Genomic DNA, 72,089 nt, shown 5'->3' with positions numbered 1-72,089 from the left:
CTTCAGTGTAAGTTGTTTGTTGCTACTTCCTAATTCAAACTATAAAAACTATCTCTTTTGTTTTAAGCAGTTAAATTTTATATTGTTTTCTACTGGGTTTATTCATTATTATCGTAACTGTTTTTGTACATCTATCTGAAAGCAATAAATTCATGTAAATATTAGTTTCCATCGAAACTTGTATATATTATTTGTCTCGATATTTTATATTATTCGAACTTTGTTTATTTCGTACAAATAACAATGACGTAGTGGAAATACTGATTAATCAAGAAATCGCCAAAAAAATAATTATAAATTTTTGTTTGATTAGTATATTAGACGTTGATGTCAAATATTAACTGTCATACTTTCGACCTTAAAAACGTGGTTATAGATGATACTGAAGTTTTGCAGCATTTAGAAATTCCGCCTTGCCCGTTCGATAAAATCAACATCGACATTTACAGTGTTGACGAAGTATTTCCGAAACAACTTATTAGAAATTCTGATGAAGTAAATATTCACGTTTCCAGTTTATTCAAAGTTAGGTTTTTAGATGATATTGTTGTTTCACTGTATGTTGGACCGAAAATACTCGAAAACAACGAAGTCAGAATTAAAAACTCTGCTGAATACACAATCAAACGGTTTCGCTGTGAACTTACAAAGCCATCTAAAAATAATATTTTAAAACAAATTATGCAATATTCTTACTTGTTGCAAGCTCCTACTGCTTCAGAAACGTCGAAAACTATTTACCAATTATTATTGTACAATTTAGCAAAAAACACAATCAAACTTTCAAAACAATCAACTAAACTACCAACAAAATTAGACGTTCAAATTCTTTACTCGCCGCGGATTCCATTACAAGTAGTGCACGATTGGAAAGAAATAACAAAATATAAATATGACACTAACGTATTAAGAGGGGATAACTCACATAAAACTGTTTCACTCAACCACCAAAAAATATCTAAATTATTATATTTTTCCGCTATTGGATTATGTAAAATAAAAACACTAAGTAAACATGCTATTAAATCAAACTCAGAGCTAGCTTATAATAAAAAACAAGTTTTGATTCCCACATATTCAGACGAATGCTTTCGCAGTTGGTCTGAAACTATGACTGATAAATTTACAAATTTTCAGAATGAACAAATTATTTTAGATAATTTTGACCCATTAATTTTTAACCAAATTAATATTCCAATTAAACCTTAAACAGGATATTGGGCAAAAAGTAATAATAATTAAAAATATTTATTTGATGTCACTTGCTACACCTTCTACTGCTTTAAAGGACAAAAAAAAATTCAACCTAGTAAAAAAAGAACTCACAAACAATGATTTAATAAAAATCAACTTTAAATTTCCAGACCAAACTACCAAAACTGTAAGAACAAAGCCCAATCTCAATCTTCTTGAAATTGCTCATTCGAACAAAATTCCTGTCGAAGGAGCGTGTGAAGGCGGTTTAGCCTGCACAACGTGTCATGTGATATTAGATAATACAGACTACAAAAAATTTGACGAACCTTCCGAAAAAGAAGAAGATTTGTTATGTGAGTCTCCTTGCGTTACTGACACATCTAGATTAGCTTGCCAACTTGAAGTCAAAAAAATCCATGATGGATTAAATGTATTGCTGCCAAAATATACAAAAAATTTTTATGTTGACGGTTTTGTGCCTGAAGCTCACTAATCTTTTTTTGAGATGTAAAAATTAACAAAAAATTATATTATTATATATTATATAATTTTGAATATTCTGTTAATTAATTAATGTATTATAAAAAATAAAACAACCAGCTTTACTACGATAGTTCATTTAAAATTTTATATTTATTATTATTTATGGACAATTTTCAAAAGTTTGTATCTGAAAACGGCATTGATAAAATAAAGTATTCCCATGATGTAAACACCAAACCAACCTATACCAATTTCAATAAAATAAATATTGAAGAGACGAAAAGAAAAAATAACTCTGCCAACATAAATAATAAAAATGGGTCCCTAATTTTAGAAACAGATGATGTAACGTGGGAGTCAGCTGATTACGAAATAGCTCGAATTTGCAGTTACGAAAACGATCTTAAAAATTCTCATGGGATTCTTAAATTGTCCACACTTTCTAGCTTTACATTAGCAAAGAAACATTTTAAAGAACTATCATTGTTAATTCATCCAGATAAATCGAGTAACGTTGATGCATCAAAAGCATTCAATATTATAAAAGAAGCATTGACGAATTTTGACGCAAAAGAATTCATTGAAGAAAAGAACGAACTACTAGAAGAAATCACAAATAAAGTTCACAATGCTGTCATGAGGAAAAACGCTAAACTTAGAAAAAAAAACAAACTTTTAATCGACCTTGATTCTAGTCAAGTAAAAAAAATAATTAAAGAAAAATATGATAAGGAATTTGAAAAGCGGCTTAACACACTTATTTATAACGATAAAACCGTTAAATCTAATTTTGAATATTTAAAGAAATTAGCTGAAGAACAACGTTTGAACACAACGTTTTATAAAAAACACATCGAGCACTCAGGAACACTAGTAAATGAATACAGTGAAATGTGGAAAGCCCACGTGGCTAAAAAAAAAAACTCTAAGTAACCAACTGCCAAACTTGCAATATAGGCGATTCAAACTGCACGTTATAAGCGTCTATAAAGTCACTATTATTCTCTGACACGTCGACCCAGTTCTCATTAATTTTAATGAATATCTGGCAGTTGGTGAAATCTAGATTTTTTCTTGATAAACTCGAATTGAAATTCATTGTTTTATAAAGAGAAACGTTGCATATCAATTGATAGTCTTGGTTATTGCCAAACAGATTTTGACTTTGAGAGACGTTATAAATACATCTTAACTTTGTAAAATGAGTTTGTTCAGTGTAAGTGGTTGAAGTGTACTCGTAGTAAATAAAAACATATTTTTTGACATCAATCGTAGAAATTTTCTTTCCCTTAAAGTAGGCGCTTATAATGCTTGCGAGGTGGAATTCGTTAGCTTGAGAGCTTAAAGCAAGCTGAAGCTCAGGTAAATTAAGCTTGAGACAAAATATTTTGTCATTAATAATAATGTTATTTGTTATCGTTTCTCTGAGTGCTTGTTGAATTTGAAAAGTGTTTTTGGAAGATAAATTAAAAAGTGAGGAAAGCAAAAAAATAAGATATTCGAAGGGTGATACTTGTTGTACCGATCTGACCAAGCTGGGGCCGAATTTTTCAATGTAATTGAACAACCGATTTACGGCGACAGACCCTTTTATGGAGTTAGTAATGGCCTGCTTTTTGTATAAAAGTATTAATTCCAAACAAAAAACAGCTTCAGAGTCGTTTTTGTTTTGAAATTCCGAGAGATCAGTGTCACAAAGCAAAACTCGAAGTGGAATTACTTGTCCAAGAGCATATAATGCGGCTTTTAATGATGATGATTTGCTGTTGGAAGTAGTGAATGTAGCATAGCCAGTAATATATTTTTTTTTGTTTAAACCGTACGAAAATAAGGAATGAGTTTTTTTGTTTAACTGGATCTGGTTTATGAAACCAAGGTTTAGCTCTGAAAACTCGATTTTATGTGCGTTTAAAAAAGTTTTTATTTGATTCAGTGTACTAGTGGAGTCAGAACTTTTGGAAAGAATTTCGATTAAAACAGTTCGATAGCAATAAATTAAAAAAGAAAGCGGTTTGTTTACTCGCGGTATGAAATTATCAACAAACATTTGATACGGTTTATTATCAATGGTTGTTTGATCTGACACAGAGTAAAATTCGAACGTATTGACGTCGAAGAAGATATCGTGCGAAGTCTCAAGCATGTGAATGAATGCATTGGAGTCTTCAGACACAGACTCAAATAATTGTGCACATGATATACAAAGAAAAATTTTATTTCTTGCAGTGTTAGAAAATGAGTAAAAATCAATATCTACGTCAAAGTTTGCAAAATCATAGCTCATTTTTACTTCTAAATGCTTAAACAGATAAAATTAGGTATTGCTGTAATATATTTTTTTTAATAAAATTGATATACAACCATTGCCAAGTTTGTTGGCGTATATGCTTGATTTAAAGAGAATATTATTTAATTTAAAAAAATTTGTAATTATTCATAATTTATTTGTCAAACTCTCAAAAAATATTGAGTCTTTAAGTGTTTAAGAGCTCAAATTTACATTGATTTAATAACTAGATTATGTTTTCACAGGTATTAAATTTAAACAAAGAAAATTGGGCTGACATACAAGAGGATGACAATACAATTATTACTACAAATGCTGAAGGCCAACGAGTAGTGCTAAACATTTTTAACAGTACCAATGGTACGAAAATGAAGTATAAGCGCGTTTTTGACGTAATTCAAAAAACCGAATATATTCCAAAACGCTGCCTCGAACGAAAAAATAACTGGCAAAAATTCGGAATTGACTTGTTAGAACCTAGTTCTCCGGTTTACCACAAATTTCGTTCCACGCCTTTTGAATCGCCAGAAGTACTCGTTCCTGGAGTTTTGAACGGCGCTGCTATGTTGTCGAATTCCGAAACCGACGTGATAGGTGAAATTCCAACACTTGAAGTCAACAAAAAACTAATGAACGAGCTTACTAGACTTATGAATGCAATTCAGAACCAGGATTTCAGTAATGTTAACAGTTCGCTAAACAATATCGAAATGCAAGAAGAAGAAAACAACGTTAACGACGATAAGTTTGGCGTTCGTTATTTCGATGACGATAAGACTATTAGAGTCTCTGACATTCCGGAATACGTTACTGAACAAGAGTTGGAGGAAATATTCGAAAGAGTTGGTCCAATAAAGCGATTATTCTTAGTGCACAATAAGGAAACACTTGTGTCAAGAGGGTTGGCATTTATCACATATCACGATATTAGTACTGCAGAAAAAGCTATTAAAGTTTTTGACGGCAAAGGCATCAGTGGCGCTATTGTGAAAATCAGTTGGTCACGTCGATAAGACGCTGTTGAGACCCAATTAATTAATTAGGTCTTGAAATAATATTTTGAATTTTCGAATAAAAATCAATTTTTAATAAGTTTGTTTCCTCGGACAGTTTAATCACTTTACGTGTGATAATATGATGTTTTCTTTGTGGAATCAAGCAAGGTGTATCTTCGACATAAACTCAGATCAAAATATTAATGATTCTGGTAAAGAATTGCTTAATATCGTGGCTGGACTAGATTCAATGAAGATTAATAAAGATGGTTCCAATAAATTTATGTCTTATGAATTGAGATCGTTTAAACTATTGTTTCTTAACGTTGCGTCGGGATACAGACTTGTAGCCCTTGTTCATACAAATTATCATTTAAACCAAAAAAGTTTGTTATACATTTATCACAATTTATTCGTACCATTAGTGATAAAGCATAGAGATTTTCTGCCTTTGGTTTCAAATAAATTAAACAATAATTTATATGTCGAGGAAATATGTGATTTACAACGCAATATTATTTATTCTAAAAGTTCATTTTTATGGCAAATTAAACATTATTTTAGTGAATATTTTACTTTACATAATGATTTGAGAACTATTCAATAAGTTTTGAAATTAAAACTTGGGTTCAATAATAATAAAAAATATTGGAATTGTAAACAAGGCTTAAAATGATAAAATATCCATGTAGCGAGCCTGGATTTGAAATATTTTGTGGTGAAGACAAATATGAAAACGAACTTCTTATTGAGTATGGTCTGAACTGTGATGTGTGGTTTCACGTTTCAGAATTTAGTTCGCCGCATTTTTACGTAAGATGCCCGGAGGGATACGATATAAACAATTTGCCAAAAGACATAATATGGACTTGTGCGCTTTTGAGTAAAGAAAATTCTATTCAAGGTTCAAAGCAATCACATGTTGCCGTGATTTATACCCCGTGGAATAATTTGAAGAAAGAAGTTGATATGGATATTGGAACAATCGGTTTTAAAAACCATTTGGATGTCAAAAAGCTTTCCTGTGTTCGTAACAATGCTAAGTTGTTTAAAAAATTAGACAAAGAAAAAGAAATAATTGTCAAATCAGTTAAAGATTATCAAGAAGAACGCGATAAATACAGAGAGCTAATGCAACTGAAAAAGAAACAAGAATCAAAAGCTGCGTACGAAAATGAAATGAAAGAAAAAAGACTTCTGGAAGAAGAAATGAGATTGAAATCATATAAAGATTTGACTGTGAAACCTGACTCTACACCAAAAGGTGATGGGACCTTACTTTCGTGTAAAAATATCGAGGAAGACTTTATGTAGTTCACTAAGTTATTAGAAAGATGGTCATACAATATAGAATGTTTTATTATAATCTAAACTGAAAATACATTAATGCTAGAGCAAGCTTATTGTCTTGCACAATATGCTCTAGCGTGAGCCTGTAATCTTATTAAGTTCTTAATTTTGGGTTTGAACGCTTCTTCGAATTGATATACTTTGTACATTGATTCTAATAAAACAACAACAGAGGACCAAGCACTAAGTATTTCACGTTGTTGTACAACGAGCTCTTTAACAGACGATTTTTTGACGAACACCATAGTTTTTCCAATTTGATAATCACTTTTGCCAATTTTGTATTTTTGCATTATTGCTATTATAATAGCTTTTGGTTCAACAAGATCTGGTGCCTCTACACTTATCGCTAAATATTTAAATTGAAGCAGGAATTCATTGAACGGTCTTCTGTAACTATAACCAAGGTTACGAAGTTGTAACGCTTCGAATATGGACAGTGAATGTAATTGCACTAATACTTTACTTGGAGTATAGTGAAGGGGAGCTTGTATTTCATTTGGTTTTAAACATCTAATGAAATGAGCCTCAGTTTCGTTAATAATCTTCATTAAGTTATTAAGTTGAGTTAAGAAAGTAGAAGAAATAAGCTGGTTTTTACCAATCTTACCTTTAACAACTTCTGTTGTGCTAAACGCATCTTTAACTACTGGAGATTTAGACGCCTTAAGAACTGATACTACTTCAAACCTTAGTAGATCGCGATTTTTACTTGTAAAATTGTCAGCGCAATATTGGATATCTCCGATCGTGTGAGTAACAATGAAGTTAGAACCTCCTCCTATTTTAGATTTGGAATAATAACTGTTAGAAGCTAATTGCGTGTTACACTGATGAACAAATCGGTGATCATCTCCTCCTGGAGCCATACATACATCTTCTAAACAACTGATAATTGAAAGGCTTTTGGCTGTCAATAAATCAATGATAGGTTTGTTTGTAGTCCATGTGATTTCAGAAAAAGAAATTCCTTCTTCTTTATATAAAATGCTTTCTCTGTGGAAAACTATATCGACAAAATTCTTTTGCAACATTTCATTTGTAATATTAATGAAAAACTGTTCCAGCGAGTTTGTTTTGAAAACTTCAAAACCGAATATATCTAAAATGGCAATGAACTTTGTAATATTTTTTTCTGGACAAATAATTTGGTTAAGTTTTTTGATTAACCATTCAAAAATGTTTATGTATAACGCTTTTGCAAAAGAATCTCGAATGATAATGGCTTCGGATTGTTTGTAATTACTGTGAATTTCATTCTGCTCAGAGGGAGAATTTATAACTTTTTCTAAAAGCGCATTCTTTAGATCTTTTTCATCAAGTTGAAGTAAATAACTAATCTTAGTTAATACGTCTGAATTTTCGATTCGTGCTGCGTCCGGAATTCCGTTGAACTCATGTTTACCGATTTCTATTTCTCCTATGAGTAGTACAGAGGAGATACATTTGAAAATTTCGTCGACTTCTTTGTCAGTAAATCTCATTTTCTTAAACGCTTCTTTTAGGACACCAAATTCTTTTACATCATCAATACCTGGAACACTGGATTCCATGTCATTGTTACTTATATATTTATAAGAGGATTGAAGGTAATATTTTGATCGTTGTTCAGCAGTAGCTCCTTTCAACAACTGGTAGAAAATATGATAAGTTCTTTCATTCTGAGACTGTCCCACAATTCGACTTTTTTCTAACAAGAAACATTGTACTTTTCCTAAAAGAATACCTCCTGTTTTGTTAACATCTAATTGCATAAAACGTCCGAATCTACTACTGTTATTATTTCTGATTGTTTTAGCATTTCCGAAGGCTTCCAGAATTGGGTTACCTGCAATTACGGCTTCTTGAATGGATGAATCTTTTTTTCCGTCGGCCATACAGGCGAAAAAGCTCATTATTTGTTTACTTGCTTCAGTTTTACCGGCGCCTGACTCTCCACTAACAATAATAGTTTGATTCTTTTGAACAGCGTATAAGTTATCGAGCGCGGTCTTCGCGATTGAAAATACGTGAGGTGGAAGATCCTGGACATTTGGGGCGTTTTGATACTGTCTAATGATTTCTATAGTAGTGTTGTTAAGATTTTTATACGGGTTTACTGCCAACAAAAGTGGATCAGCTGTCACGTACATCATTCCGTTAATATATCTTTGTCGAATGAAATCAAGAACACATGGAATATTAGTGTGTGGAATCAACCCAATGTCTGGATATGCCAACAGGTCTATGTTTTGATTACAGTTGTTTACTTGATCACGTGTAGCTTCAAATGACTGATGACTAGGATCTTCAGGGTCTATTTGTCTTAAAACAAACTTTTCAGTCGTTGATCCTGGCAAAACTAAACATTTTGCATACAATAAATCAGGATCATTTTTTACTGCGGGGGCTGCACTACACCAAACTTGTAAACCTTTAAAAGTATTACCTTGCACATCAGTAATATGTACCACGGAATTTTCTCTCTGTAGTTTTGGCATAGTTATTTAAAGATATATAATATTATTAGATATGAGTATTGACATGCTTGCATGCAAAAAATCATCAATGAAATACATGTTTTAGTTATGTTTGAGCTACATAATATTTGGTTTATTGTTTCTTTATTCCATTGATTTGTTTCTTATATTTTTTTTTTCTAAACAATAAGTTATATTATGACATAATTTTTAAATCGTATAATGATAAGAGTGATCACTTATCGCATTATATTTTTATCATATCTGCTAACTTGCAAAGCTAGAGATTTTGATAAAAAGGATGGTATATTTAATACAAAAGATATTTCTGATTACATTAGTGTTTCGAGAACGGAAATAGATTCGCGATTTGCAAATTTTAAATGGATAGGAGAACTCAATGACACAGTTCTTTTACTTACAGAAAACGGGAAACTACACATTTCGTATGAAGGTGGAATGAATTTTAAAAAAGTTAAATTGAAAGACAGCGTCCCTCTACGATCAACTGCAAGATTCAAAAAAATTATTGTTCATCCAAAAAATAAGGATGTTGTATTTTTACTTGGCGAAGACGAAAGTCATTATATGACAAAAGATGCAGGGCAAAACTGGATTCAATGGCCAGTAAATATGGAAATTCATGACTTCGTTTGGCATCCTACTAATTCTCAGTACGCATTATTTAGTCATTGGACTGACGGTTGTTCCTCTTTGATTTCAACCAATGAACCATGTAAACAAATTTTATATTACACTAAAAACCAGGGAAAAACGTTCCATACTCTCGCTGAAGGAATAATACAATTTAATTGGTCCGCTGATCCAAATGAGACTAGCTTAATATATCTGACAAAGCATCGGAAAATTATAAAGAATCAACCATTGGGGGGAAAGTGGCACGATAACGTAGATTTTTTATCTACGAAAGATTTCGGAACGACATATAAAAATATAATAAAGAACGGAAACAAATTCTTGGTTACTAGAAATTTTATATTCGTGGCAAAACTTAAAAATGTTGAAAATCAAACTGTCTCTTTACTGGTTAGTCACGACTATGGACATAAGTTTGCAGAAGCAATATTGCCAGGTAATCTAAGTGAGTTATCTTATACTATTATTGACACTTCGTCTGGAGTTGTGATGATTCATGTTAATCATGGCGGCGGTGTTGACGAGAAGTACGGAAATGTTTATGTATCCAACGAAGATGGAACCAGGTTTTCTCTTTCGCTGCGTAATAATGTGCAAAACGTGACAGGTGAATGTGAGTTTGACCGTGTGTCAGGGGTTGACGGTGTATATCTGGCAAATTATTACCAATTAGAAGAAGACCCAGAATTGAACGCAATTAACAATATAGGTTTCACGCAAACCGGACTTCAACTAGAAAAAGAAAAATCTAAAGTTAAACCATTGCAGTCTAAAAAAACTCAACAGAAAGGTATAAGATCTGTTATTTCATACGATAAGGGAGCAACGTGGCATCATCTGAAAGCTCCAAAGGTTGATTCGAATGGGGCCCCAATTCATTGTGATTTATTCGAGAATTGTTGGCTAAATTTGAATGGTATATCTGATTTTTCTGAATACGCCCCGTATTATAGTGTTGACACAGCTTTGGGTTTAATAATCGGAACCGGAAACGTAGGACAGGTATTAAAAAAAAACGACGAAGTAAATACGTATATATCGCGAGACGCTGGAAGAACTTGGCATGAAATAGCAAAAGGAAACTACATTTACGAGTTTGGCGATCATGGCGGTGTAATTGTTCTGGCAAAAGATGGAACGCCAACAAATAAAATATTATATAGCATGGACGAGGGTCGAACATGGCAGGAATATATTATATCTAATACTTCAATTGTTGTTGATAATATTATTACGGAGTCTGACGCCAGTGGTTTAGCATTTCTTATTTACGGACATGAAAATTACAAAAACGTAATTTATCACGTTGAATTACGTGAGGATGGTTTGAGAAGTTGTGAAGGAGTTGATGTTGCAGACGAAGAAAACACAGACTCAATTAGAACTGATTATTACAAATGGCAATTCATAGGCCAAAATGCCGCAAATGACTCGTGTGTATTAGGACGAAAAATAAGCTTCACGCGTCGAAAACCAAATCGACAATGTTTCAACGGTAAACAACTTGAACGTAAGTCAGAAAAAGTCTCTTGCACATGTACATTAAAGGACTACCAGTGCGAAGTAGGCTTTTATAAACAGATAGGTCCGTCTAGTGAATGTCTACCTAGTCCGTTCGCAGACGGAGCTCTTGTCGATGTGAAAGGGTGTACTAGCAGTGGATGGCACTATGTCACTGCATACAGAAAGATTGTTGGAGACGAGTGTCAAGGGGGTGTACTGCCTAATAAAGTGCCTGTCCCTTGTCCAGTCAATTCACCAACTGACCGGACTACAAAAATAAGTTTAATAGTCATTGGTGTGCTTATCTGCCTAATGGCATTATTAAGTTACGTATCGCGTAACGCTAGACTGCGCCAGTATATCCAAAACGTAGGATTCGACAATTTCACAGACGTAGGTTATTCTGTAATTGGGAAAGGAGAAAAAATTTATCAGTTTTGGACTTCACAAAATAAAGTTGAAGCACATGAAGCAAATAAATTCGAAATTACTGGAGACGAACAAAAATTATAACGCAAGTATTGATTTAAAAATTCATACTAATAATGCTAGATGCATTTAATCGTTACATAATTAGTAACGGATTGATTTTAAGAAATTAAAGCACAAAACCAAGTTATTAGCTCATGAATCATTTGCCATCGGTCGAAATTTTCGATAATACAGTGTAATTGATACACGAGTCATATTTTAATAATGTTTTAAAAAACACACAACAGGACGTTTTCAACAAATATCAAATGTAAAACTAATAATATTTATTTTATCATTAACACTCAAAGTGTATGGTCAGTTTTTCTAACATTAAAAAAACTAGTTTTTCACTTTAGCGACTATTTATTAGGTTGGTTGCCAAAATTTTTCTTAAAACCAAATTTTATATTTACAAAAAAACTTATTTTAGATTGAACTTATCAAATTAACCAAGCTGTTTTTATAAAATATTTTTATGTTGATTTTTATCGTTATTTTATACTGAGTTAATTTGTATGAGACCGTGTATAAATATAAAAAAAGAATCAAATTCGTTGTAAGTACCTTCAATACAAAAATTGCATAAACTAAACCAACATATGGTCTAATAAACCTGTTGCTGTTTACAAGGTGCTATTTATATAATGTGTTATTTTTGCAGAGCTTTCTAAGTAGTTATTACTGCTTTGTAATAGACATAAAACACACTGCGGGTTTTAATTTTTTTATTCTTGATTGCATGAATAAGAGGCACAATCATCGTTAGCCTTACGCAGCTTTGCTGCAGTTAAATTATCCAAGTCGCAAAGATGCAATTTGGTAACAAATCCAAACGTGTTGTCAGATTGAGAATCATTTAATATTTTCATAAAATCTTTGTAAAACAAATAACCTTGGTGCTGTGTTTCGAATTGAATGAAATAACTTTGCCGGTAACCTGTATGAGCCAAAACCACACCATATCTTGAAGCAAATTCTAGCAGGAGCAATAAATTATTCTCGATAGTTAAGTCTAAAATTAAGTGGACAGTGTCGGCCATTTTGTGTATACCAGCGTCTAAATCATAATTTTTACGCAGTGTAAAAAAATCTTTGGTGTTGAGCGCTCTAGAATTTGAAGCTGGATAGATCGTAGACTTTTTCAAAGTATCGTGCTGCAAGAAAGTCGCTGAGAGCGTGAAAGATTTATAATTTAATTTGTTGATAGTCAAATAAGTGTCATAGGCGTCTTGGATGTCCGCAAACTCGATCTGAAGTTCTCCAAAATTTTTGCCAGTATGCTTTTCAATGGGGATTGTAATGTTGTTGATGTTGCCAAACCCTTCAAACAAAAACTGAACATCTTCTTCGTCCAAGTATCGGAAATTGTCTTCGAAACCGGAAACAAGCAAAGTTCTAGCTCTACAGGCAACTAAGCGGGTTCTTTGATGTTTAAGTATTTTGGCTGAGCGGTTTCGTTCTGCTTGTGAGGCATGGACACGGATTTTTTGGCCTTTGAAAACTTTACCCATTAACTTCAAAGCGGTGGAAAAACCTTCGATGGTTTCAAATTCAGCGTAGCCAATTCCTTTCGAGACACCAGTGTTAGTGTCACGAATAAGCCTAAAATAAGGCTTCTCTTGGCAATTTGCTTCTAAAAAATCAATTACTTCAGCTTCTGTTGCGTTAAAAGCTATATCAGATATCAAAACGGTCCGGTCGTGCTTTCTGAAAGATTCAAGCTTGACGTTTCGCTTATTAGAATTTTCGCCAACAAAGTTTCTATTTGGACGTGTAAAACTCATAAAACTGACAAGCTAATTATAGATTCCAAAGCGCCTCATGAAGAGAAACGTTGCTGTGTCTGATTATTAATAGTCTAACCTATATATGAATATAAAAATGAAAAAATTAACTAAAATATTAATAATTACAACAAAAGGCTAAAGCAGAATTATTTGTATACTTTGCAAGATGAAATGGGGTGTCCGTCAATTTCATCGAACTCACAGAAATAATCTTCAATGTATTTCTTGTTAGCAATTGGACATAATTCAACCCATTCAAAGCTTTCGAATTGATCGTGATCTTTCAATGATTGAGGAAGATCTTTGGTAGAGCATACTAAGACCCCTTCGATGTCATAATGAGACTTTTTGTCTAAAACGTTACACACACCGAACAAATCTTTTCTAAGTTCGTTGTCAAATCGCTGTAAAAACATTCCTAAAAGGTTAGAAGCCTTGTAAGCTTCGACGTTTTCACTGTCGTTGTATCGCTGATACTTCAAAGACCAGATGCTCATTTTATCGTTGTCGTAGTCATTCCAGAATTGTGGTAGAGCGTCTTTTCTAAGGCTCTTAGAGTTACTGTAAATTCTCTTCCATTTGTCCATGTTGAAATCAAGAAGTCTTGATGAAGGGTAGACAGTACAGATGTATCTCTTTAAAGATGTGTATTTGTCGATGTTGAGATCAGTACCGTCAGTTGGTAGTCTTAAAAGTAATGAAGCGAGAATGTAATCGGCAACAGTCAGATAGTGGCCAACAGCAAAGGACTGGGAGTTTAATAAGCTTTCAAAATATTGGATTGTCTTGGTAAGAGCCTTAACAGCTGAGTCTTCTGGTTCGTCTTCGCATTCAACGACAGCGTTTAATTGGTTGGTAAGCTCACCGGTGAAATAGTTGGTTAAAGCAGTCACCTCGCTTTGCTCGGCGAAAGAACGACCTAACAAACTTTTGGCTGGGAAACAACGGGCAATGTGATTAAGAATAGCAGGTACTCCGAAGATGAAACGTCCTTCAGAGATTATTACTGGAGATTTGACAGTGGGCGGAACTGCCTCTGCAATTGATTTGAATGATTTTTCTACAAGTTCAACTCTCAAGTTTTTGGCCAAACCAAAGATTGGAGTACAAATTTTTTTGTCTGCAGAAGAAGTATACAAAACCTAAAATCGTATTTATCGTTTCATTGTGAGTGTATTAAGCTTTTTAGGTGTGGAAAAAAATTTCATAAATTTTGCAAAAGAAGTCTTTACCACAGCCCTTTTGCTGATGTGAACTCACGTGAAATTAAACTTACTATTTTTTCGCTCATATTGGATTCTTAATAATTTACTAGTGTTTTATTATTTTAGAATTTTATAAAGACACAACGATAATTTTAGTAAGTCACTCTCGGTTATTTCTTTCGTCAAATGTCTAAAGCTTCAAGAAAAAACATTGTTCCAGGAACTGTCGTCGTCATTTTGGCAGGACCTTACTCTGGAACCAGAGCTATAGCCGTGAAAAAACTTTCTAACGCTAAAATGGTAGTTGTTGGACCTCATTCAACCAACCGCTTCCCAATTGACTCCATTCCAGTCAGCAGATTGATTGCTACTTCTACCAAAGTTGACATTTCCAATATAGATTTTTCATCAATCTCTGAAGAGTCTTTCCTTAAAAGAAACAAGTCAAAGATTAATGAGTCTGACGCAGTCAAATCTCTTTGCGCAGAAATAGTTAAATGTGTTGAAAAAGATGCAACTTTGAAGGCTTATTTAAAAAGTAAATTTGACTTAAACAGATGCTTCCGTATTCCTCCACACCAATTAAAATTTTAAATTTTAGGATTTTTTCATTTGGGTTATTGAACTGTTTTAATATTTTTTTAAGTCAAAATATTTTCATAAATGATCTTTATATTTCGTATTATACTATAAATAACTTGCTTGTTATTCAATAAACTTCCTTTTCGATACATCCTTTCGAAATAATATGGCAAGAAGATCAAGTGCTTTAGTAAAAAAAAACTCGTACTATATTGATGAAGTGTTTTTGAGTAATTTTATGTCGTTTTGTGGCGAACATAAAATTAGCCTTAATGCGGAAATCAATTGTATTATTGGTCCAAATGGTTGTGGTAAATCAAATTTAATGGATGCCATATGTTTTGGTTTAAATCTAGACATTAAGCTACTTAGAAAAATTCAGTATGATAATATACGTAACGAAGATGTCAGCTGTGAGCTGCCAGCTTTTGTTGAATTGACATTGACAAACAAAAAAATCCCAACTGACTCTTTGATTTTTAAGCGCAGTGTTGATAATAATAGTATTATATATTCAATAAATAATAGTATTGTCAATGAATCTAAATACGATAACAGCCTTGAACAAATAGGCTTTTGTAAAAAATTATTTAACATTTGGTTTGTGTGTCAAAACAGCATTCCTTTAAATCAATTATTAGTAGCCGAATCTTTGGGTGAATTTCTATATAACCTAGTAATTGCTCAAGATGGCAACCCAAACGAAACTATTAAATTACGTCAACGAGAACTATTAAAAAGTATTGAAGAGCAAGAAACTAGGTTAGAATTGGCACAGCTGGATTTTTTAACATCAGCTCGTAATAAAAAAAAGTTTAATCGATATGTGGAGCTTAATAAAAATATATCGCTGGTTCAGAAAGGGTTTTATGCATATCGATTGCTCGAAATAATTAGAAAAAAGCAAAAATGTCAAGAACTTGGAAGAATTATTGATCAATTAAATTTAGAAAATAATACATTTATTCAATCAGAAACAGATTTAGTTTGTACTATTAATAGTCAAGAACTTGAACTTCAACGAAAAAAAACAGAGTTAAAAACTAAAACTCAGGATTTGGACAATATCACTAATAAGACAAAAGAACTTAAAGAACTAGAACTAACAGAGTCGTATGAACTGTTGGATTATGAAAATAAACTTAAATCAATAGAGAACAAAGAAGTAATTAAAAAAAACCAGAATCTTGTGACGTGCGTCATCAAAGAAAATTTGTCAAAGGCTATATCTAAAATTAATTTAATAAAGCAAGACTATGAATCCGTTTCAAAAATTATCGAATCTGAAGAAAGTTTAATACAATCAAAATGTTCGGACGTATCTTTTCGAAAAATTTTGGAAGAATTGCAAATCAAATTTTTGGTGAAGCCCAACCTAGCAACAGAAGAATCTAGGATCAATGACTTAGAAAATGATAGACTCAAATTAGAAATGCAAATAGAACAGTTCGTTCACGAAGAACAAGAACTTAGTGAAAATGTCAAGGTTTTCAAAGAAAATATAACATTAGCATTGAACAGTTTAGTGACGCAACTTAAAAAATATATTTATGGTTCGCTCAAAAACGAAGCATCAGAATTAGAAATATTATGTTCCAACTTAAATTTAACGTGTGAAGAAATTGACATAGCACAAATGACCGCGGTCGTAACCGAAATAAAAAAGCTAGTTACCGGCAAAAAAGAAGATTTAGATAAATATATCTCTTGTATCAATGAGAAAATCATATTACAACGTGAGAAAATAGCACTTATCACTCATTCTGAAAAAAAAACATCGAATGCTGAAATATGTCACAACCTACAAGAAAATATGGCAGGTGAAGTTTTGGGCCTGTTTTCTGAATTGTTACAACTAAAAGAAAAGAAATTACAAGATCTTTTCCCATTACTTTATAAAATTTCAGGCGAAATGCTTGTAGTTTCAAGTTTGAAAGCGGCTCAAGCTTGCTTGCCTTTTTTATCAAAGCAGTATAAAAACAAGCTCGGTATTTTCATTCTTGACAAGCATCGAACGACTGTAAAAACCATTCAAAAATCTAAGAATAAAAATGTAATTCCAGTTTGTGAAGCAATAACAAGTTCAAATGACATGTTTAGTAACCAATCGAAACAACTGTTTCAAAAAGTAGGTTTTTCCCTGGATATGAATGCAGAAGAAGCTTTAGATTTTCTAGAAAAAAATAAAAGCTACAAAAAAATTATATGCAAAGATAGAACTATAGTTTCTGACAAAGGTTTTATCCAGCATGTGTCTGAAGGTTCGGCACAATTTGGCACCAGTTTGTACACTGAACAAGAAAAATTAAAAGATTTAGAACAACAATTAAACAAATTTCTCTTACTGAACAAGCATAAACTAGAATTGTATCAGGAGTTATCATTTTCATGTGACGAGATTATCAATTTGATTATGCAGCATGATGAACTAAACAGATCTTTAGATCATAAATCACGTAATGTAGAATGCTTCGTCAAGATGCTTAAAGCTACAGAGGAAGAAAAACTTATAGGTACCAAAATAATTAAAGCAAAATGTACAAACAAAACGCTTGATTTAACCTTGAATAATATATCGATAGATAAAATACTTGCTAAATTCAAAGGCCAAGAGAACATTGAGAAATTATTCGAAAAACTAACTGAACTTTATAATTATAGAAATGAGCTAAGTAATCAAATTTCTAGTATAATTGAATCGTTCTACTCAGAATATAGTTTTGTCATTATTGAGATTAACGATTTTTTAACGAGACCAATGCTACTAAATGAATTTCTCGTTAGAAAACTACCGACATTAAGCATCTTGTTAGAACAGAGTTCGCTTGAAAAATTTCAAGATTATGTTTTCTATATAGAACATAATTTAGAGCGGTTGCACAAGGTGTTCATTGACTTGAACGAAAATCTGAAACAGCGTAAAAATAGATTAAGCAAGTTACAAAACCAAATAAGCTCAGAAGAAAATAAACTAGTTACAGTAGTTGCGGAAAAATTTAAACTGGAACAAGATTGTACAGCACTTGAATTAAGTTTTATTGAGCTTAAGAGAAAATACGAAAAACTGCTAACTAATCAATATTTACTAACTCTTAAAGAAGACGAGCAAAACAAGTTGACAACCCAGTTTGAAACTGAATTTAACGAGTTAATAAGTGAGTTAAAAAATGAGAACATAACGTTGACTTTTGGAAAAATTGAGCTGACAAAAGATTTTTCAAAATTAGACCAGATCAGTGAAAGCATAATACTGAAAGAATATAACACATTCAGCTCATCTTCAGAATGGTATAATAAATTGATCGAACTCAAGCAAAAACTAAATGAAGTTTCTGTTGATGTTAATGTTGCAGAAAATTTGCAAGAAAAAAGCAACTTAATTGAATCATTGGAATCAAATTTAAAAGAGCTGAAAAATGAGCTACACAGCATTGTATCGGATCAAAATGTAAAAAACTCCAGAAACTCGTATGAATATTTGCAGTTCTGCAGATACATCTCTAATAATCTTTCATATTATTACAATAAAATTACTAAGTTAAGCGTGTCAAAAAATCACTCGAATAACGTACTAGTAACATTTTCTATTACGGAAAAAGCAGGCGCATTAACTCCAGTCGCAAAAATAACGACCACACCGCCAAACAAAACGGCAACAGAGATTGGAAAATTGAGTGACGGAGAGTTTACATCTGTTTGGCTGGCGCTGGCTATTTCAATAATTAAATATTTCGAATTGTCAGTGTTTTATATCGACGAAGCGGATTCGAGTTTAGATAAGTCTAATTCGTACAATTTAATGCAAGTTTTAAAAACTTTAGATATACAAACAATTGTGATCACACATAAGCAACAGTAAGTTATATGAATGCAATCTTTCTTGTAGTTTATTTTCACTGGTCAATGTCTTAACAGGAGTTTACAAAAATAAAAATACAAAATCAAGCAGCATAATCAGATATGATTTATCTGCGTACAGTGAAGCTTGACGAACAAGCTATCTAAGATTATATTCAGAAATTGAATTAATATTTATTTTCTGTTGCAATTATTTAATTACGATATAATTAGTAATGTGGTGCAAATCATTGGTATTAGAAAGAATAGTAATTTGAAAATACTGTGTTACATTGTGTAATAATGTTAATTTTCAGTGATGGGCTGCAAATCGTCAAAAATTAAAAATAAAAATAGTTCTTTGCAAATAGAACAATATTTTTATTACGCACCAGATCCAGGTAGGTGGTTGTTGCGCATAGTTGACTTGTAGATTTTCGATGGTGTCGTATAGAAAATGCGCATCAGTACCCAGAAACTGGTTGGGAATGTAACTTTGAGAATTTGACAACGGCAAGCATACTAACCAATGTGAACATAGTGAACTTGGCCTTGAACATTAGCATACGAGCGTTGAAACTGGCTGATCGGTTTGGTATCACGCAAGGCAGCAGTAATGCAGCGTACTACTATCCCCGTGGAAAGCCCACAGAGGCTGTTAGCAGGCCGTGCAGCGAAGCTTATTCCTTGAACGCTGCGCTGGGCATTCCGAATTACCGATGGAAACTACTGCGAAGATTTCAAGATCTAGAGTCGATTCTTAACAGCCAAACAGATCTGTTTCAAAGTGAAAAAGAAGATCATCTGAACGTGCGTGGTATGCAGTTGATGGAAAACGGCGAAGGTAAAAAGTTTCTGGTAGATGTCGCAGAAGTTGGAATGAACATTGCAGAGCAATTGTATAAACTTGAGTGTGGCAACGGAACAGAAGGGGTAAAAAACCCAAACGACGCGTTTGGGTGGACTATTATCGAGTACGAATGCGAGCGACCAGACATTTCTAGTGAAAATTTAGTTGTGGTGGCAAGTCCGGAGAAAGAAGCTCATTTTATGCTTTCAGAAGAGTTGATCATGGATGTGGCACTGTGGATCCAAGCTACATACTTAACTTCTCCATTGTTTTGAGAAATGAGTTTATTTTTACAACTGAAAAGCCGTTTATTTCAAAATTAGTTCGTTCGCGTCGAATAGATCTAAAATAACGTAATTCTTGACAGAAAAAAATTTAATTGTGCCAGTATTATGCGATTCGCTTTCCTCTTCTTGATCAAGAAAAATGTAATATTGCGGTAGTTTATTATCTATCTGTAAATATTTGTATGTTGTGTAGAAATTAATTATTGGAAAACTTTTGAGGAAGTAAGGGTACAACGAATACTGGGACTGCACAAAATACGCAAAAAGCCCCAAGTTAGATTTTTTCAAACTTGACTGAGGAAATAGGCGTTTGGAAAAAATTCTTTTGATGGGAAGCGTGTTGATAATTATTTCAATCTCTCCTATGTTTATTCGCGCTGGAGACGGTGCCAAAGTAACATTCTTAAGTTCGTGTGTTATGTAACACGTTTGGGCGTCAGTCAAAGGACAAAGCGGCATAGAATTTAGAATAGGGTCCTTAGGGCTGGGAACCAATACGATCTTGCTAAAGTTCATTATTCGAGGAAACTCAGTTTTAAGCGTTTCAAAGAAGATGTTTATTAAACTGTAGTATTCAACAAACTTGATATGTGGATTGCTACATAAAGGACCTCCAAAAACGATAACCAACGGAAGAAAGTCAACTTTGCGATCGATTGCAGTTAGTTTACTGAGCTCAAAAATGTTGGACGGATCGACGTTTTTGTCGAACTCCGCCAGTTGTTGTTTAATATGTGTGACACGGGCAGAGTTATCGAGAGTGCAGTGGTTGAAGACGATGACTTTTTGGTTGTTAAAAGTTACCTTGCTTTGTATCGCTTGAGCTTTGAAATTGACAGATGGCTCAATTAACTTAGAGCAGTCCGGCAAAGATTCAATCGAGTAGGTGACCAGTTCGTTTTCGTTGTTGAGCACTCCTTTAACGATAACTAAATTGTCCACTAAAATTAAGTCTTGTGATTTGGTGCTGACGAGCGTTTTGTTCAATATTTTTAGTTTGATGCGGGCGGTTACGCCTATTAACCAGTAAATTACTTCATCGTTGTTCGAAAGGTCGTCGTCAATGGTGAGTACCCCAAGCAAAATGAGTTTTTGGTCGTTCACTCCGATGGCGTGCTCTGGAAATCGCAAAAGATCTTTTTTAAGCGAAGTTTCGTGACTCGACCACCAGTTATAAAGTTTTGCATCGATTAACCGACTTGCTGCCAGATTCAGTAAGTCAATGTAGTAGTCAGAAGTGTCGAATTTTTCATTTATCAAGGGCCCAAGCAACTTTTCAACTCGAAACGTATCAAAAAAAGCTTGCCAGTTTTTTCTCTGAACGCGAAGTTGTTTATCAATCCGCAACTCTAGTTTGGAATTTGAAATTTCCAAGAGTAGCTTTTCGACTTCGATGTCTTTTAAGTTTGACAGTCGATCATAGAGAATTTCATATTCTTCTTGAGAAACTACGAGAAATTTAAAACGTTGTTAACTTACAATTTTGTGAATGCGTTGAGATTATGTTCAGATATTCAGGTGATAAGTCTAGTTTGGACAGGGGTGAGTTTGAAAGTTGGGAATAATCGAGATAATTCATTGTTTAGATATGTAATGAAGAGTTCATTTAACAAACTGACGAGCTAAGGTCTAATGCGAGACTTGATTTTGTTTAATTAGTTGTCGCTAGTCACAGACAGACTTTGTAAGTTATCTTGAGAGGATTGCACTCTAACTTAGTTTTATGCTAACAAATTAAATATATTAATTAATATCTATTTTGAAATATCACCGCAGAAGACGAATCAATATTATTTGTAGGTTGATAAAAAACTAACTAATTATTGTATATATCTATATGAATTTGACTTTGTCTCATATGAAACATTATTTGAATTATGATATGAGTTGTAACATTGATGATTTAAATTGTAGTCATAGGCTCCAGACACGTGATACTGGGGTGTTGGGATCTGCGTGCTGGGAGACTGGTAGACACTGGAAGCGTAAGAGTTTTGAACTGTTTCAGAATTGAAATATTCAGGAAAATAATCATTCGAGTAATGAGTGTGCGGAAAGTACTCTGGAGTTGTAGGGTATGAGCAGCTGTCGTAATCGCCATAGTAATTTTGGCACGAATTATATACTGGATATTCATTTACGGGAGACTTGGCAATAGCAGGTAACGAGTAACTGTGGTACCCATGGTACAACATGAAAGGTTGATTAAAACAACTAGAATTAATTTGATTAGGAGAGTAGTGGTAACTTCCGTCTTTATTTGAATTATATTCGGGGTAGCTAGAGTAGGAATTGGGTATGGAATTGTAAGAACGGTTTGGTGTTTGTGTATTTTGTGCGAAGTTGCTGTTTGAGCAAACAAAAGACTCGTATTGTTGTACCGTGTGCGAATCAGGAAATATTGGCATCGAGCGGGTATATTGTAATTTTCTTTTGTTGGTCGAGTTTAATTGTGATTTCTTAAGCTGTTTGGATCGAATAAACTGATTTGAAATTTCATAAGCGATTTCTTCTAAATTACATAGTTTGGCTATTTCGACAAGTTGAGAAACAGTAGCTGAACGCAAATATGCTATTTTCTTAACTCTATAATTTATAAATTCAGCGGCGACTTACTTGTTTCGTAGTTGCGGGTTGTGTTTAAGTACTTTGCGAATTGCAGTTTTCAATTCAATTCTTCCGCGTTCACCTAAAGAAATTTTATTCTTTTTGTTCAAATTTGGCGGAAGAACGTTCTGATTCGAGCAGCCTGTAGACACCTTGAATTATTAATTACTGGTTTTGCTTATTTAGCTTATATAACCAAGAATTTGAAATTCATACTGAGAATAAAAAATTATTTGTTCGTGCCACATGCTGTTAATTAAATTTCTATTAATTAATTGATAATTAACAAAGGTTTTCCGGCATAATTTGCTCATTTCGTATTTTATGAGCTTAGAAATATCTTCTACACGAATATTTAGGAAAAAGGTGGTCGAGTTTGGTTGCTTGTTTTTTTTTACACAGCTGGCGCCGTAACGTAAAAAAATATCTTGGTGTATATCAGATTTTTGTTTTCATTGAAACCTTAGCTAGTGAAATTGTATTTTTGTCTGGTTAATGCGTATTTTATTTTGCGACGCTGGTAAGAAATCATTTTGTAGCGTATCCTTTAGTTAACTAAATTAATTTTAATATAAACGTGCAATAAGTATTAATTTTTAATTAATTATATGATCAGGGGTAATAATACTGGTAATGAAATTGACAGACAATGCTAAATCGCCATTTGTGCGACAGAAAGTTGTAGTAACTCCGTTTCATGAACGATTAGACGTAGGTAATAGGTTTTTACAAAGTTTATAGAATTATATCAAATTGTTCGAACCGTCAAAAGAACAGATTGACCAAATGATTCACTCATTGAAAGAAGATATAGCTATAGGCAAAATGCACAACCTGAATCCAAACTTGCCTAAAGGTCACTCAAAATGTTTAGACACATGCGTATCTAAACTAGCAAAAGGAGATGAAACCGGTGTGTATTACGTAATAGACTTCGGAGGTACGAACGTTCGTTGTGCTAGATGCTTTCTAAAAGGCGATCGAAAACTCATTCTTGATAGCATATCGAAAGACGCGCGGAATGTTAAAATTCGTAACTTGCCAAAAGGTCTGATGGATCCTAAAGCAACTGCAACTGAACTTTTTAACTTCATAGCAGAAGTTACCAAGGAATGCATGGTGAAGCACAAAGACATGGTGGAAGGAAAAGAAATTGAAGACTACGACAGAATATTCAGTGTAGGTTTTACTTTTTCGTACGGTACTAGACAAACCGCATTAAACAGTGCTTATTGTACAAATTGGGCTAAAGGATGGGAGACGGGTATTCAAACGGATGATCCCGTAACTAGTGACAAAATAGATCTTGCAATTTTGTTGAACCAAGCGTTTAATAGACTTAAAATACCAGCAAAGACCGTTGCAATTCTCAACGATACAGTTGGAACGCTTGTTGCTGGTTCATACACTAAAGAACAATATTCCCCAGATGCTATGATTGGTTTAATAGCTGGAACAGGGTATAATATGTGTTATTTTGACCCCCACGCTCATCAGTACAATTACAAAGGAAACGTTATAAATTTGGAATGTGGAGGTTTTGACGGATTTTTACCAAACAATATCATTGATCATGAAGTTGACGACGCTACAGCACCGCACGGATTACAACGTTTCGAAAAAATGGTAGCTGGTTTGTACATTCCAGAACTCGCACGAAGACTTATTTTGAGAGTTTTCAGATCTAAAGCTCCTAAGTTATGCTGGTGTCATGACTCCATTACAACTAAAGCTGTGTTTAAAATTATGGAAGATGAAACACCAGATCTAGCTGTCGTTAAAAATGCAGTTGCAACACTTTTCGAATGGGACACCAATACACTTTCTTTGACTGAACTTAACGCGATAAAACAAATCTGTAAAACCGTAATTGTGCGTAGTTCGACCATGATTGCCGCTGCCATCGCAGCCGTTGCTTCTTTGACTGGAAGATTATCGCCAGCGTCAGGAGGGCTTACAATTGCAGTTGACGGCAGTATCTACACAAAAAATAAAAGCTACAGAGATCTTCTAAGCGCCAAGCTAGTAGATATTTTAGGTCCGAATCTTGCTAGGCTGATTAAATTCCATATTTCATCTGATGGTAGTGGAATTGGAGCTGCAATTCTGGCTGCTACCGCAAATAAAATCGTATTAAGAAATTGCTGAGTGTGCTTGTCAAATGTTTAACAAATCAATTTTTAATTATATATTTCAGAAATCACGAAATAGTACGTTATTTACCATTTTCTGTTGTTGTTTTTTTATAAGCTTCACGACTGTAATACTTTGATAATAGTTCTGGTTTTATTTTCTTTAGCATATCCTCTGGGAAAGTTCGTAAAAGTTCCCAAGCGATGTCGAGCGATTCAAATATAGATCGGTTTTGGTATTTGTCTTGTGTGATAAAGTCAGTTTCGAATTTTTCCAGAAACTCTAGGTATAATAGGTCATCCGATGTCAGAGCCTCTTCTCCGATAACGGTTTTCATAGACCGCACATCATCGCCAATGGCGTAGTTTGAATACAATTGATCGCTAACAGAAGGGTGATCGTCTCGAGTGAGACCCGCTCCAATTCCGGCTTTCATAAGTCTAGACAAAGAAGGAAGTACATTTATCGGCGGGTAAATTTGTCTGTTATAAAGCGCACGATCTACGAAAATTTGACCTTCTGTAATATATCCTGTTAAATCAGGGATCGGATGAGTTATATCATCATTGGGCATTGTCAATATGGGAAATTGAGTTATTGATCCGTTACAACCTTCGACTCGTCCAGCCCGTTCGTATATTGTTGAAAGATCTGTGTACATATATCCTGGATATCCTCTACGGCCGGGCACTTCCTCTCTTGCAGCTGAAATTTCTCTAAGTGCGTCAGCATAACTGCTCATATCGGTTAAAATAACGAAGACGTGGAGTTCTCGATTGTAAGCCAAATATTCCGCCGTAGTTAAAGCAATACGAGGTGTAATAATACGTTCAACGGTGGAATCATTTGCTAAATTCAGAAAGAGCACGACGTTGTCTGACGTTCCGCCCTGTTCAAATTCTTTTCTAAATAGACGAGCAGTGTCCATACTAACGCCCATAGCGCCAAATACTACAGCGAAATTGTCTGGATGATGATCCAACACATCTTTTCCTTCTACTAAAGTTGCTTGACGGCATATTTGAGACCCTATGTCGTTGTGAGGAAGTCCGGAACTACTGAATAATGGAATTTTTTGGCCTCTTATAACGCTGTTCATTGTATCGATAGTGGATATTCCAGTCTGAATCATTTCCTTTGGAAAGATTCTGCAACTCGGGTTGATAGAAGAACCGTTTATGTTTAAATAATCTTGACCTATTATTCTTGGTCCATTATCTATTGGCCGGCCACTTCCGTCGAAAGTTCTACCGAGCATATCTTCACTGACGTGCATACTCATTAATTCTCCGAAAAACTCGACTACGCAGTTTTTTGTGTCAATGCCACTTGTTCCGTCAAAAACTTGAATAATGCAATATTTACCCGATATTTCTAAAACTTTTCCCAATCTTTTAGTACCATCTTCTAAAGTTACTGATACAATTTCGTCACTCACGGCGTGATCGACATTGTTCATAATGACAAGAGGTCCTTGAACAGCTATTAATCGAATGTAACTCAAAACTTACAGCTTATCGAAGCGTTTTGTATTCTCGGAGCGACATAGTAGTCGCGAGTAGCAGCTTTAGCGTTTATGTGAGCTGTTTCGTTCATTGTAACTAAACTTTAATTGCAATTCCCTTTTTGTAATTCAGAACAAATTATTGTCTATGTCGGACTAATAGCTAATTACTAATCTAAAAACTAAAACTAGTTTCAGATGTTTGTTTTCAAAAGTTATTTATTGATTATACCGTGATCAAAATTATTATTTACATTATTCAATTAATAAAGAGTAATTATCAAAAATAATATACCATAGCATTTGTAAAAATATCTATATCCGTGCAGTTAAAAAGCGTGATATGAAAATCTAAATAAGTAAAAATCTCGACAGATCAAGATGAAAAATGTGTATATATTAGTGTACGTTTAATCAATCTGATTTTTTAGAATTCGAACGGAGTAGCATAAGTGGAGACGCAGGAGGGGTTTTGGGGACAGGCGAGGGCGAATCTGTGAGTTGTTCGTCGAGGTTTTGGTATAAAGTCGATCCGGTCGTGAACATGACGTAAGATTTGGTGCCGTCAGGAAAGAACAACTTGACTTTTCCGTCAAGTTGACCGTTGACGAAATTACCTTCAGCTTGTTTTGCGTCGTTATAAACAAGAATACCTTTGTCGTTGGGTATGCCGTTGGCAAAAGTACCGTGGTAGATTTGCCCGTTCGGATACCACTTGGTTCCTTTTCCGTTCATTTGAGTTTTATTCCAATTTCCGGAGTAAATTTTTCCATCTGTCCAGAAATAAGTACCTTCGCCGTGGATCTGGCCATCTTTAAAGTTTCCGATATAAAAATCTCCGTCTTTGGTTTCTAAACGGCCAAGACCGGATCGCACGTTATTTTCATAATTACCAATGAAAATGGTTCCACTCGGTCTGATCTCTTTCCCAATTCCGTTTTTACAATTGCGGATAAAGTGGCCAATAGTTTTGCTTCCGTCTTCAAATTCGTAGCACCCAAATCCGTGTGAGCTGTTTTTGTGGTACTCACCGATGTATTTTGTGTTTTTACTTGTCGTCACAATCCCGATACCGTGCGGAATGTTGTTAAAGAAAGTTCCTCTATATATTCCTCCGTCTGGGAATGTCATTTCTCCGATTCCATGCATGCAATTGTCTTTGGTTTCTCCGCGATAGGTGAAGCCATTATTTAAATTGATTGGTGTACAATCTTCAGGAACAACGAGCTCTGAAGGGTTGAATGGGTAGTCGGGAAAATTATCTTGAAGTTCATCGGGGATGTTGGGAAGTCTGACGTAGTCGTCGACTTTGGTTCTGAAAATGGGCAGTCTTGGATCATTCATATAGTGTGAGTTCTCGTATTCACCGGCGTGATTCGATATGATGGACGAGGAAGATCCAGAATTTACGGAGAGGAATTCTTCGTTCACATTTATGGACATAGATTCTTTTTTTGAAAGTTCGTTTGTTTCAACAAATGACTTTTCTTGTTCAGGAATTTCTTTCGATAACTTAGTCATCGTTTGACTCAATAGAGGACCGGCTTCAATAGTGGCTTTTTCGTCTAACACAGGCCGTGGGCCGATGTTATATGAGCATTGTTTCTTGAACGTGTTACTTTCTTGACTTTCTTTTAATCTCTCAATTGACGTCTTTTCGAAATGTTACAGTTAAGCACTTACGGAGTAATTAAATTTTTTCTTTGAACAACAAGAACCCGGCATATAAAGAAACTATTTGTGTATTCAATACTTAGTAGATCTTAGAAAACACTGGAGCTGATTTAAAGGAGCAACATGCAAACTTATTTTTGAATACACCACTGGTTCAAGATTACTCTTTGCGACCAAGATGACGTGTAAACTCAGTTTCCTGCTGCTGCTTTCTTTTTGTTTATGAATTCCCGTAACATTTCGGCTTTGAAAGGACAGGAATCTGGAATATCGATTTTATAGCTGCGTTTCGGATTCTTCTTTAGTTTTTTGGCTTCCTTTCTAACTTTTTTCTTGTGTTCTTTAACCTTCTTCTCAATTTTGTATTTGGTAGCTAGTTTTTGTCTCTTGGATGTGCCTGAAAGAGTTGTGACTAAAACTATTACTTACTCTTTAAAGTGACCATGAGCGTATAAATTAGAAAATTTGTCTATTAGTATAAACTCGATAAACGAAATTTTGAATCGGCTTGCTTTTTTTAAATTTTCAAAATTAAAAAAAAATATTTCAGAATTACGTAGGTACTTTGCTAACTGAGTTTCGTAACTTCAGAAAACAATCTATAATTAAACTGTATAAACGAATCAGTGAGGGCCTGGTATGAAAAGCGTAACGATATGTTATTCTTCATCGTATAATAACACTATTTTATTAGTGGATAAACTTGTACACGCAATTAGCAAAAAATATAAAATAAAAAATCTTGTAGATCTGAGCAAATTGAAATTCCTGGAAGCCAATGACCGCTTGAACTTAGAAGTCGAAAAGCTTGAACTTGATTTAGTCTTATGCCCGTTCTCAAACATCAATTATTGGTTATATGATTTGTCAGAGCAGTCAGAAGATAGTTTAGTCTATTTTCTGTTACCCACAGATCATGAAGGGAAGATTAATGAAACTTCTCAGCTAGCATATGAAGAGCTTTGCAGCCAGGTGAATGATTTTCGAATTTCCGTACACAAAAAAAAAAACATAAAATACGCAGTAGTAGGTATAGGTGATAAATCTTACGGCGCCGAGTATTTTTGTCGACCGGCTTTATCGGTCAACAGAATGTTGAAAACGTTAAAGTGTGAACCGTTACGACGGTCTATGCTGTTTGACAAGGCCGTTGTAACTAACGAGCATATATTTGATGAAGTGTCTAAAGAGTTGTTTCCCTTACTAAAAGCCATAGAAACAGCCAAAATTGAAGAGGAAATGCAACAACTGGATACTACTTCAAGCGAGTCTGAAACTGAAACTTATTTAGATGCGAATAAGAACTGCGACCTCGAAGAATTGATTCAAGACAGAACGCAAAGCAACACAAAAGAAATGTTATCTGATTTGCAGCGGAAAACGCTCACAAAACAAGGATATCGCTTAATCGGTTCCCATAGCGCTGTTAAGCTATGTCGCTGGACTAAGCACCAGATGCGTGCTCGAGGTGGCTGCTACAAGCACACTTTTTATGGTATTCAATCTCACAGATGTATGGAATTCACCTGTTGTTTGGCTTGTGCTAACAAATGTGTGTTTTGCTGGCGCCACCAGACAAATCCAGTAGCTAAGGAATGGAACTTTAAGATAGATGATCCCGCGTGGATTGTCACTGAAGCAATCAAAGCCCAGCGTTCTCTGGTCAACATTTTTAAAGGCAGTCCTGGTGTAGCCGAAACCAACCGTTTGGCAGATGCTATGAATGTAGCACATTGTGCGTTGAGTTTGGTTGGGGAGCCCATTCTGTATCCAAGAATCAACGAACTGTTGGAAATTTTACATCAGCACAATATTTCGACTTTTCTCGTAAACAATGGGCAGTTTCCGGAGCAACTGACTACTATCACACCTGTCACCCAGTTGTACCTCTCTATTGATGCTTGTGATCCGTACACTCTGAAAGAGCTCGGACGGCCCATGTTTTCAGATTATTGGGAGCGTCTGTTGACAAGTATTCAAAATATCAATAAATCTAAGTCAAGATCTGTGTTTCGTCTGACGATAATAAAAGATAAAAACGAAAATGACGCGCAAGGATATGCACAGTTCATGCAAATTGGACAGCCGAGTTTTGTGGAGCTAAAAGGGGTCACTTTCACCGGAGTTGGGTGTGGCATTTCAATGAAAAATGTGCCCACCCATGAAGAAGTGATTGAGTTCTCCAAAGACTTGTTGATCGAATACAACTGCCTTCGTCAAAACAATCTAGATTTAGACGAATACGACATAGTTGCTGAAAGTATGCATTCTTGTTGCGTCTTGATTGCAAATAAGAAGTTTTGCGTCAACGGAGTTTGGCACACCTGGATTGACTACCCAAAGTTTTTTGAACTTAAAAGGTCGAAAGCCGAGTTCACTGAAACTGCTTACTCATTGCCAACGCCTTCTTGGGCGCTTTACAACAGTAAAGAGCGTGGGTTTGACCCGAACGACACAAGAGTTTACACAAAAAAACGTTTAGATGTTATGCGAAAACAAGCTTGCAATGCAGACTGCACTTGCACTTGAATGTAGTTCAAATCCTAGCTAGCGAGTCTAACTTGGTATATTGTTTATAACTAACTAATTTTTATTACTTGATACTTATCGTATGTTGATTTTATTCGAGAAGTTTATGTCAAAAAATTATCCAAGCGAGCTAAACATCGTTTTGAAATTGTGGTGTTTTGTTTCAAAAACTCAACCCACAAATGGTTTTGTTTCAGACCTAAGCCAACCCAAAAAATTCCCAATAGAAAGTTGTAAATCACATTTATTCGAATATGAAAGTGAATAGTCGGGTAAATGAACGCAAAGCTTTGCTAATTTCTCATATACTTCTTTATGATAAGAATTTAACCAATCAAGTTGTTCCTTAGTCAAAAGACTCGGGTCTATGAGTTTTCGACAGTAAGGAACCATTGTGAGTTGCTTAAAACAGAGATAATGTACTTGATCTTCGTTCTCAATTTGATTTTTTTGCAATGCAGAGTACTGTACGTTTTCCAATCTTATACCGTATTTTTCGGGAAAATATAGACCGGGTTCGTTACTAACAACCATATGATTTACAAAATATGTTGGTTTTGCTTTGCATTGACTAAGATAACAAATCCCAGGCGGGCTTTCATGCACGACGGTACCTGAGCCAACTCCGTGTCCAGTGCTGTGGTTGAAGTCCAATCCTTGTTTCCACAATTCGGCTCGGCAAACAGTATCGAGCTGCGAACCGCTCAATTTATTGTTTGGAAAAACAATATTTGCCAGATTGATATGGGCGGCAAGAGTATAGGTGTAGTGTCGTATTACTTCATCTGGAGGTGTACCCAAATAAATGGTTCTAGTGCAATCTGTTGTTACAACGCCGCTGTAGTGAGCGCCAGAATCGACTAAAAGCACCCCGTCATTGGCAAACTTTTTTGCAGTTTTTTCATTTATACGATAATGGACTATTGCTGAATTTTCATTAAAACCTGAAATAGTTTCAAAAGATAAACCATCAGCGCCTAATTTGTTCAATCTTTGATCAGCCAATAATTTACAAACATCTTCTTCATCTAACAGTTCAAGTGAAAAGTTAGTATCTGATCCTATTTGATTTGCTGAAACGCTTTCATACCATTTGGTGACGTAACACAATGTAGTTGAGATCGCTAAAGAATCTCTGGCGTGGTACAATAAACTAAGCTCTATTTCTTTGTCTGTCTTAACCGATTTTATGTTTTGTATGATGTCTTCGGAGAAATTGATTTTAATGTTGCATTTTGACATAAAATCGATTAAACCTTGATTTGCACTATTAAGCAGAAAAATTTCCATGTCTTGGTCTTTCAAACCTTCCAAAAAAGAGTAAAAATTTTTATATTCATGCAAAACAATATTGATTTCATGCATAGCGTCAATACAGTTCGAATCAAACTTACGTTGGCTTGAGTTAAGCACGAACCAATGAACAGTAGTTTTGTCTAATAACAAATAAGAATAAATCACGCGGTTGTACATAATGTCATCAGCTCTTGCATTAAGTATCCAAGCGATTGAATCTAGTTTATATATCAAGACTATTTGGTTGTCTGAAAGTGCTAATTCGTCGCGAACTTTTGAGAGTTTTTCTTTCCTTGTCATCCCACAAAGTGACTCGTCCAAAAAACTAATCTTAGAAGGTGAAAACAAAAGTCTTTCCATCCAGATCTCGTCTATTAAATTCCTTGGACATAGATTTTTTTCTGTGATTTTTTTTAGTACAACGTCATTGGACAAATTCGCTCGTAAATATTTTACAAAATCAGTTGAATGAAGATATGGGTCGAACCCGACGCTGGTGTACTTGTTTTTTTGAAGTGCACTTAGAATATTTTTTCTAGTGAGATTATACAGTTCCCAGTCGCTCGGCAACTCTTGTTTAGCTTGAATTGTGTAGCGGCCATCGGTAAAAAAGGAAACCGTGTCGGTACCTATGATAATGAAAGCTGAACTGCCTGAGAAGCCACTGATGAATTTTACTCTTTGATCAGATTCAAGAACATATTCGCTGTCGTGTGGATCTGTTAAAGGCACTAAGTAACAATCAATTTTCAACGTTTTGTATAGGTTTCGTAGCTTACCGAGCGTACAATCATCTTTCTCATTCATTTGGATTAGACTCATGATTTAATTTATATCCATTATCAATAATTTCTAAATAGATTTATTAAGAATATATTGCAGCGTTAAACTTTTTCAGCTGCAGCGATAAAACAAAAGAATTAATAAACTTGTGAAAACATCTAATCATCGTTATTTTTTGGATAATAGGTGACGTTGTGAAAAGTACCAGAAAATGAGTCGTATCTGCTCGTAGCCATGACAGGATTCCAGTCTGGAGGGTGTGAGTAATTGCATTTGGGCTGGGTGCAGTTTATGTTAAATTTACAAGGTATTTCTGGGTGAATGTAAAAACAGGACATTCCATATGGGCACTTAGGCCAGTATGTGCACATTTCTTCTGGATGAATAAACCTGCATTTAGATCCGAGCTGGCAATTAGGAAAACTGGAGCATTTTTTTTTAATTTTTTCTTGTACCGGCACGGGCTTGGACGGTACCACATGTGCATTCATATAATTATTTGCATCGTAATTATTAGTTCTATATTGGTTATTTAAATAATTGCGTTTGGGTTTTGGCTTGTTGTTTTGGCGCACATGCTTTCTATTATCGGTTGCAGGAGAGTTAGGTTCCTGGTTTGATTGATGTTCAGATTCGAGAACCTGATCAACGTAAGTTGTAACATCCGTTGACTTTTGACAAAAGATTTTCTGTAGAGCTTCGTATTCTTCTTTCTCATAAGTCTTTTCTCTAATTACGTAGGGCCTTAAGTCATTCATCAACCAAACAATAAAAGCACAGGTATTTTCCTGCAATATTTTATATAGTTTGTCTGTTACTTGGTCAAGATTTTCACCAGGCTTGGATATTATGATCCAAATGTCAACCGATTTATTTACAAAGTCTGCTTGAAAGATATTATTTTCTCTTAAATAGTTAGCTATCTTAAGAACAGCATATTTTGCCTTATCTTCTTGTTTTACTTCCATTCGCGAATCAGTTAGAATTTTAACAATAGAATGAATAAAAACTTAGTTCAAAGTTTTAATATAAATAATAATCCTAGATATTTTGCTAAAACTCATAGTGAAAAGATTTTTTTTTGATTAAGGCAAAAAAAAAATTTAGTTGTCGAATTTGTTTCTATGAAGAATTGGTATTATTGCGATTCAATAGACACATTTTTAAGCCAAAAAAATGAAGAACTTAGTCTTTTCTATGACAGATTATCGGATTTTAAAACAGATTCCGTGGTTAAAAAAGATATCTACGAAGGTGGACTGACATCGTGGGAAAGTGAAAAAAAATTAATAAAGCATTTGTTTGATCACTACACTGAATTGCTTGACAAATCTGAACCTTTGACAATTTTTGACTTGGGCTGCGGATGTTCAAGTGTGTCTTTTTCTATTGCTGCATATCGAGAAAAGAAAAATTTTTCAACAATCTTACTTTTGCAAGATTTAAATAAAGAGGTTTTCTTAGATTTGTGTAAAAAAAAAAATGTTTCAGATTTAGTAACGGTACGTTTTATCTGTGCAAGCTGGAAATCAATTGAAAAAGCAAATTTTAACAAATCCCATCTTAGTTTTAAAGTCGACCTTGTGCTGAGTTCCGAAACTCTGTATAGAATTGAATCGTTCGCCGATTTTACCGAAAGTGTTATTAAAATAGTTAATAAATTTAATAAAGATAATGATAACACACAAATTCTCCTTGCACAAAAAAGATATTATTTTGGTTTAGGTGGAGGGTCGATTCCATATATCAAATTTATAGAAGAGAATTATACAAATATAAAGATAACTATTAATGAAGAAATAGTTGACAACATGAGTACTATTATCGATATTTTGAAGATGGAAATCAATATGAACAAAGTTTATTAACTATATTTTATTTTAACCGCAATAAAATGTCGAGTGAGTAAATAATTAACACACGTTCGATATGTTTTTTAACAATTTAATAAGGAATAACAAAAAATATTATTATCCAAAAAACTAAATTTAGATAACGCTTACAAATATAATTAATTACCGAACAGAAAATCAGCCCACAATGTCCAAAGTTAGTGAAACAATTAATTTGTTCAAGGATAAAATCGAAAAAGTAAAAGGACTGGTTTTTCCGCTGCGTATAAAAGCAAATTCGAAATATTTGTCAAACTTGCAATTGAAGAAGCATAAAAAAGAAGACTAACTAAAGTTGGTTATTAACGGTTTTATCAACGATCTTGATCATACGATTTGCTGATAATATGCTAGGTTCACTAAATAAGAAACTTTCGAATTTTAGGTTTGCTTGAAGCTGCATAATTTGATCCAATGTAGCTTTTGTGAGCCATTGATTCAAAGCCTTAGAAAGTTGTTCCACTTTTTTAGAATCTTTAGGTTTGGAAGTCAAATTGGTGAAAACTGATTTGATTTGTGCAATAGCATTCTTCATGTTGGTAGCATCTTTCATTTTCTTTTCCAAGCGTTGACGGTTTAATAATTTGGGATCAACTTTTTTAGATGCCGCTGAATCCTTTTGCTTGAGTCTAGGATCAGCTTTTTCACAAGCAACTATAAATTTAGCGAGACGTTCGTTGTTATACTTTTGGAGCTTATTAATGCGACGTTGGTTTTCTTTGACCATGCTTCGTCGCTCATCTTTGTCACATCCAGTAGATTTATCGTACAAAGTAGCTAAACTAAAGTCTCTCCAAGATGTGGCGTTTCGCCAAAAGTTGTATAATTTTTGCACTTCTTCAAGAGGAAGATTTTTGTCGCCAAAATCTGGAATGGGCGATTCATTAATGAAAAAACTTTCTTTCTCAAGATTTTTTTTTGCGATTTCAAAAAAGTTCGCTTCATCGATTTCCAAGGGTAGATAGTTGTCGAAAAACAGAGTGCTGTCGTATTTTATACGTTCAACTTCGTTAGAAAGAACTTCAAAAGCTTTAGAAATGCGAATGTAGTAGTTTTTCATTTGAGTGGGGCTAAAAACCGAAATGTCAGGCAAGTATTTCTTGAGTTCTGGGTCGATGGAACAGTAATCAATGTTGCTAGCTTTATCTGGGTGAAACAAGAGGCTTAACTTAAGGAAGTTAGATCTTAGTTGTTTTTGTGATGCATTCTTCGGAACGCAGCACAACTTGTACAAGTCTTCTTCTGCTTCAAGTAAGCCGTATAACACGTTGTTAATTCCACTGTAAATGTCTCCTTTTTTGTTCTTTGGAGTTTCAGAGTTTGAATCAGAAGTTTCGGTATTTTTTGACTTCGAGATGTCCTCGATTTCCTTTTCAATTCTCTCAGTTTCGTTCATTTTATTGTAAATAGGCTTTTCATATTTTTCATGAAAACTGTGCCCAGCCTGCTCTTTATTCAATCGGATAATGGATATAGTCTTAGTAACTACTTCACCATCAGCAGCGTAATCGTCTCGAAGCTTCGTCATTTTGACAAATCAGTTTTCCAAAATTTTTTGCTAAACAAAGAAATTTATTCTAAAAATATTTTTATTTTGAGATTATTTCCAAAATAAAATTTTTCAGAGTTGTTATTAAGTTTCGTATTTTTAAGCTCTGTTCGCATGTATTGAAAACCAGGTTGCAAATGTGCGATCTAAGCAAGTCAATGTTGTACTCAACCAGTTGTTCCATTGGTGTGTTATTTTCTCCTTCGTGGGAATAAGCGAGTTTTTTCTTTATTTCGTTGATGATGTCGAATATTTGTTCCATAAGTAAATAGTCAAAATCTGTGTAGATAGATTTTAAATCGCAAATAGGCTCGATTGAATAGTTTATATCGTATTTTTGCGCAATTCTTTGCAGCAAAATGGTTAGTTCAACGTTAATAAATTCAAACGTGGACACGTTGGGCGAGTTTTCTTTCAAAATAAACTGGGCGATATTATTGAATAAAAATTCAAAGTGAGTTTGAAGCAACTCTAAATTTTGAATAACAACAAGTTCTGCATTGCTGAAATTGACATTTAAAAATTTTTTTCCCAGTTCAATATATAGTTGATCGAGCGTGTCCGGGTCGACGGCAGTTATATTAGTCATTTCGACAAAAATTATATTAAAATATTAATGTAACTAGCCATTATTCCAAAATTAAATCATTGCTGAAATTATTGGTTTGAGTATGCAAACTGTCGAATTTTTTGATGCGTTCTTTAAATTTTGGCAACTCCTCGTGATCAACGACAGGGTCATAAAAAGTGATAGCTGTTCCGCTCCTGCCGGCGCGCCCGGTGCGCCCGATACGGTGCAAGTATATTTCGAATGTGGGCGGTAGTTCATAATTAATAACGATGTCAATATCTAAAACGTCAATACCTCTGCCCATGACGTCAGTTGTGATTAATATGGAATTTTGCGAATTTTTAAACGAGCTTAGAATAGACTCTCGCACTTCCTGTGGTTTTCCCCCGTGGATGTAAAGCACAAAACCGAAGTTATTTGACAAACTGGCTGAAAGCTTGGAAGCAGTATGCTTTTTATTGACAAAGAGTAAAGTTTTTTTAATTTCATTTTTTAATATGTCTTGCAACGCATAGTATTTCTCGTTAGTACTGACCTGAATAAACTTTTCTCGAATTTTGGTTTTGCCGGTGTTGTCAGCTGTAATCTGAAAAATAATCGGTTTTTTAAAATAGGACGTAGCCAAATTAAGTAGTTTATCGGCGAAGGTCGCACTAATCATAATGATCTGCGAGTCTTCATTGACAGAAGCAAAGATTTTGTCTATGTCATCGAAGAAGTTCAAATTAAGCATCTCGTCAGCTTCATCAATTACTATGGTATCACAAGCTGAAAACGTAATGTATGATCTAGACAAAAAATCTAGAAGTCGTCCTGGTGTGGCCGATATTAGATCCACTCCTTGCAGCATATTGCAAAACTGTTCACTGATGTTTTTTCCTCCTATGATGGCCAACGCAACTAGATTTTTATTGGGAGACAATTTTTCAAAGTGTTCGACGATTTGCTGCGAAAGTTCTCTGATAGGGGACAAAACCAAAACTGAAGGGTTTCGTTCTTTGTCTCGCACTCTGTTCGCCTCCACTAGTTTAACTATAATTGGAATGAGATAAGCAGCAGTTTTTCCACTGCCTGTTTGTGCCAGCCCAATGATATTATGACCCTGAGTAGTGACATTTATAAGAACTCGCTGGATCAACGTGGGTTCCGTCCAGCCAAGTCTTTTAATGTTACCAGCGACAATGGAATAATGACTATAGTCATCCCATGACCTCAAAACAGGGAAAATTTGATTTTCATTATTTTTTATTTCAATTGAATAGTAGTCATAAATTTTTTTCCAATCTTTCGAATCCATTTTATCTAATGGTTTTGTAAACATTGAGTTATTGAGCAGAATCGATTCTGTTTTCTGGGTCTCATAAAGATCGGTCCCGTAAATGTCGTTTTCTTCGGCATTTTGTGTTTGTTCTGTTTTTTTTTGAGGCAGAAGTGAATCTAACTTAGATTGGGGAGTAGTTGTTTTTTCGTTAGATTTCAACCCTTGCAGGTAAGCTTCAACTTGTTTCTTTTTTATATTTACTTTAGATGGTTCATCGTTCTTTTCGTTTTTTCTTTTTTTAACGAGCTTCAGAAGGACCATCAAATGTATAATAAAACATAAAATTATTTATATTAAAAAAATATTGTTTTAGATATACGATTTTGATAGATACAATCTCTACTACTTAAAAAAATTGTTATCATGAGTATAAACATTTGTACTTTAACTAACTTTAGCTTAATAGTTTTTCCTGACGAGTTTTTAGAATACAATGAGTTTCAGGGACTAGCAAGATTTCACATTTCAAAAAAGTTTCAACTTTACAACGCTTTCTTGAACGAGTTTCTCGTTTCTTTGGTAAAAACTTTTGAAATGCAATTTAAAAAACTAATTAATATTCAACTAGTAACTTATGGTAAATTACCCACAGACTGTTTGGCCACTCTGAATCAAAACCCACACGTTCAGCTTCAGATAGTCGAAAAAACCGACTCTGATCTAATAGCGCAGATTCATCAAACACTTTTTCTGAAAGAGTTTCCAATCATATATTATACATTTTCCAATACTGGCCCCTGGTTAGGAAAAGTAAAAAGAGAGCCAAACCAGTTTGAAATTCAGTCAGTCAAAATTCAAAATTTTATTAATGAGCACGAACCATTTTTATTTTTCGACCTTACAAATACTGAGAACCTTTATTATATTGACGTGGAAAAAAAGTCCAGGCTGTTAAAAATAAACCTCAATGCAAGCAAAATACTAACTATGATCAATGCGTTACGAACTGATAAGGTTTATTCAGCAGTTCAGTTCTATCAGATTTCTGAACAGGGTGACAACTCTTTAGTTGATTATACGATCGAGAACTTGCTTGGCGACACAACCGAGTTTGTTGGTTTGGCTCCCGACACGCTTGCTTCAAGCTTATCAAAAATCGACATAGAAAACCACAACAGTGCAATTTATAAAAAAAACTCTGATTACTTACTTGCGTTGATGAAATCCATCAGAACACTTTTTACATACTCAATTTGCCAGATAATCTCAGAGTACGTCAAAGTTCTTCAATGCAATCGGATAGTAATCGTAGCGAATTCTGACATTCCAAAAGATTTTACAGCAGCAGTATCAGCTACTTTGAAAATACTGAATAACGAAATTCAAGATATCTACTCAGACGATACTTTTTTTTTTTATTTTTAGTTTTTATAAATTTTTTCGACTAATTTCGAAAAAATTTTACTTTATTAATCAAAATGGCCGAGCAATCTGAAAAAAATTGTCTCACCAAATATACTAACCTTAGTTATGAAAACTGCGGAAGTTTCGAAAGCCTTCATGAAGGTATTGATGTGAGTTGCAAACTCAGCGAAGTTTTTTTGCGACATGCGTTCTACGTTATGCGTGATTTATCGCATATAGGTTTAACCTTGGTTGAAACTACTTACAATAAAATCAAAGAGTACCACTCAAAAATGAACAATCGGTCTATTGAACTTACATGAAATGTTAATCGTAAAAATTTTTTGGTAGTTGAAACAAAAACAGATTTTTGAAATATTTTCCTCCAACAAGCAGATAGTAATCGTTCACAAAAGCCAGTCCGTTTAACTCGGTATTAAAAAACATCATGGCATCATTATTTTTTTTTGCCACGTGTAAGCAATTTGAAATCTCTTCATTCAATAGGTCAGACCCTTGTAAACTGAGAATGTAAGCATTTTCAGACTTTTCTTTGTGATGCATCACAATAATGTAAGGGGTATGATAAATTGTAACAGCAAAATAGCCTTTTGAATTGATGTTCGAAATTGAATTAAATCGTTTACCATATGGGAAATGCTGTTTTTCAAAGCGTTTCATAGCATTTTCATTCTTTGTATCTATATTATTTTTCGTAGCTATTAAATTTAAAATGAATGAAAACTCATTTGCAGTGAGCCAATTGGCATATCTTGTGAAAACAACCAATTCTTTGTTTCGGTTTATAGTATTTTTCGTAGCTGAATCTAAATCTAATTTCTTAGAAGAATATTTGAGAATCATTTGCTTGTTCAAGTCTGAATCATTTTCAGCCATATTATTAAGTTTTTCCTTATTTTCGAAAATTAGTTTGAAGTCTTTATTTGCTACTAGGCAAATTAACCTAGAAAAAATTTCTTGAGCATCGACCGTAAACATGTCTGTATTACCACAATTTAAGAATATTCTTTTTGCTATGCCAAACTTATCCGTAGGTTGAAAAAATAAATCTGAGCTCAACCCCCAGACGTTAGACTCGCACAAAGTTCCAGACAAATCAATTGGAATGTCGTACTGACCCTTCAAAAAAGTTTTCCTCTTAGCTGAATACATGAAAACCCTTAAAACTGAATTATCAAAAAAACCAGCTATCAGAAACATAATTTTAGCGTCTAATATTTCAACATGAGCAAGTAGTGTAAATCCTTCTAACATATAATCTTGATTGATATACGCTGTCGTCGATAGTTCTCCATCCAGATTAAAGTGTGAGTAAGCTACAAGAACCGACTTTGTAAAGGCTGAAGAAATAAGTATTATTTTCTCATGATTTTTCAGCCAAGCATGTACACATGAGTCCAAGTTACTCCTTTTTTCTTGAGGTTGTAACAAATCAGAAGCAAAACATTGATCTAAGTTCGTAATAATGGTAGGATTTTTTTCAAATGAAAAATACCTAATTCCTTCGACAAAAAATCGCTGATCAATGGGTATTTTCGCAATTTGTAAGTCAGAAATATTAGAGTAGTTTGTATTCTTTTCGTTTCGAGTCCCACCAGTTAATATAATCAATATAACTCTATATATCGATTTCATGAAAGAAAAAGTTTTGTTTTCGCCTAAACTCCAATTATCGAATGATTAGTAATAGCGAGCTGGCAAACTTAGAAATGTAATTTTTGTGTGTACTACATCACAATATTGAATCTAAAATAGCGGTTTCGTCAAAATATTTTATTTGCAAGTAGTTAGCTTTAGAAAGTTCGAACAAACGGAGCTCCTTTGACCACAACGGGTTATTTTGTCTTTTAAAGCTTTCATTTCTTTCACCCCACTCAAGAAATTTGATTTGTTTGTAAAGATTTGGAGAAATTGCATAAATAGTATTGAAAATAATCAAAGCGTTTATTACATTATAACAAGGATGAACAGATTTTTGGACAATTGTTGTGAAAATTTTTTCGATTAGCTTCTCAATCTTCGAAAAATTTTCTTCTGTGGTATCGAGCTGAACGTTAAAAATTGAATTAAACAAATTAACAATATTGCTTATCTGTTCTTTGGAATCGAGCATATATTTACCTTTATTTCGCAAAATTTTTGGAAAACCTGCCTATTATGATTTATTTAGATATAAATAAATTCTGAAAAAATTTAGGAGAATGTTTAATCAAAAATATGTGAGCGAGATCGTCAGCTTCAATATCAATTTTTAAGTATAACTTATTGTATCTCTCATCGGTCTGAGTGAGATCGTAATTATAAAATAACAAACATTTAATGGTGGGTCATCAGCAGATTGCGTATAAACACAATAATGAAATACGCAGAGGAATATTGTTAAACCAGGGAAAAAAAATACAAGTGTATGACATTGATGAAAGGCACATAGTAGAAATTGATGATGAAAATATTTTGTCAAGGGGCTTGACAAACGAATCTATTAATGATAACGAAAGTAGTTGTGCTGGCAAGTTATTCTTATATAAATCTGACAGCGAAACAAACTTGGCATATGAATTTGAAGAAGCTTTTTTGAGCGGCATAAATTTATTTCAGTTGGGTCCTAGGTACAATGTTAAACTATTAGACATCAAGTCCGTTCAAGACTTGACCTGTGCGAATTTATATTTAGACACAGAAGCATTTAGAAATGAAGCAAGCTACAAAAATAAAATTTACGCAGGATCGCTCAGGCAGATCGCAGACGATATGGAAAAAGAATTTTTTAATTCTGAAGCTTCACAAGTCTTGCTTTTTGAAGGTGACTATCATACCATTACTGAGGCTGTAAAAGTGTTATTGTGGTTTATACAAAAAAGCCTTAACAATTCTAAATTGACGTCTATACACGATGAAAAAATTTACATCCAACTTGACGCTATAAACACAATACTCAACTTAGTTTCCGGTAACGCGAATTGCGGTTATAATAGAATTCTTTTTTCGTTTAACATAGAAGTGCGATCTATCAAAGAAAACCTTTTTACTTATTTGTCTAAGTTTACAGTAAAAAAAAACTCACAACAGCATATTTTAGCGTGGTCTCAAATCCTTCCGACTTTCTTAGTTTCATCAATTAAACTAGTAAAGCATGCTTTGTTTTCGTCTTTTTGGTTTTATAATATAGCTGATAATTTGATAAAGAACAACCAGAAGTTGTCAAACACAGCATATGTTACGCCTGTCATTGAACACGAGCCATTTTTTACATGTTGCTTAATATGGCTAATTTCGAAGGACCAAACCGACGTTAATAATGTAGTCAATCCACAACAAATCCGAAAACTGTTTTGTATTACAATTGATTTGATCAGCACGCTACAGTATGACATAAAACTGATGTACAATAACGACAAAAAAATTTATGCAAATGAAGTCGTTAAGAAATTTTGTCAAAGCATGAACAAACTCAACATAGATAGTAACATAATAACTCGAATATTGACCATTAATATTTCTTTAGCTTTATGGAACCTTGGTGCGCATCATTTATCGTACTATAGAAATTCTGATTTTTATCAGAAAGACTGTACTGCTGAGTTTTTAAATACCTTTGAAAAAAGTTTTACAAAAGCTGTTTCTTACGTTAGACCGTCTTTTGGATGGGCAATCCGTTACTTAGTTAGTTCCCTAATGCTTTCGGACAAATACTGTATGAAAACTGAGCATGAGTCTTTAAATAGTTATCTTTGCCACGAAGTTCTTTGTTCAAAACTTTCAAAAATGATGATTACTGACTGGACATTAAGTATGACCAATCACTTAAATCATGTCATAGAATCGCCAGAATTAATGTTCGATCGGTTTGACTATATGTGTAACAAAATAATAGATTATACATTTGCTTTAATCAATCAGTACTTTTCCAATTTGAACATTTTTAAACTCATGGATAACTTTAATTTTTATTTACGGCCAATCATACGCAATGCACAATTTGAGTTACACGTTTTACCAGCTTTAGGAGTAAATTCGACCTATACGTTGTACAGCCAAATAGATTCTACAAATGGAAAAGCAGATACTTATACTGATTATTCATTTTCAAAGAGTAATCGTAAAGCGTTTATAACCGTACATACCTTACTAATGGAACAAGTTGCCACCTACAAATCGATAATAATGAACAAAGATTTTCAAAAAATGTATTTCGACACTAGCTTTGAAAACAATACTTTTTCGGTGAAGAATCCAACGTATAAAGAATATATCCATTTTGACAACAGCCAAAAGTTTCAAATTTTACTGCTTATTTTTCTGCAGCAGATTCTTAATTTTTTTTTAAGAATCAACTTTAAAGATAAAGCTATTACTGGCGTATTTAATGACTTGATTATTAACTCCGGTAAACAACTAACTTGTAATAAACTTATTGAGTTTTCTTATAATTTGTTTGTCAAGTTATCAACAAACGATATAGATTTCATTCCGTACTCATTTATATATGTGATTGCTAATCAATTTGTCGAGTACTTTAAAGAAGTTTTTGGTAAAACTAAACAAGACCTTCTTAATATGACGTGCATTGAGGATTACAAAACTTTTGACATGACTTTGGTTTTTATTTTATCGAAAATTTTAAAACCAATAAGTGATGCTTATTACCCTTTCAATTTTTTAATTACTTTCAACGATTTAGCAAACAATCCGAGTTTGATCGATATAAACCTAATTCTGCGAGAATTAATACTTTTATGTCCATATTCAAATCAAAAACTATATTCAAAGAATTCAATAAATCTTTTAAATAAAGCACATTATATCATCAGTTCTTCAAATCGAGAAACTCCGATAGAAGATATAGTTAGCGTAACACATGTTGCAAATACTTCAGTTTTTTCCACAAGCAAAATTCGAAATACTGCTTTTTACAATAGCATTAGGTCAATTTTTTATCAGATAGAAACTGATTTCAACAAATATGACGAAGTTTGTTTAAACGATACTGCACAATCTTTCGTTGAATTACTGATGAATGATTTCATATCGTATTCGTTTCTCTTATCATCATCTGAAATAATGCATAACATTAAAGCACTCGTGCAAAATCAAAGTAAATCTAACAACTTATTAACTCCTCCCCGGCTAATGAACGATAATACATATATTGAGAGAATATTTTATGGATTGAATAAATGGTATACATCCGTATCAAAGGTTTTAAGCAATAAAGAATCTAGTGTTTGGAAGTATGACTATTATGTAATAAATAGGTCTTTGACTGAATATGTTAGATTAAATAAGCTAAATGAAATCTTGCATTATCATGCAACAAAACATATTTATTCGGTCAGTTATTTTCAGCTAGCAATTTTATTGCGCGCCTTCTTTGAAAGAGATTTTCTGCAAGAAGACGCGTATCAGGAAATACATCAAATGCTTGAAGTAATTCATAATAATCATGAGAACTGTCATAAATACATGAATTATATAGAGTTTCTAAAAGAACAATGCTTAGTTATTATAATTTCTAAACTTGAAATGCCGCCCAATACTTACATGTTCGGTAGGTACAAGGCTTATTTTACCGTGAAGGCGTGGACTCATATCAACTTTTGTGCTAAGATCACAATATCTACCAGGCATATTAAAGCAATCAAAATAATACAAAATTTTTTGTTGATGCGAGTGTTTAGACTGAGATATAAACAAATCAGAAATGTCATTATTCGAATTCAAGCACGGTGGAAGTCAAAGTTATTTCAAACTAAATTCAAACAAAACAAAGCCCTGTTTCTTCCGATTTTTTACGGCGTTATTCGATTAATTCGCCTGATAAGCACTTGCAAATCTTCTGCAGAAGACCAACCAGACTACTTTTCAATCAGCAAAATTCATCCTGTTTCATATAGGTTATTATTATTTTCTGCCGCAACCACAATTCAGTCCTGGTTTAGAAGTATATTAGCGATCAAAAAAGTTAACAAGATGCGAGAAGAGATTATCAGAAAACAAGTCAATAATACTATTAAAACAATTTTGCGAACTATCATCTCGGTAAAAACAGTGCATGTCAAAATATTTCTAGACAAAAAAGACACTATTATTCAGTCAATCGAAGTGGAAGCAGCGGTCAAAATTCAAGCATGGTGGCGAGCTCAAATAGATCCTAAAAAGAACAAAATCTTTACGATTCTTCAAGGATTCCGGGCAGCACATTTTCCAATTAAACGATTAACTAAAGTTCTAGAATTACTCAAGGCGAAACAGAAATATTTCAAACTTAAGTTGAAATTAACTCTACAGTCGCAATACATTGAAAAGTTGTTAAAAACTTCTGAAATAACTTTTTCAATGGTCAATAATGTTGCAAAAATACAAGCGACCTGGAGAGGTTATTTCATCAGAAAGCAGTACAAAGCTATATATCGTAGCATAGTTCACGCTCAAACTTTAATTCATACACAGTTAGCTAGACGTAGATTCATTGTGCTCATACAAAGTGCGGTAAGAATACAAAAATGGTGGAAAAGCTACATTGAGCTCGTCAAAACTAATCAACATTCTGAAAACACGAAAAAAATTATTACAAGTCCAGCAGTTTTCTTGTTTCCAGAAGAATTTTATTTAGAATCAATCAATATACTTTTATATAAATTCTGGAATATCAGAACCAGTTCTTTAAAACGAAGAAACATTCGTAAACAACTAATAAACTCGAATAACATTAAAGTCAATTCTAATAATAGCGATTATAACTTACTGGACGGACTTTCAGCGTTACTCAAACCAAAGGAGCCAAACCAATTTTTGACAAGAACTTGGATCCACGATTTCACTGTTTTTCAATACATCAATTATTGTGATAATCCAGATTATTGTTTAAAGAACTTTTTCTTAGATACTAAACCGCAAATGCTATCGTCTATCAAACTATTATTTTACGAGTACAATGTAGAATATCCTTTTTATATAGGGTTTGCTAAACCTTTATTGGAGTTTTTATTGTGCCATATTCTATCAGTAATAAAACATAAAGAACAAAATTTCTTGCTATCTGTGTACAACTATTTAGCGGAAAACTATAACTTAAAACCAATTAATAACATCCCAGAACTTTTTTCTTCAAGTTACATCAATTCAAGAAATAAGTTGGACCCATCCTACAATGAAACTATCCCGAAATCTAATTATAGGGCTTCGAATAGCTTTAACAAAGCGATTTCGGAACTATTGTCGGGGTTTATGATTATTAATCAAATGGAAAAAGAAAACGTACCATACGAAGATGCTTTGCAGATACAGTCCCAAATCAAAACATCTAAGCTACTAAATTCAAATTTATTCAATATCAAAGATTTGTTTATTGTCAATGACTTGAAATTAGCAAATTCATTCGCCTTGATTTTGATTATTGAAAATTTAAACAACTTTTTAGGGCTCAAGAACTCTTATTTAGTTGATTTTATCAATAAACTTTATATTCAAGATAAGTTGAACATGTACAATGGTCAAGTTTCATGTGTGTTCGGGTGGGGTATGAATAATTATTTCCAACTCACTACTAACTCAAATAATACGCATCATTATGATGAATTGTTATCATCACTCGGCGATCTGAGTCATTTCAATGTTTCTGAATTATCCAGATACCAGAAACATCTGCGAGAATACGAAGAACTCGAACAAAAAATGAATAACGAAATTTTATCTAATCTAGAATCGAAACCAAATAATAATTTGGATGATAACAGTAGTCATGAAACACATCTATCTGAACTTTCATCAAGGGTCATTCCAAAAAAGAAAGATTTATGTTTAATAAAATTTTTTACGGTCCAGGTTGTTATACCAGAAGAAATGTCTTTAGAGAATTCAGATGCAAACGTTCCGTCACGAGTCGACAACGTGCAAAACGAAAAAGAATCTAAAACTAAAAGTGAAATAAATATAAATAATGCAACAAAAACTAACGTTAAAAGAGATAACTATTCAAGTAAAATACAAAAAACACTAGTAGATTATACATTTAGAATAATCTCAATAAATGTTGGTGAAGATTACGCCATGGCTATAACCAATGACGGAAAGCTGTTTTCGTGGGGATCAAATGAAAATGGCAGATGTGGGCAAGGTGCATTATTAAGCGTCATTATACAACCCAAACTAGTGCCGTATGTAAATAATCAGAAAAGACGGGTGTTGAAAGTATTTTGTGGTAAGCGACACTGTTTGTGTTTAGTAGAAGATAATCGAGTTTTCATCTGGGGTAAATACTCCAACGTTCACCTTGCTGTGAAATCACGCTGTGACATATATTATCCTATAGAAATTCCTATCCACTACTTTCTCAAGTCAAAGGAAGTTACCAAATTAGATCTAATCAGGCTTCGAGAAAAAACGAGATATGAACTCAACGACCCTGGTTATGTATATTCATCAGTCACAATAAAAAAAGATGTTAACTTACCAACTTTCGGCAACTTAGATGAAAATTACAAGTATAAGAAAATAATTGATGAATTCGGAACTGAAAACGGAACTTATCCGGAAGAAGATACGCGTTTAACGTTAGGTAATCTCACTAAAGATTATATCAATCAACAACAAAATCGTCATGAAACTTGGTTAAGAGATCACAATTTCAATGAGGACTTTCAGAACTATATTAAAAACAAATACAACAAGAAAAAATTGTATGAGGAACAACGTATTCGTCGAATTGAACGTAAGAAACGCTACGAAGAATTCGTAAAAGCCGAAAAAGAAAAAGTGCGGCAAGAAGCTGCCATTCAGTTTGAGGCCATGCGTTCAGCAAAAATACCTTTGAAAAAAATAGAAGAAACCGGTTTGATTTCAGTGACTAGTTTCGTCGATCGTAAAACTAGAAAAAAGGTTCATGAGGTCGTAATCAATGTTCCCACGATAACATTACCACCTATAGAGGAGGATTCAGAAGATTTATCAGCTCCGAGTGATTTAGAGGAGTTTGAAGCAACAATTTACCCATACATAAATGGTCAAGTCAATTTCATTGACGACTATATGATTCCTATGGACATATCAAAATGGCAGGTTATAGATGATTCAATAAAACTTAACAAAGACGCTCAACCATGTCAGGATTTCGATTTAGCAGACAACACAGTGCCTTTACCACGACCGAAAAAATACGAAAGAGACATATTCTATTTCAACTGGACGGGAGTATCTATCAACGAAAGAATGTGGTTAGAAAATATAGACAGGATACGCTCTGCAAACTGGCTAATAATAGATATAAAATCAAGTTGCAGTTTAAACACCATTCATTTACGCAGTAAAGATGACGAATATCTGAAAGATATATTGCTGGTTTGGGGTCACGGATTTTACGGAGAATTAGGTTTCAGCGAAATCGCGGCAGATTTCTTAAAAACACAACAATTAAAATCTTCGATGGAAAAACATTTTATGGAAAAATATCATCTAAATGATGAGAAAGTTAATTCAGGAATTATAAATCAAGGTTTGGGCTACGGCTGGTATCCAGTTTTCATATGGTTTGGAGAACAATACACAATAAGAGACAAAAACTACAAAATATTCCGCTACGTTCTAGGCAAAAATTGCGGAGCTGCTGTTGTGAATTATGCGTCAAAAAAATGCGTCTATATTTGGGGCACTTTCAAAACATACAAGTACAACTTGGTACGCTTGGTCTCCAATTTAGAGTTTGAACATGTCAGCGAACATGACCTGCGTAACGTTAAGTTTTACAGCAAAATACAAACGTCGGACGGAGCGAAATTAGCAATTAATAATTCAAAAGCTTATCGGGTAGCTTCTGAAAACACTACTTCAGAAAATGTAATTGGAATGGTTCGCTTACTGCACCCATATAAACTGAAACTTGCCATACAACCAACAGAAATAATTGACGACTTGCATATTCGAGCGGATTCGAACATATTTATTGTGAGAATACTTTGTAACAGGGCAAAGACGTATCGAACCTTTGTTTTTGATTCACTTGAAGTGAGTTGCCAAACCCCTAGCATAACAAAACAACTAGAAAAAGGTCCAAACAAACTTTTGGATCAAACTACTGCTAGATATCCGATCTTGCAAGAAACGCCATTATTTAGAAGCCACTGCCAGTTTCGTCCGTATAGTTTAAACGCCAAAAGTTCAGACTTTTCAGTAGATGCATTATTCGAAACAATAGATTACAATATAGAAGAATATGGTGTTAATCCTAGTATACGTACCGTATTGACTAACATTAATCGAGACTAATAATTTTATTTTAACACAGGTAAAAATAATTTTTTCTTATTTTTTGGCTTAATAAAAATAAAACCGCTTTAATAGAATTAAAAAATAATGAATCACAGTGATTCTGAATCAGAACTTTATGCTAGTTCTAATGACGTAATAGTATGTCAAAAAAATGTTGACATTAAACAAAAAGATGATGAACGTGAGCGCTTATTCGGCAATGACGTTCAACACAACAATATAATTGAAGATGACTTCATTCATATCGACGATATGTTGAAGTTCGAAAAATTCAATTTGTCCGCCGAACAAAAACTAGCATGGTGGTATTCATTCATTTCTTCTTCGAAAACAAACATTCTGTCGCAGCTTGGAGCTATTGAGAGTATGTTTATATCGTTAGACGGTCTAATTTTTAAATTTGGAGCTGACCTAAAAATATTAGAATCAGCTTACTTAAGTCATAGCTTTCTTGTAATAATAAATCGAATCGAAACATTTTTAGCTCGAATTAAAAGTTACAATATAGATAGCTTTTACTTAGTCAGCTTTGACTGTTTCGACACTCTGATGTTTAGAAAAAAACATGAACTGCTTGCATTGAAAAAATGTTTTACAGCTCACTTACTGTCTCAAAACAAACCGGTACACTCTTTTAAAAATTGGTACGACGAATCTTTTACTTCATTCGTAAATAAAGTGTCTCCATTTTTGTTTCTATGTGAAGATGGTTCTTGTTTTTATGGCTACAATTCTTTATTTGATGATTCCTTGATTACAATGGCTCGTGAACAATCTTCGGAAGAAAACGATAGTCCATCACAAAATTCTGACGCTAACCGTTTTGGGGAGCACGGTTTCGGTTTGTTTTACAGTCTGTTACACAGAAGTTTGGAATTAGATTTTTCTGTAGCTTTGCTATATGATATACAATTTGAACAACAATGGTTAAATGCCTATTCATTTACGAAAAATTACTATTCTTCCAAAATTTCTGAAGCTGCAATCAAAGTTTTAGAAGAAGAAGAAATTATAAAACAAGCTTGTGTTGAATTCAATCCCACACAAGCTCTTCTGGACATGTCATCCGACGTGATTCAAAATTGCAGTTTTCCTCCTAGAAGACTTGTTTTGCTTTCAACACTCGTCGAATTGCTTCATCAAATTGATAACGATACTGTTGTGCAAGATATTTTCTTTTACAAGGTTTTTATTTATTATATAGTAATGCACGAGAACATGAGTATAAAACAGCGAAAGTGTAAGCTTCCTGATCCACCTGAGGTATATATTCAATATCTGAATTTAGCTACTGTCTTTTTAGCGGTATACACTTCCGACATGTTTTCCTCGCTAGCAGCAAATGAACAATTATTCAAATATGATGATTCAGAATATTGTGATATGTTTGACGAAGTTTTGTTAAGACGTTGCTATTTATTCTTCTTATGGAACAAGCAACAAAATCAAGAATTAAGTCTAGATGCTGAAATTCTAGAAAAAATCAACGAACTTTGGACTTTCGTACTTAATAAGATCAGCGATACATCTATTAAAACTAAGTTTGAATCTTTTCTCCCAATTGAGATACCCGATGAATTAGCAGAGATTCAACTTGATTTTAAATATGATCTCAATCAAAGTGTTGATAACTCAAAGTTACCTACGATTAAAGTTGAGAAGATCACCAAAAATCTTTTTTACAATGCCATCATCGGATCTGACGCTGACGAATTTCAGGCATTAGTGACAGATGTCACTACGAGATCAAAACTTAATTTACTAAACCAAATTAGTCAATCAGTATCTCATGACGAACGTGATGCTTTACTTGATACGAAATCTCACTATATTTATTCGAAATCTTTCATCGAATACTCAAAAGCAACTTCAGTCTACGACGAAGTTCCCCAATGGATTAATTCTTTACCAATTGACGAACGTACTTCCAAAATTCACAAATGGAGGTTGAAACGCCAACAGGAAGCTAAAGTGTTTGCTAGGAATGTTAACAAATTCATGGGGTCTTTAAGTACTTTGCACAAACCTTTTACACGCATTGGAACCAATGTGTCTACTGATCACCAATGGTACGTCGTTTCTAACGAAAACGAAAAAAAAGTTTCTTCCACTAAAAAGTCAAAACCTAAGAAAGAAAAAAAAGTCACCACTAGTGCCAAAGCTGCCGTAATAATCAGTAAAAACAGCGAAACAAAAGCAGAAAAAACTCTTAAATTTGACCAGGAAAAATATGGAAACCTTCATAAATCTCTCATTCATATTTTCCAAAAACGCTCAGACAACGTGAGCCAGCTTTATAAATCTTTATTAGAAGTATTACTAGGAGCTAGAAACTCTGCGGATGTTACAATTTTAACTCAATTTACACATATAGACAAGCATATAAACTCAGTTGACATGAAACTATCTTTAATAGAAATCATCATCAACAATGTTATGAATGTTTTTACCACAAATCTACCTTTCCGAAAATTGGGAACATCGATGAGCAAAGCTCACGTAATTCAAATAATGGGTTTAGCTTTTAGAATAGTAGAAGTCGCGTGCAAATCGTACACTCACCATGTTAATGCACAACAAATAATAGCTTTTCAAAAGATTTTACTGCTCATGGGGCTTAGACGCTCTTGTAAAAACACTTTTTGGAACTGGATAATGTATAAGATTTACCATTTAGTATTAAACACGGAATATAACTATTCAGTAAAGTATCCAGGTATTACAACTATCGATAGCATTGTATCTACAATGGCTAATTTGAACTCTGCTCAGAAAAAAAAAATCAAGGAATTAGCGGCCACTTTGCTTCAGTATGAAGTTACAACTTTACCTTGTAACCTTAAATTTGATTTTGCAATCATTGAGGGAACAGACTCTCGATTCGAGCTTGAATATTTCGGAAATGACATGGCTAGATCTTTAGGATCAATTTCTGACTCAAGAGTTTGTTTCAAACCTGATGATTGGCAGGTTAAAATGTTAGACGCTGTTGATAACCTTCGTTCTTGTTTGGTTATCGCTCCTACTTCTTCTGGTAAGACTTTTGCCTGTTATTACGCTATGGAACAAGTGTTGCGATACGATGACGAAAGTGTTGTTTTATTCGTGGCTCCTACTCGAGCACTTGCACTTCAAGTCGAATCTGAAGTTATCGCACGTTTTACGGATAAAACCTACTTAACTAACACAAGAATGCGTTTGTTTGGACGTCTATTTGACGACAAAATTCAAGATTGGGATTGTTGTCAAATTTTGATCACACTTCCATCTGCAATCGAAGTTATTTTGTCTAGCTCTGATCCTTCTATCCTCGAATGGAAAAAAAAGATCAAGTATGCAATTATTGATGAAGTTCACTGTATTGGTGACACGCAAAAAGGTTTGTCTTTCCAGCACATGGTTCAACTAATGCCTTGTCCTTTCATGTCCCTTTCAGCTACACTCAGTAATCAAGACGCATTTGCAAACTGGCTAAAAGAAGCACAACCTACGCTTGAGGAAAAGACGATGGACATCATAGTTCATTCCGAACGCTACGCCCACACTCAAACGTTGCTTTACTCAAGTTCTGGTAATCAGCTAATGAATTTAAATCCTTTCATCATTGTATCGTACGAAAAATTTTGTTTAGACCCATCAATCAGTGAAATGCAATTGACTCCCTTTGACTGTTTAGCAATTTATTTAGCAGTGTGTGACTTGTTTAAAAACCACAAGGATGAGAAAAATTCTGTTTTCTTGAACGAATTCGATCCGGAAACATATTTCTCGGCGACAGCAGCCATTACCAAATCTGAATATCTCGATTATTCTAAAAAACTATTTTATCATATTCACCAGTTGTTTAAGAATAACGTATTGACTAAAGAAGATTACAATGTCATTATCAACAAGATAGACCGTTACTCTGATCTTTCTAACAAAAACAAAAAATGCTGGTATAAAAACTCCACAAGTCTCCAATCGAATGAACCAGAAGTGAATGAAGACAATGAAATAAACAAAACTTATGATGTAATAAACACTACAGTATTATCCACAGAAAAACTGATAGACCCTGTTGTAACATTGAGTTTAATAAAACATATGGAAGAACAACAACTGTTGCCCACCTTAATTTTCAATTTTGAGCGATCTATAGCTAGTAAGATGTTTTACAATTTGATATCTTATTTGCTTCTCAAACATCACGCGAAATACCACGGTACTCCTGAATTATCAGCGATGACCAAACTACTAAACAAGCAGCGCGAAGATGAATACAAGCTCCTGCTCCAACAGAGAGAAAAACTGCAAAAATACACATTGTTTTCAAAGGCAGAAAGGGAAGAGCAGGGTATTGATGAAAAACTGATGGCTGAACTGAGTGGGCCACTTCCCCCAGAGCCAACTTTGGTAGAAGATGACCACGATTCTGAGTTTTTCATCTGTGACGCGCGAATTTATAAGAGTCACCAAGAAGAGTTTCAAGAAATCGTCAAATTTTGTAAACTTACACGATATATTAAATCAGGACAAGTCCCAGCTATTTTGTTAGAAGCCCTGAAACGAGGTATTGGTTTGTATCACGATTCTTTGCACAGAGAGTACCGAAGAGCCGTAGAACTTTTGTTCAGAGCAAGATATGTGCGGATCGTAATTACAGACATTGCACTTTCCATGGGTATTAACATGCCTTGTAGAACCACTGTTTTTGCGGGTCCAGTTGCAGCTCTCACTCCTTTATTGTATCGACAAACCGCTGGTAGAGCCGGTCGTAGAGGTTTTGACGCTGCTGGTTCTGTGATATTTTGGGATTTCAACATGAAAACACTCAGACATTTACTGTGCAGCGAACTTAACAAGTTGAACGGAGAATACCCAATGAAACCTGAAGTTCTCATTCAAAAAACAAACTACTTACGCGCGATTTGCTCGCTTTCTAAGAAAACACAACATTTAAACGAAGCTGTATATAAAAAACAAGTCACAAGCTACTGCCAACAAATATCAAAAATGTTTTTACGTACTTTGCACGCTAGTTACACGAAAGAAGAAATTTTCAAAAACAAAACATTGTACCAGTCTCACTACATGTTGTTGATGAATCTTTTATATAAAAATGGAGCCATCTCAAACTCGGGCTGGGTTAATCAACTCAGCAGCGTCTTGATGTCTTTCGGCAATTCAGATTCAAACGCGTTATTTTTCTTGAATGCGATTTTATCCGGCTACTTGTCAGATATTACCATTCCAGCTACAGTCACAGAAGAACTAAATGTGAAACTTTTCAGCTTGTTTGAGCATTGCGTCCACCCCATGTATTTCACTCACAGCATGTTGAGACGCTTTGAGATTGCAAACCACAGCGAAGAACTCTACGAAAAAATCTTCCCCAATAGCATAATCGCAGAGAAACAACAATGGAGTCCTTTAGTTAACCCGATGGACGAAAAATTAGCCAAAATCTCAGTTAAGTTCAACAATAGAGTCTTAACAACAGTTAAAAATGTGTATAGATTATGTGCATTAAAGACCAGACTACATGAGAGCGAATCTAAGTATCGATTACCTTTTACCAGAAAAACGTTTTCCACTGAATGTAAGAAACAATTCGAAAGCAGCAATTGGGAGGCATTTTTATCGATGACAGCTGTACCAACCATGGAGAACGTGTTCCAATCTGCGTTTGAAAACGGATTTTACGATTCTGACTATTCCACGATCCAGTCCATACTGTCTGCTTTGAACTTCGATCTACAGTTTGACATCGGCGTTGTGCCTTTGATGAATGCAGATTTGGTAGAAGTTCAGCACCCCATCACTAAGAAAATAGCTAAATTAGCTCTTAAGAATTCATACATCAAGACGTTGTACAAAACTAAACATCTGAACAAGATGATCACACATAATGAGATTTCTGCATACAAAGCGTACAACCTAGCGCGTGAAACTTTATTTATCGTCAAATGTATTGTTGACTCATTAAACACAATTTCAGAACAATGTAAACTCAGCGATCCGATCAGCATTATAAGCAAATACTTAACGATGTGGCTGCAACAAACTCAATCTTTGCGAACGCAGATCAAAGCCTAATTTATTATTTTTTTTGAAACTTTTTATTTTTTGGTAATTTTTTGTAACAATCAAATTTTTATAACGCCAAAACGTAACGCAAGTTCTGATTATTTTTATTAATGTATAAATTTTAATTTTCCAGAACTAACTTTGAAACAATGTCGTTATTGGCTTGATCATCATATCTTGGAACTAGATGAGTCATAACTGTTCGCTTTCGTCAAAACTTTTGGCTGATTCACTTAGTATTTTAAAAAGAGACTATGAAATAATCGAAAAGTTATACGAAACAGCAACAGTACACATTCTAAGAGTACGATATAAGCAAAACAACGAAATCTTTGTTGTGAAAATGAACAGCAAGACTTCTTCTGGTGTGAACGCCGGTTCGCTTCGTGAAGCTGTTTATCTTAAAAAATTGCAAAAGATTAATCACATTAACATATTAAAACTGTTTCATATAGCCTTTTTACCATTTGGCTTGGCATTGTTTATAGAATCTTGTCTTTGTAACTTGGATGTTTTTTTGGCTATTGCGATACAAAAAAACAGGTTCTTGCCGCGATCAGATGTTCTCATGATATTCAAAGAAATTATAACCGGAGTCAGCGTGTTACATTCGCTCTCAATAATTCACAGAGACCTTAAGCCACACAACATTTTAATAAAAGATGACGCAACGATCAAGATCGCAGACTACGGCTTGAGCCAGCTGGAACAGCTAGACGGCAAACCTCGTCCTTTTTCGTGCAACGCAGTCACGTTGTGGTACAGACCTATTGAAATGTTAATGGGGCAGACAATTTATGGAACGTGCGTCGACATGTGGAGTCTTGGCTGTATACTGCTGCAACTGTTAATTTCCATCAATATTTTGAACGGGAGCAGTGATGCGGACCAACTTTTCAAAATAATCACCTTCATGAGAATCCCAGAACATATGATCAAATACTATACGTGTTTTAAATACATTCCGGGACTTAAGCTGCTTGCAGAACGACCAGGGGAACGGCTTTTTGATAAGCTTCCAGAAATTATAGGCGTTGAAGAAGCTAATTTGGTTTGCAGACTGCTTAGCATCGATCCGGCCGAAAGACCCAAAATAACAGACTTACAACGGGATGAAAATTTTTTAAAGTTGTTGCTCGCCTATTCTGGTAGTGACGGCACGCAGACTCCGTCGTTAGGCCATCATCAGCCCAGACAAACCGCTAAAGTAATAGTGGAAATGCTCAAGGGACGTTTAAACGACGACCATTTTACAAAAACTATAAAAGATGACATAAAATGTAAGCTCACTCCGATGAAAATCTTAAAACTGGCGAATACGCATCTAGCCAAAGCAAAAAAATACTTGCAAAAAAATAAAATTACAGCTGATAATTTTTCCAACCAATTCCAAAATTTACCAAAAACGCTAAACCAGATTATTCACGCACGAGCGATTGAGGCACTACAAAACAGAAATTAGTTAAGCGCAATTTTAAGGCTTACCCAACTAAACTCGTTTTGTCTAAGCTAATTATTTATTTGGAAAAAAAGGGAGTTTATTAGCAATAAAACTTAAATCATACAATGACTAGCAGTGACTCGAAAAAAGCTACCAAAGTGTCTAGCATTTTGACTGGCAAAGCTAAAAATGTCGTCAAGAAAATTAGAACTAAGCCTCGCTTTTACAGGCCAAAAACTAGCACTAGAGCTCCTCAACCCAGCAAATGCAATGAAAAACTTATTGAAACAAAGAAACCTAAATTCGATGTTTACAGCATTATCAAGGCGCCTTTACTAACTGAGTCTGCCATTAAAATGATTGAAAAAAACACTTTGGTCTTTATCTGCCACCCAGAAGCCAACAAATCCCAAATCGCCCACGCCGTCGAGACTCGATTCAAATGCAAAGTCGCTAATGTAAACACTTTGATTAGAACTGACGCTAAAAAGAAGGCTTTTGTGAAACTTGACAAATCGTGTGACGCTGCAGAAATTGCCGACAAACTTAAGATTTTATAAATTCCTACCTACTTGAATTTTATATGCAAATAAACAATTTCACTCGGTATTATTTTTCTATAAGTTCAGTTTTAACGAGTATTATGAACAAACGTGTTGTTACTGTAATATTAACTTAATGTAAATGAATACTGATCTTTTCTTATTTGAATTACCAGTATATTACTTAAGATAGGCACTCATCTAAGAAGCTGTCGAAACAATTATCAACCTTTTTTTCTTTTTCATGAGATTGGCTGTCACATTTCTTGTCTGCAGCTTCAAAACTAGATTCAGTCTTATCATTTAAAACATTGATAACACTTGAATTAAAATCAAGCTCATTTGTAAAAACAGCGTCAAGTAGCGAACTTGACTTTTTCTCTTGTCCGCCGTTTATTATTGGCACGCATTCGTGCTCATCAAATTCAGAAACATTATTGCTTTCGAAAAACTCAAAAGTAGGCTTTAAGTTTACTAGCGCTTTATTTGATATTAATCCAGACGAATATGTCCATTTAGAATCTACTACACTAGTAAACTTAGAAACTAGTATTTCGTACAGTTCAGATTCAGATAAAGGTTTTGACCAACTGTCAATACTGGGAGTTACGAACTTAACGTTTGACCGTACAATACTATCTATAGTACCTTCAAAAGTTTTTAATTTATCATTATCAAGATTAGCATCAAGCTTTTGCCTTAATCTTACAAAGTAAATATAGTTTGTTGGAAATTTAATACTTGAATATAAATTCAGTAACGATTTTTTGTTATTGGGAGCAGCTCTCGCAATCGTACAAGCGAACGAAATCAAAAAATAGGATATAAAGTTTTGAGAGTATGCATATCTTTGTGTGGTAGGGTCTAGCTTACACAAGTAGTTTGATGAATCCTTGCTTTCAAAAGTCAAAAAGTCAGACTCTGGAATGATCTTATTAGAGATAGAACAATCCTCTGACAAATCTGACAATTTATCAATGTTTTTTTTTAAGGAATAGTAATCATACATCATTCCTAAAGCTTGAAAAAAATTATATAATTTTTGATCGTCAATATTAATGTTTTCTAAATTACTCATTAGTTTAGAAGAACCATCTTCTCTAGAGTCTCCTAATAAAGAATCGATGAAACTGGTGGAGATTGATGCTGCATCAGTCAAATTTTGTGAACTATTAGTGACATCAACGCGAGAAGTGTTGACACAACATATTATAAATCGCAAAATTAACTCTATCAAAAAAATCTGATACATGCTTGAGCGGGCAATGTTTAAAGCTTTGAAAATAATATACTCCCAACAAGAAACTTCTTGAATTAGCGAAGTAAATATTTTGTCGATGAAAGAAGTACCGAACATTGGATCGATCAATAGCAATAGCTCAAAGAATTTATCAATTTTAAAGATGGCATCTTCATTGAATTTTTCTAAAAGATTAAAGATACTAACTAAAATTTTATTGCGAAGCTCGATAACTAGATGACTTAAAGTCATCTTTTCATCAACAGACTTGACAGTTTTAATTTTTTTTCCTGTAATGCTTTGATTTTTACCAGCAACATAGGGGTTGGTGTCTATAATTGAGTTAGTTGACGCAACCATAAACAAATCAATAAAAACTCCAATCGTCGTAACATATGTTGCTTTTGTTGTAATATAAGCTAAACAGTCAACAACTTTGATCCTAAGCATGATGTCATTGTTTAAAAGATTTTCAGACAGTATCTTGGTTATTTCACAAATATCTAATTTTTCAATAGGAGTTTTCAGTATTAAATTCAAAAACACAATTTTGTTTGTAATATCCGTTTCTTTTAAATAGTAGCATGTCCATCTAGAGAGGTTGTTAAAAAATACGGAAGAAAAATCATCAAATTCATGTTTATTTAGGATTTGCAGATTGTCTGCATGTTGAAATAATGTAAGTCCTAATTGCAACGCATCAACGACTATTATTAAAGCTATTTGCCTTAAATCTCTGTTAAAAATCGTACAGTTTTCAATCAGAGTGAACAAACTTGGAAAGTCTTTCAAGTCAATAATATGGCTACATCGACTACAACTAATAATATAGTGTTTAATTAACTGAAGAATTTTCGAAACCAAAAACGGGTGATAGATACCATTGTAATCATTAGACAAGCTATATTTGAAATTAGAATAATTATTTTTCTTTTCGTAATGAGAAACTGAACCAAATGCAGAAGACAAACTAAGAAGATGTAAATCTATTTCAATATATTTATTAATTAAAGATTTCAACTGCAGCTCTATATCTTTTTCCACTGAACTGTTTGAGTGATTTTGTTGAGTATAATATGCTGTAATACAAACATTAAACAATACACACAAAGACAGAAAAACAACTTCTTCTTCATTCTCGGATAGTTTATTGAGCATTTCAATACCATTTTCAAGTCTGAATAAATTATTTTGGATAGCTTTTGAATATGCTATTATTGCTTTACTTCTATTTAAAGGACTAACATTTCTCATATTCAATTCTATTTCTATAATTAAACTAGTTAATAAATCAGTATTCACAAGAGAAACCAAACAAGATAATGCGCCTGAGGTAATGTACTGTGATTTAGATTTTAAATCAAACTTTAAACTGTTAATGACCAATAATGTGATTTCACTTTTACTATCCAATACTAATGGTAAAGAGTAATATCCAATACGTTTAGCCAATAAATGAGGCCTTCCAATAAGTTTGATCATTTCCAGTGCAGCAAAACTTACGTCTATGCCATTCAAAAAGAGATAGACTAACTTATTGATATTTCTAGCCAAATAGAGATCTCCATCCTTTGCTAAACTTGCAATAATATTGTACAACTCAACGTCTAAAACAGCTTTTTCGTGGTTTGGGTTAGTAATTTGTCTAACTTTGTTTATTAAATCTTCTAATTTATGTGAATACATCCCTGACATAACTAATTGGTTACATTTCTCCATTAACATTTTTCATCATCTTTAATAGATATAAGTCCATCTAATTTTTACAAAATATTTTAGATAAAATAATTATTTTATATTTATTAATGTACCAAGCAGTCTACATTAGTTGATCACATACTTATGAAGCATAATACATTTATTTCTACACAATTCTTTTAACTTTTCGTAATTATTTTATGTGTATATTACATATATAATAACAGCACACAGTATAAACTTGGGAATTTCATACTTATATATCGTAATTAGTTTTGAGTTAGCGTCTTTTGATGTTTGAATTTTATTAAAAACCTAATATAACTAGATTTACTGCTATTAAAAGAAAGTTAAATGTCTGTTTATGGCATGCGAAGTACTATGAAACAAAAAAAAAAACTCTTTTCAGAGAACTTATCATTATGCCAACAATATTGTTTACAAGACAATAGTAACACAGATAGCTTAAATAGTAACAGCTTAGATAGATCCATTCCTAAAATTAATATAATTATAAACGATACATCTAGAAATATGACAATAAAAAGTCAGGAACTTCAATCGCAATACGACATAAAAACGTTCTTGCCTATTTCATTAGATAACAACTTTAAACATGATAAATTTGAAAAAAAAAATTTAGACATAGATACTAAAACCACAAAATGCAATACGCAAGATGCAAATTCCAGTTATTCACCTTCACCTAAAAGTGAAAGTCGAAAAATTATCGAAGCTTCCGTCCAAATTAGAAATTGGTTAAGTTCGATGGATGAAAATTTTGAAATTAATTGGAATCCTAATACTATTTATAAAAAAACGAAAAAGAAACATTCTAATAATACAAACTTAAAAGACAACAAGCCTATTAAAAAAATAAGACAGTATAAAAAACGCAGAACCAGTAAAAACACAAACTTGAACGTACATCAAATAAATAATGAATTCAATACAGTCAAAGAAAAATTGAGAAATGTATTGAATAAATACTATGTTGTTCTCACAACACTATTTTTGAATGATATACATTTATCTCGAAATTCGAGTAAAGAATTCTCATCTCAAAAAAATAGGATCAGCGATGTATATATTCAAACACTTAGCAGAGATATATTACTGCAAGTGTCTCAAATGGAGTTATTATTTTCCTTATCTTCGAATAATGCTGAAATTGAAAATATCATTTCAAATAAGTTTATTCAGTTTAATTATGCTCAAATGGCTTCGAGTAACTCATATTTTATACGAATACGAACTTTGACGGAGCGCAAATTATGTTCAGCTCAACAAGACTTGTTTGATCCTGAGTCTAAGTTATTTAAATCACCAATTACTGGTTTGCCAAGTTTAACTAATACTTACTGCATTCTAAAAGCATGCTTTGAATATTCAACAGTAAATATGAAATTATTTAGAGAAGTATGCATTAAACTATTACAAAAACATTTAAAAGAAACAACTTATAAAAATCATCACTGCGTTTTCTTTTCGTATGATAATAATTTTCAACAAAATCAAACAACTATGGCATTAGAATTACTGGATCTTTATAACACACTAGCCGAATCGTCAGAAAAAGTTAACTTATCGCTTTTGCAAGTTTATCAATTAATATGTGCAATAGAATTGTCATGGGATGAAAAAACGAAAAACTATATGTTTTCGTTTGAAAAAGGTAGTGGAAATATTATTGACACTTATTACGCTTTGAGTAGCCTTAAACTTCTTTCAAAACAATTAACGATTTATAACATATCTTTTATCTTCAGTCCATTAAAAGAAATTGAATTAGTTTTATCTTTAAAATCAACTCTTTACAAATTTATTGAGATAACTCAAATAACATCATCGGATAATCTAGACATTTTATACTGGTTATTCGAATGTCAAAAAATTATGAGAATATTGTCTTTTCCGAGGCAAAAATTTGATCGCGAAACACAGATTAAAGATTTAAATGAATTATCAACTTTTTTGTTTAGTTCCCAAAAAGAATATAATATAAAAGTTTCTGCTGATCAAAGTATTTCATCGCTACTGTCTAATCTCTACAGTGAAATAATCGAATTTTGTAACAATCAAGAATTTGTTCCATGCATTATAAATTCATTGAAAAACGAAATTTCAAAAGTTCCTGTCTATTATGAATCTATTCATATTGTTGAAAAAAGTGAACATTTGAATACGAAAAGCGCTAAAATATTATACGATTACTATATTTTAAAACTTTTAGAAACATCAATTCGAACTAATTCGGTGTTTTTACCTCTAAGTGTGTTGTCAACAAATATATTATGTCATATTACTTCTCAAGATATTTTATATGCGGCCTTAAATAATTTTTTTTCGCCACAACAGAAATATTTTAGATCAACGGTAACATCAGAAATAAAATTTTTTCTTATGAACAATATCGCTAACTATAAAGTCCACTCTTACAAAAACAAATCGGAAATTATTAAAGCGAATGATAAAGATGTTTCTATAAAACCAGCAGGATCATTTTCAAAGCTCGAAGATACACTAAATGTGTTAAATAAATACAATACAAAATTCAACCTAAAGTTAAATAATTTATGGTTTTCAACTATAAGTTGCAAACCTGGAACAGTTACATGTGTCTTTATTCAAGATTATTTTAATGAAATTTATTCTGTATTACTCATGTTTATTCAAATGTGCTCTAAAAACCAAATGTCGGAGTATTCAGTCCAAATTAATAAAGAATTTCAAGAGTATTATACTAAATGCTTAAATGAATTATACTATAATACTGAGGAAAAATCATTAATAAATTTATACTCATACTTAGCGAATAGTAGAGGTTTTATGGAAGTAATATCACAAGAAACCTTTTATTACCTTAACCTTGACCAAAATTACGCTGAGTATTATAAATACACGTCCATTTGCAGTTCTGGATTGCTAAAAGAGATAGAATATCCCTTGATAAAACTGGGGGTGGCTTTAGATTTATTGTTATCACAGGAACGTATTATAATACATGTTATAAAAAATCGATATAACAGCAATTCCAACAAAATTGGAGAAGATAATGTTTTTGAAAATATATCAGAAAAAATTAGTCAAGTGATAAAAAAAGGCGGTATTGTATCTTTACTGATCAGTTTATTTATGGATCATACTTTTGTAGAAAATAATATTCCAATAAACCTGTTTACATTACGAGAACAATTTACCAGTTTTACGTATATTTCTTTCAATTTATTTAGTAATGATTTCAAATATTACTAATGGGTATGATGAATTAATTAATACTTAGTACGATTATTAATAAAATAGAATTTTTTATTTGTTAGAAAACTTAATTAATGCTTATCGATTCAATATTTTTATCGTCTTCATTGAATTTGATTAATTATGATGTTTTTTTATTGACAGAAGACAAATATTATAAAGATGAAACTTGTAAACTTCAAGAATTAAGTCGTTTTTTGCAAACAGTCAATTTTGAAAAACTTTCTAATTACATATATAAAAACTGTCTGTTACTTCAAATATATTCGTTAAAAACTTTAGAATGTTCTACCTTAAAAGTAATAAGTGAACATACAGGAGTAGATACGAATGAATTATTAAATATTTTAGACCAAGATATTTCTCTTTTATCTTGGATATCTAGTTCAATCAGATTTGTTCAAGTTTTGTCTACCATATTAACTATTTCTAAAGATTTAGAAACTCAATTAGTTAACTATGATATTAATAAAGTTCAGATTATTGAAAAAAAAATAAGAGAACTCACGGAAAGACATATAGCGACAATTATTTCCACAAGACTTGATAAAAAATCAAACTTACTAATAACACTACTTACCGAACAAACGGATCTTGTTTTATCGTACACATATTTAATTTTGCTTGAAAATAAATTTGTTTCAGGCAGTAATTTTGATTACAGAAAAACTTGCGAATATATACTAAGCAACTGTATTAAACAAGATATTACATTAGAACACGGTTGGTTCATTTCAACATCAAATAATTTTGACATCCGCTCAACATATTGTGGCTTGGCGATATTATTAATTTCAGAAAAGAAGGTTGAAGTAGGTTATGAATTGCTGAAGCCTCATATATTTAAATTGATAGATAGTATAATACGATGTTTTGATTTTGAAAATAAAGTTTTTGGTTGTTTACCCGAAGGTGAAGGACATATTGGTTTTACGTTCGTCGCTTTAGGTTCACTATATATGCTTGTAAGAATAATGAAGAAACTTTTTATTGTTAACGACGCCTATACATTTTCGATTCAATACATTGCGTCTTTATTTTTGCAACATTCAAAATACTATCAAGAAGTTGACTCTCAAGGCTCCAAAGGTAGGTTATATAAACAACCAGATTTGTGTTACGCTTTTTGGCTTACCGGCTCCCAAATTTTATCGGCTTTATTGCTAAACAGCAACGTCCCTCAATGTTTAATTCCGACTGTTTTAAACACTGATTGTGTTAAATTTATTACAGATTGTTACAATAATAGTAATAATGGTTTTTCAAAATATACCGCGAATTCAACATTTTCACTATTTGATTTTGACAACCAAAATCATTCCGACATTTTTCATACACATTTCGGTCTGCTTACTTTGAATCTTTTTGCCAGTTCGCTAATTTTTTCACGCAATTACAAAACTCACGTTCACAGTTATACAAAAAAATTACACTTTAAAGTACGCAATAATTCTGTCTATTCATTTACACGATGGTTATACGTTTTTTTCAAAGGTCGAATGACATTTACAGATTCAAATGCTTCTTTTGAAGAGACGGTTCAAAATGAAATCAATTTATTCAAGAGATCAATAAAACTATTGACAGAAAGATTACCTATTTTGCTGACGACGCGTTCTGCTCAAAGCGATTATAAGTTTGATTTTATTCGCAATCTTCACGAATATATCTCGAATATTTATTTTGAAAACACTTCTGTTCCAGGATCAAGTTTCGATTTTCAAAGTAGCTTTACGAGTATCTTAGATTTTTATTTGAATACAAACGAGAAATTCATTGAATCTATTTCTAGTTATAATAAGAATACACAACAAAATTTATGCTACATTTTATTGAAAATAATTGACTTGTTATGTCAAGAAATTACCGAAACCACAGTAAATAGTAACAAGTCAAAAGCGTGCAAGAAAAATATTACTTCTATTTATACTCGTTTACAATTGCTTAAATGCAAAGACTTGCAGGAAACCGATATTGTTAGACTTTTGTGTCAATTACGAAATGTTTTAATGTATTGTTTAATTAACATAGATTACGTTATGATTTTGGTACTATATTGTTCGTTGCACGGAGAAATGATAAATGAATCCGATATTGCTTGGGACCTTGTAACTGATACCAAAAAAATTCATAAGAATCTAATATTTCAAACTATAGATGTGATCGTTAAACGTGAGATCTCAGATCAGCGTATTTGTAATATTTTAGAAAAAACCAGCAATTATAATGATATGATAAAACTTTTAAAAGTCTGCCACGATTTTTTGTTTCGACTAGTCATGATTGAACTATTTGAAAGCAAATTGTATTTACATGGAATTGATGATGAAATCAATAATTACTTGTTGCATAAATGGATAGAATTAATCATCACTATCGCCCGAAATGTCCAGATAAAAGAAGTTGAATCGCCGATTTACATTTTGAATAATTCATTAATGCGTTATACAACTATGACAAATAAAATATCTTTTTTGAAACAAAATTTGATATCAGCTTTCGAAGATTGCTGCTCATGCGATGTGGACGTAATATCTATGTTTTTGTATGAAAAAAATCAAACTATCGAAAATAATGTACTTTAACTTTTACTTAATCATTAACTAATAAATAAATTCAGATAATCTTTTGTTAAAAACCATTTATATTCGTGAGCATATTTACTGATTATTCGTAAAAATTGATTGATCGAAATGGCAGACTGAGTTTTTTTTGAAAATAAACCTCCGCATTTACAATATTTTTGTGTAATATAGTTTTTGCGCTGGTTACATAAATCACAAGTTGGCTGTGTTATTACATGATAGGTGAAAATATGACTTTTAACCATGTCAATGATTTTTTCTTGTAAATATTCAGTCATTATTTCTTTGGAGCAGTATGGACAATCAACGATGTCGTCAATGATGTAAATGTCAAATATTTTTGTGCAGTGAACACAAACAACAGATTTTAGAATAATGATGGGAACACTTGTGAGTGACAAATCGTCGAAAGAAACAGGAAAGTACATGCCAAGTTGTTGTTGTTCGAACGTGTCGATTTTAGCGAATTTAAGCAAAAGTTTCAAGACTTTAAACGGAACTTCAATTCTATTTATGTTTTCATAAACAGGAATTTCTGAATCGAGAGAAATCATTTGAGAAAGATAGTGAAGTATCTTGCGCATATTTTCGATGAATATTTCTTTATGTTTCTGGGTCATATCAACTGCGTTTTTAGATGACACCTCGTCTTTTTCATGGTCAATGGAATACCTAGTCAGTAAGCAGGAAATGATGAGTTTCTCAAAAGTAGCGGCTTCGTGCATAAGATTAAGACATGGTAAAGCGATATCGACAACTTGGTTGCTGTTGTCAAGAAAAATACGATTGAATTGATTGAAAATCACTCCGCATTTGATGTGGTAAACTAACGGATTGAATAATTCTTTAAACTTCATTTTCGATGACAGTAGCGAATATATGGAAGATGCAGATTTTTTCGCTAAGCTGTAAGATTCTGTTGGAATGGAAATCAAAATGCAAGTGTTAGACATATATATTAATTGTAGATCTGCGTTAATTTCTTTTGAAATGTCGACTATGCATTGCTTGAGCTTATTTTGAAACAGTCTCAGTAAAACCGATTTGACCTGATCAAGAATTTCAGCGTTCTGTGGATTTTCTAAAAGTTCTCTTATAAGTAAGTGTCCGTTGCGTTTGTTGACAAGTGTTGAAATGAAGTGGATTAGCGACGACGCATACTGAATGTTATTGTTGAAAAAAGAATTTTCCGTGGTCGATTGCGTGTCCTTTTGTAAGTAAGTTTGTGTGGCAAGTTTTTTGATGTTCGTAGAATAGTATTTCGTTAAGTGATCAATTAGTTTAATTACTATAAGTATCGAGTGTAAAAAAAAATCCAATTTTAAAATTTGGCAACAATAAATTCCTGGCACGTAGTAATCATGAACTAAGTCGGGCATTATGTCCAAACCTCCGAGTAACGAGTAGTCTGAAATGAAATCCTTTGACATAGTCATTTCCCTGTAGTAGCCGTGAGTTTGTTTGTAATATTTGATTCGTTGTTTAATATACGTACCTGTTAAATAATCAACCAGTTTAGAGTTATTTAAACAATCTATATCAGCGGTTAGTTCACACGCTTCTTTCAATTTCAGCGTTTGTGACAGTCCTGTTGATATGATATCAAAATTTTCAGCGCTAAAATTGATGTTTGTGTTAAGAGTAAATTGTAGAAAATCAAAAGTCACAAACGGATATGTAATTGAAACTCCTTTGAATGATTTTGAGAAGTTTTTTTTTAAAATCGCCAACAGAGTTTTGTTGTTAGATTTTATATTGAGAAATTTCAGTTTCGACCTATTATAAGTAATATAACTAGATAAGGTTTCCATGTATTCCTGAGAGAAAAACTTGCTGAAGCTGTCAGATTTGATTAGGTTTTTAGAAATCGGAAGTATGATGTACTTTAACTGAGAAATCTTAGAAATTATTTTGTTTGAAAAGTAGTTTACGTCGTCAAAAGTTGCTTGAAGTTTTTCTATAGTGTCTTCACAAATTTTTTGACATATTTCGTTGATAGAAACAAGTGAGTTTCCAAAAACAAAATAGTTGCATATCAAAACTTTTGGATCGAAAATGTCGTTGCAGCGTAAATTCAAAAATAGAGAATAGTTTTTTCCTGATATGAAAAAATCAATGTTTGAGCAAATAGAAAGAACATTTTGTGCTTTGAAAAAACACGGATGAGTCATACTTGACCCTAACAAAAAGTTTTTTTCATTTTTCGAAACATTGACATGGACAGGATCAATGTAGTCGCAGAAAAACATGTAATTATCTGGGTCTTCCCCTTCAAAGACGTGTAAAGCTGTAGAGTAGAAATGGTTCAAACTTTTGTGCAGAAATATTAATTTCTGGGTACTAACAAATTCATTATTTAAATACAAGTCAGTGGACGTACGTTGTATTACCTGGTCTTTTACGGCTTCAAGAAACGCGTTAAATTTATTTTCGTTCATTTTTCTCGTAAAAATCATTGTATGCAGCTTTGTGTATGGAATAACAAAGAAATGAGAGAAGTTAGGATGCAACAAAAAACAATTAGATAATTCGTCAACACCTGCCAAATGGAAATGATTGTTCTCAATCCATTCAGTCAAATTTAATGGTGAGTAGATTTTTTTTGGAAAAAGGCTGAATTTGAATTTATTGACTAAGAAGTCAGATGACTCTACCTGTTTTAACAAAGTAAAAAAACTAGTACGTCTCAAACTGTTTTCCTTATTCGCGGAGTATTTGTGTTCTTTGTATATTTTTATAAATTTCTGTAAATAGGTCTCATCTGACGAAATCGTTGAATTATCATTTGGCTGAAACAATTCAGGGCGTCTAGGGTTGATTGTGAAATAATCAGTAAGTTTATTTGTGGACTTGAGATTTTTTTTATAATTAGTGACCCAAGCTGGTGGGCTGATAGAACAAGGGTTCTCATATCCCAGTAACACACATGGAATAATAATAAGCTTGAAGATCTGCGTACTAAGTCTTTCAAGATAGTAGTCCCAGTCTAAATAAAAAGAAAGCAGTTCGCTATGGTTTGTAACACAGGGTTTATTTGATGCGGAACCTAATATGTTTGTATAGACTCCACCAGTCCATTTGTTTAAGGTACGAGCGATTTTATCGTCGTCAGTTAAAAAGAGCTCTACAGGTATCGCTCTGCTTACTCGTGGAGCGTGAATAGGGAAACTGACCAAAACAAAACTCGCCTTAATTCCTTTTTCATTAAGGTAAGAAGGATCGTCTCTTAATTCTGAAAGCTTGGTGATAGTAGAGACTGCAAAAGTCTTTAGTCTTGTAGATTCGGAAACAGGTTTGCTTACCGTTACGCTTTCAGTTAGTAAGTCTAAAACAATTTTTTTATAAGTACTGTTTCTGCCTTTGGACACTATAAACCGAATCCAGTTTTCTGCAACTTTAGCTAAATTGGAAAATATTTCTTCTTTGCAAGAACCAGATATATACAATGGAAAAATAGATTTTTGAAAAATTTTCAACATCTCAAGCTCCCCTCTGCGTTTAAGCTCAAATCCCTTCAACTCGACGATTTTATTCTTAAAGTCATAGACAACGTAACGCTTCTTTAATTGCTTATCTGCTTTTTCGCTAGCTGGTAAAAACATCGCCTGATAAGGACCATCAATTTCAAAAAAAATGGAATTGACTTTTGTTCGAACAAACTTAGTCTTGTCAAAATAGTGGTAGTTGTGGTTAGTGAAATACTTGGCTGTTTCACTATTAAACATCGAACAAACATAACTGAATTTTAATTTTTCTTCTTTCAGTTCCACATCTGAAATGTCTTCAATATCGCCGTCATAATTTTTTTTACTGTAATACTTAACGGTAATACTGTAATCAGTTGGAAATATTTTAGGCAGTAATGTCCAGATTCCATCTGTGTCGAGTTCTAAAGGTAAACCTACACCCATACAAATATTCTTGGCTGTTTTAATGATGTTTCCTCCAACATAAGTAACTAAAGCTGCCATTTCAATGCTATGCCAGCGAGCTGATCGTTTCATAACATAACCGTAGAAAGAATTTAACACACATTTATGAGCAAGCTGTAGGCTTTCATAAAGTATTACTAAATTTTCGTATTTTTTCTGCTTTTCAAGATCACATGTCTTTAATTTTTTTTCACTCTCTTTTTTAAGTTTTTTGTATATCATTCTACGGTCTCTAAATGCTCGAACCGTTTCTATATAAAAATCGTTAGATCGCTGACATACATTGGCTTCTAGTAATTCTTCATATTTTTTCTGACTTTTGTTTTTGTTTAACTGAGCGCTTAAAAATTTTAACTTTTGAACCTTGATTTCTTTTCGTTTTCGTACGGGTAAACTGTAATACGGAACTGTATTAGTGTCATTCTTTGTAAGTTTTGTTTCATCTTCAAATAACTGAGACTTTAAAGATTGCTCCACCTGTTCAACAATATGTCGTTCTAAATTAATCATACTACTTTTTCGAATCCAGTTCATTTTTTTTTTACAGTACTGCTGTTCGTCACTGTAGACGCATTTAGAACATTTTTGATCATCTATTATAGCATAAGGTTGAAGTCTATTGGTGAGAATTATATTTGGATACATAGCTCCTACGTCAAAGTGATAAATCAAAGGTTCCATGTCGAATTGTCGTAGCGACTTTAACAAATTTAGTTTTTCCGTTATTTCTACTTTGATACTATCCCAGTTTGTTGAAACAATATTGTTTGAAGGGTTAATTTCTTCTTGCAGAAACGTCATAAAAGTCAAATCCAATTCATCAATGAGTTTATCAATCACTTTAGGATCAATCGTAAAAGTTTCTTTAATATCATGTTTGAAAACACCAGTCCGCATCTGCTCTACAGAACCTCCTACATAAGTTTCATTAATTAAGTAATATTCGTCATCATACCAACTATCATCTGCGTCATTAGTTTTGCATGGAATAACAACATTACTATTGACCGCCATTTTCATTAGTAACGTTTCACATAAACTTCCAGCTCCTTTTCGAAGAATATTATCAATATTCAATGGAATGATACTGGCAAGTGCCAATATAAAATTATGTATATATTTCTCGTACAAAGCAAACGTTACGACAGCATCTGACGCGTTATATTCAGCCATTGTCTGAGGTTTAGTTCTGCAGTATTCAACCATAAGTTCTGGAGCGACTTCGCAACATTCATAATTCAATTTTATTCTGGATACAGCTTTTAAACCTCTGCTACCTTGAGGTAGATAACTGTCTCTTTTAACCCATTTTAAACAGTCTATATGAATGACAAAAGGACTCAAATAATGAATTAAACTTTTTTCAACAAGTGGTTTCTCAGAATACGGTTTATGCTCAGTAAATCCCCATTGGGCGCAAAGACTTAAGCCATTAACGGAACACCGTTGATCCAAATACGGGAAATCGAATACATCACCATTGTAGGATATTATGATATGAGGCTTACAGTAAATTCTAACATGTTCAAGAAAAAATGCAAGCATGCTCTTTTCGTCATTAAAGTTATACACCCTACAGTATTCATTCTTTTCAAAATAAAAATTGTCAATGTTTTCAGAATAAAATTCTCTGTTGACTAGAAGAAATAATCCTTTGTAACATTTATACGCGATTGACATGATAGGATCCTTACTCGCATCTGGAAACAACAAAGGTTTTTTAAATGTTTCAATATCCCAAGACAAAAACTCAAGGTTAGGAACGGTTGTGTCTAAATCAGCATTATGTTTGATAGATGGAAAGAAACTGTTTATCAAGTTTAAATATTCAGGCGCATCTAACGCAATAAAATTATTAATTAATTGCTTCGATTCTATTTTATA

The 72,089-nt window shown here is 33.2% G+C and overlaps 8 protein-coding genes across 8 annotated transcripts in view; 1 reads left to right on the top strand and 7 right to left on the bottom strand.

The window, feature by feature from the left end:
- Positions 1-2,605: 2,605 nt before the first annotated feature.
- On the bottom strand, positions 2,606-3,964 carry LOC142598144 (uncharacterized). Its single transcript, XM_075735101.1, has one exon. It carries the CDS (start codon positions 3,962-3,964, stop codon positions 2,606-2,608), a length of 1,359 nt encoding a protein of 452 aa, XP_075591216.1.
- Positions 3,965-6,362: 2,398 nt separating this feature from the next.
- LOC142598157 (myosin-A-like) lies at positions 6,363-8,207 on the bottom strand. Its single transcript, XM_075735115.1, has one exon. The coding sequence runs from the start codon at positions 8,205-8,207 to the stop codon at positions 6,363-6,365; it is 1,845 nt and encodes a 614-aa protein (XP_075591230.1).
- A 15,487-nt stretch (positions 8,208-23,694) lies between these two features.
- Positions 23,695-24,708, top strand: LOC142598156 (hexokinase-like). Its single transcript, XM_075735114.1, has one exon. It carries the CDS (start codon positions 23,695-23,697, stop codon positions 24,706-24,708), a length of 1,014 nt encoding a protein of 337 aa, XP_075591229.1.
- Positions 24,709-24,775: 67 nt separating this feature from the next.
- Positions 24,776-25,951, bottom strand: LOC142598155 (V-type proton ATPase subunit B-like). The gene has a single exon (XM_075735113.1). It carries the CDS (start codon positions 25,949-25,951, stop codon positions 24,776-24,778), a length of 1,176 nt encoding a protein of 391 aa, XP_075591228.1.
- Positions 25,952-30,571: 4,620 nt separating this feature from the next.
- On the bottom strand, positions 30,572-32,518 carry LOC142598154 (xaa-Pro aminopeptidase 1-like). The gene is made up of 3 exons (XM_075735112.1): positions 32,247-32,518; positions 31,795-31,988; positions 30,572-31,707 (listed from the first exon to the last, which is right to left on the bottom strand). Exons 1-3 carry the CDS (start codon positions 32,516-32,518, stop codon positions 30,572-30,574), a joined length of 1,602 nt encoding a protein of 533 aa, XP_075591227.1.
- Positions 32,519-34,660: 2,142 nt separating this feature from the next.
- LOC142598142 (dnaJ homolog subfamily C member 2-like) lies at positions 34,661-35,443 on the bottom strand. The gene has a single exon (XM_075735099.1). The coding sequence runs from the start codon at positions 35,429-35,431 to the stop codon at positions 34,661-34,663; it is 771 nt and encodes a 256-aa protein (XP_075591214.1). The 5' UTR covers positions 35,432-35,443.
- Positions 35,444-36,549: 1,106 nt separating this feature from the next.
- On the bottom strand, positions 36,550-38,027 carry LOC142598153 (uncharacterized). The gene is made up of 3 exons (XM_075735111.1): positions 38,014-38,027; positions 37,246-37,702; positions 36,550-36,942 (listed from the first exon to the last, which is right to left on the bottom strand). Exons 1-3 carry the CDS (start codon positions 38,025-38,027, stop codon positions 36,550-36,552), a joined length of 864 nt encoding a protein of 287 aa, XP_075591226.1.
- A 22,410-nt stretch (positions 38,028-60,437) lies between these two features.
- PolE1 (DNA polymerase epsilon catalytic subunit 1) overlaps positions 60,438-72,089 on the bottom strand; it is an 11,685-nt gene continuing 33 nt past the window's right edge. Inside the window, exons 1-3 of the mRNA XM_075735110.1 lie at positions 70,106-72,089; positions 69,420-70,054; positions 60,438-60,488 (exon numbers count right to left, since the gene is read on the bottom strand). The exon at positions 70,106-72,089 is cut by the window's right edge and continues 33 nt beyond it. Coding sequence (XP_075591225.1) covers positions 60,438-60,488; positions 69,420-70,054; positions 70,106-72,089 — 2,670 coding nt within the window. The remainder of the gene's footprint in view (positions 60,489-69,419; positions 70,055-70,105) is intronic.

The sequence above is a fragment of the Dermatophagoides farinae genome, unplaced genomic scaffold, assembly GCF_024713945.1.
Source record: "Dermatophagoides farinae isolate YC_2012a unplaced genomic scaffold, ASM2471394v1 contig9, whole genome shotgun sequence".
In the NCBI taxonomy this organism is placed as follows: Eukaryota; Metazoa; Arthropoda; class Arachnida; order Sarcoptiformes; family Pyroglyphidae; genus Dermatophagoides; species Dermatophagoides farinae.
Note: the sequence above shows the minus strand (reverse complement) of the source record. Positions and strands in the feature narration are given on the sequence as shown.

Excerpts from the sequence above, each read along its gene's own strand:
- LOC142598144 (XM_075735101.1), bottom strand. The coding sequence starts at position 3,964 with ATGAGCTATGATTTTGCAAACTTTGACGTAGATATTGATTTTTACTCA.
- LOC142598157 (XM_075735115.1), bottom strand. The coding sequence starts at position 8,207 with ATGAGCTTTTTCGCCTGTATGGCCGACGGAAAAAAAGATTCATCCATT.
- LOC142598156 (XM_075735114.1), top strand. The coding sequence starts at position 23,695 with ATGGTGGAAGGAAAAGAAATTGAAGACTACGACAGAATATTCAGTGTA.
- LOC142598155 (XM_075735113.1), bottom strand. The coding sequence starts at position 25,951 with ATGCTCGGTAGAACTTTCGACGGAAGTGGCCGGCCAATAGATAATGGA.
- LOC142598154 (XM_075735112.1), bottom strand. The coding sequence starts at position 32,518 with ATGAGTCTAATCCAAATGAATGAGAAAGATGATTGTACGCTCGGTAAG. Across the intron at positions 31,989-32,246 it reads TTGCCGAGCGACTGGGAACT|GAAAGAAAAACTCTCAAAAG; the intron begins GTATAATCTCAC and ends TGGGATGACAAG. Across the intron at positions 31,708-31,794 it reads CGTGCTTAACTCAAGCCAAC|GTTTGAAAGACCAAGACATG; the intron begins GTAAGTTTGATT and ends CTTTTTTGGAAG.
- LOC142598142 (XM_075735099.1), bottom strand. The coding sequence starts at position 35,431 with ATGAAAAACTACTACATTCGCATTTCTAAAGCTTTTGAAGTTCTTTCT.
- LOC142598153 (XM_075735111.1), bottom strand. Across the intron at positions 36,943-37,245 it reads TTTCAGCTTGTGATACCATA|CATACTGCTTCCAAGCTTTC; the intron begins GTAATTGATGAA and ends GTCAATAAAAAG.